General features: G+C 39.3%; 3 protein-coding genes across 3 annotated transcripts; 2 read left to right on the top strand and 1 right to left on the bottom strand.

Moving 5' to 3' along the window:
• Nucleotides 1-32,836: 32,836 nt before the first annotated feature.
• On the bottom strand, nucleotides 32,837-36,702 carry mthfs (5,10-methenyltetrahydrofolate synthetase (5-formyltetrahydrofolate cyclo-ligase)). Its single transcript, XM_080497539.1, has 3 exons — nucleotides 36,457-36,702; nucleotides 35,457-35,721; nucleotides 32,837-33,361 (listed from the first exon to the last, which is right to left on the bottom strand). Exons 1-3 carry the CDS (start codon nucleotides 36,565-36,567, stop codon nucleotides 33,135-33,137), a joined length of 603 nt encoding a protein of 200 aa, XP_080353665.1. The 5' UTR covers nucleotides 36,568-36,702; the 3' UTR covers nucleotides 32,837-33,134.
• Nucleotides 36,703-40,599: 3,897 nt separating this feature from the next.
• zfand6 (zinc finger, AN1-type domain 6) lies at nucleotides 40,600-48,271 on the top strand. The gene is made up of 6 exons (XM_080496936.1): nucleotides 40,600-40,694; nucleotides 44,632-44,789; nucleotides 45,420-45,537; nucleotides 45,725-45,807; nucleotides 45,954-46,058; nucleotides 46,799-48,271. The coding sequence occupies exons 2-6, from the start codon at nucleotides 44,639-44,641 to the stop codon at nucleotides 46,945-46,947; spliced, it is 606 nt and encodes a 201-aa protein (XP_080353062.1). The 5' UTR covers nucleotides 40,600-40,694; nucleotides 44,632-44,638; the 3' UTR covers nucleotides 46,948-48,271.
• A 693-nt stretch (nucleotides 48,272-48,964) lies between these two features.
• On the top strand, nucleotides 48,965-67,615 carry fah (fumarylacetoacetate hydrolase (fumarylacetoacetase)). The gene is made up of 14 exons (XM_080497283.1): nucleotides 48,965-49,077; nucleotides 49,334-49,444; nucleotides 50,142-50,263; nucleotides 51,203-51,252; nucleotides 52,538-52,628; nucleotides 54,280-54,377; nucleotides 54,813-54,865; nucleotides 55,070-55,169; nucleotides 60,560-60,690; nucleotides 61,497-61,572; nucleotides 62,890-62,936; nucleotides 63,906-64,007; nucleotides 64,079-64,196; nucleotides 66,246-67,615. The coding sequence occupies exons 1-14, from the start codon at nucleotides 48,997-48,999 to the stop codon at nucleotides 66,320-66,322; spliced, it is 1,257 nt and encodes a 418-aa protein (XP_080353409.1). The 5' UTR covers nucleotides 48,965-48,996; the 3' UTR covers nucleotides 66,323-67,615.
• The last annotated feature ends 4,474 nt before the right edge of the window (nucleotides 67,616-72,089 follow it).

Genomic DNA, 72,089 nt, shown 5'->3' with positions numbered 1-72,089 from the left:
TGGTTTATCCTCATCTGGTCTGGTTTCATCTGGTCTGATCTGGTTTTCCTCTAATCTGACACACATGCCAGTGTTTTTAAATATTTAAATATATGTTTTATATATGTAAAGTTTGGAGTAACAACCACTGTGAAAGTGGAGTTCATTTCCTGGACTGTAACATCTCTTTAAACCAATTAATTTGCAAGGTCAAAATAAAATACTCCCCAGTACGCAGACATTGCCAGGTGCACTCACTATGCGGTGGGTAAAAATTGTGTTTGTGGATTTAATTTTAATCATGTACAAGAAATCCTTATGTCCATGTTCAAACTGTAAGTGGATTAGAAGCTTTCTTACAGAGATGACAGCAGGTGAAACTGGGAAAGGTAATTCACAAGATGCCCACAGTGTCTGGGATTTGTAGTCCACCTGCTGCTCCTCTTCTCTGGCCTCATCGACGGCATCACAGAAGATGGGTGTGTTAAACCCATAAAACACACACACGCACGGACGCGCACGCACACACACACACACACACACACACACACACACACACACACACACACACGGCCACAGAAAATGACAGCCCGCAGGAAGGTAACTTTGACATAAAAGTAACTTGAGGGCCTGAATGGACGATCACAAAGGAGTTTTACTTTCTCCTTTCAGATTCATTCACATCAGACATTCATACCTTCACCTTTCCTCTCTCAGATCTCATCACAGGTCCTTTATTTAGGATCAAACTTGGTTAACAAGTCCTCAATCTCTCTTTAAAACAGTGTTAAGTAACATAAAAAGAAGTGTGTGATCGGTCCACTCTTCAACACAAGCTGTTACACAGTGCAGAAGAGCAAACAGCTCTGGCTTCACAAAACCTTTGTTCCCGCTTCAGTCAGAATTTTAAACAGAAGCCTCAAACAAGAGGTGATTTACAAAGATTACGCTGCTTCAGTTTAATATTTTCTCATTATAATGATCCATGAAAGGCATTTACTTTGAATTTGTACAGTCCTATATTTGCCAATATTGTGTACGTTTATTAGAACTTTTATTAGAAATTATTTGCTTTTCTTCTTTTCTCAACTGAATAAAAACGCACATGCACAGGTTTCTATCTTTTGATGTAATCCAATGAGCCATACTCAAACGGATCTTAACTCTCAAATACATGCAAACCAATGGAAGATGGTAATTGTCAGATATGTGTCTGCAGCCACATTTACATGTAACAGGGTTTTTACAAAAATGTATATCTCTACTGTATTTACATTATACATTTAAAAAAAAAATTATTTACGCCTGATTGTTTACAAAAAACTTAATTTACATGGGCCCGCATATACAGCTGGTTCAGAGCTGCTATGAGCCTGCCAAACCTGTAGGGGGCAGTGTAACGAGAATCATGAAGCCATAACAGTTAATAAGAATACTGAAAAAAAAAAAAAACAGGACGTCACGAATTGTGACGTGAATCTCCGGCTACCCCCCTTCATGTGCAACCAGAGACACAGAGTTTATCCAGATCTCCACTGTGGCCGGAGTTTTCAGGAATCATCGTTTGTGGTGAGTCATTGCTGCGTTTATGTGTAAATGCGCAGCCCAAATGTAGAGAAACATCACCATTTTTTCAGATATCCAGGTATGTGTACACGTGGCCTCAATCTGTTCCTGTGTGTCTCCCCTCATGTTTCCAATTATCCAATTGTCTTCTCCTTCTGTGAGCGCCAATCTGTGTCATTATGAGTTTCACCTGTCACCTCCCCTTCCCAGTGTATTTAAACACTGACCTGTGTGAGGTCACGTTGACACAGACCTGGGTATCTGAAAAAAAAAAAAAAGGTGATATTCTGTGTGTGTGGGCCATGCATTTACACATGAACGCAGCTCCGACTCACCACAAACAATGATTCCTGAAAACCCTGTCCACAGTGGAGATCGAGATATAATCCCTGTCTCTGTTTGCATATGGCCATCATGGCTTCATGCTTCTTTCTACACTGCCCCCTACAGATTTGGCATACCCACAGCAGCTCTGAACCAGCTGTATATGTGGGTCAGTGTAAATGAAGATTTTTTTATTTTTTTTAAACGTAGAGAGGGAAACGTCAGTTCTTTTAAAAACTGGATATGTGTGAATGTGGCCTCAGTTTGTCTTGTTTTGACCCCAACCCCCAGCGTTATGGTCTCTTAATGTGGTTTTTAAACACCTCATGTGTTCATGTTTACAAAAAAAACATTTCTATTTCAAAACATTGATCCATATTAATGCTCCTGTAACTCCTTTTTCAGCAGCTTGTAAGACAAACTAACTTAGATGTTATCCGAGAGGAGAGCTGACCGCTGCTTATTCCCAACGTTGCTGCAACTGAGAACAGTCATCAGAATCCCAGACTGTTTGTTTCATGTTAATGTGGTATTTTAAGCTCGAGGTGCTTCAGCGAAAAAAACAACTCCTTCCTGTGGAGTGTAAATAACACTTTGTCAACTGTACTCAGATTTCCCATCGAGCTGTTTAGTGTTTTCCATATCAAGTTGGTTCTGTCAAACTATTGGCTCGACATCCCATTTGCGCATGCAGTAGGTCTACTTGGACAAATGACCTGAAACGAGTTGCCAGAGACTTTTTTTTTTTTTTTTTTTTTCTCCTTCTTGCCCTGGACTTTTCAGTTTCCATCTCCTCACTTGGACAGGTTTCCTGTTTGGGACCATGTATAGCAGGACATGTCTGCTCTGCATTATAAAAGGAGGTTTCTGGGGCTGATGTGAGTCTTTAAACACAGTGCAGGTTGTGCATTAAGAGAAGGATGGTCCTCTGCAGCACCACATCACAACGGTTCTCTCCACCCCTCCTTTCAATCTCTCTTTTCCATCTAACTCATAAAAAACAAACTCCCTTCAAGACCTTTGTTTGGTTTGTATTCTCAGAGCTTCTGTAGCAACGAAGGGGTTTAGTAAGTGATGAAAATGTAATTTATGAATATTGAATCCTCTTTCATCTTCCTAAAGTCTACAGTCGGGTTTTTAAAAGCAAAAATGTGCAAAAAGCAAAAGAGTCAGCCTGCTTTCTCATCAGGTCTGCAACCTGTATGATATCATTGGATTATAATGGTTGCTAGAACACCGGTAAAGCAAATCTAATCTTAGTCTGTCAGGTGATTATTCATAACCCCCCCTCCCCACTGCAGAATGGCCCTTTTCCTACATGAAATCATTATATGGCCTGGTTTCACACGGTCAGTGAGTCTAGAAAAGAGCGCCGAGGGATCGTACGCACCTTTTCTTTCTGCCCCTCCTAGAACAGTGAGGAGCAAACGCCCCAGAGAGCTGCTCCAGATGTACTTCTTTAATTGAAACCAGTACAGCTGACTGTGTCACATGTCTTCTCGCAGAGACTTGTGTGGGATCTTATGAATCTCTTAACTCCGGGGAAATCAGCGACGCTCCAAACCTCCTCTAAATCTAAGAGAAAACGTCTCCGATGCAGCCCCGCCGAAGTTGTTCATCAGACCCGGATGGTTCGATTGCGGCACGTATGATAAAGCCGTGTGCACTTTACAGCCGAGCCCCTCGCTATTCATTAGTCCTCCTTAATCTTCTCCACCGTGTTTGCTCTGTAAAAGATGGTATTCAGTTTGAATGCGACATGCTGTATAATGTCTGCGCACCGCTGGCATTTCTATTCAGGTTCTTGCAACAGCCAGTGGATGACGGCACTCCATCTTTATTCATGTTTCTTGCCACCAATTTTGGCCCTCCTGTGGCGCTGCCCCCCCCCACCCCCCCTTCCAACCCCACCCCCCACCGCCTGTTATGTGTCTGAATCAAAAGGTCGTGACCTTTCCAAACCATTAAGACTTCCAGTGAGCTTGTTTTTATGGCTCATCAGACTGTGCAATACAGAGATCACTTTACCCTCACGCCGTGTTTGATGGAGTGGTTATGTTTCCTGGCCACTGGAAGTTCCTCTGAAAAGCGCCTCCAGTGAGTGATGTCAAAAACGAGCGTTCATTCTTGAGAGACTTTACTTCCTCAAACACATTTCCCTTCCATATTTAATTAATGGGGCGTGCGGGTGATAAAATTGTGTTGCTTCATTAACCCTTTCAAAGTCTTCATTTGTTAATAGTAAATTACCATAATGCAAAAACAAGACGATAAGAACATCTCAGATAGTCCAACCAATGCAAAATTGTAATGGGAATATTATTATCAAGCTTTCAGAAGAGGAAAAAGACAAACAATTTAGAGGGACACAGGACAGTGGAGTCAATATGTGAACCTATAATTGCTACTGCGACCTGCCTGAGGCTCTCAGAATCAGTAACCTCTTTTAAATCACTTCTTAACCCTATAATGCCAAATGCATCAAATTTGATACAACCATTTCTGAGGCCTATTGCATCACCCTATGGTAGAAACTTCACTCAAAACCCTCTTGTAGCCAATCTGATACTTGTCTTCTACCCCCTGGTGGATACCTTTATCACTACAACAATTCAGACACAGCACAGTGGACAATCCAAGATGGCCACTTTCAGATGGTCCCCAACTCACTGGATCAGGGTCAAGAAAATTGGAATTTTTATGATTTTCCAGTGACATTTTCTATGAAATTTTTTATAATATTCTAACATGAGTACTTAATCTGTTGAAGCAAGTTATAATTACTTACTTTTTTGCATTTTAGTATATAGTAAAATCGTGCATAAAATTTGTGTTCAAATTTGATACTACAGGTAAAAAATGGAATTTAGTAGTAAATCCCCCAATTGTTATTATCTTTTATTTCCTGGTGCAATATGCATTATATTGATCATTGTGTGTCACAAAAATGTTTTGATCAATCAATTACACATAATACAGATTGAAATGTGATATTTACAACAAATAATTGCACTCAAAAATGGATAAACCTATGTTTCTTTATATGGCTAAACGGTACAGCGTTTAAGATGTCCTATGCTTACTTGATGGCAATTCAAGTGATGTAGAGGAGTTGATGTAAGAAGATGATAAGGTTTGGGATAAAGATTGGGCCCCTAATGCAGGCTTTGAATGAGAGAACTCTCGTACTAGTAGTAGCAGCAATGAGGAAGATAAAACTCTTGATGATGGGTTGGAAGAGGAGGGTCTAACCAGGTCACAGGCAACAAAACAGTTCTGGTAGAAGGGTACAGTATGAAGGATGAATAAGACCTGAGGAAACGGGCAAGAGGGTCCATGGATTACAGAGTCAACCAACCCAACGTAATAGTTGTAAGGTGGTGTGACAACAAACCCGTCAACCTGGTGTCCTCTTTTGTGGGCATCACTCCACAAGACCACTTGAAACACTGGGAAGATCAAATAATATGTCTTGGTTCCCAGACCATCCATCGTGGAAACACACAACAGATTCATGGGGGGGGGGGGGGGGGGGGTGCAGATCTTATGGATATGCAGTCTGCCCTGTACAAATATAGTTTCAAAATCAGAAGATGGTACTTGTACATCTGGTGGCATAGTGCCACAGTGGCACTCACCAATACTTGGTCCCTGTACCAAAGAGACCTGAAGGCCTAGAGAAAAATGTCCTGCCCCTGAGAAGATTTCAGGCATGGGTTAGCATTTCCCTGGTAAGGGCAGTAAAAGCAAAAGTCAGGGTTGGTGGACCATGGTCCTGGTGGTCCTCTCCACCACAGTCACCAACATCACCACCACCACCACAGAGGAGGTGGCCATCCACCAGTGTGCCTCCAGATGTGAGGAGAGATATGGTTAACCACTTCTCATCCTGGGAAAAGCGACAAAGGTGCAAGAACTGCACAGGACACTTTCCCCATATGCGCTGTGGAAAATGCAACGTCCATCTCTGCCTGAACAAGGATAGAAACTGTTTCCATGATTACCACATGGCATCATAAAAGAAATGTCTTGGGAAACAGTCACAGTATTAAAAAATTAAGAGGCAGATGTTCTTGTTGTATTGCCTGAACTGCTATTTTCATGCTTACTACTGTTCATAATACAAGAAAAAGTTACGGGAAAAGGTAGCATTTTGAAAAAATAATAGGCTAATGTTCTAGTTAAATAGCCTTAACTGATGTTTTCATGCTTACCACTGTTCATAATAAAAGAAAAAGAAAGAGGCCTAAAGAGGCTGACGTTTTTGTTGTATTGCCAGAACTGCATGTAATGCCCAATGTATCATTTACGATACAAAATGAAAAACATATTTGCAAATAATTTTTTTTAATTTTTTTTTCAGATTATGTGTAAGGGCCTAATATAGGTTCCAGATTCAAAAAATCAGAATTTTCTGACCATTATTTCTGGGGTCAGGCATTACAGGGTTAAAACCCACTTTTATAGGCTTATTTTTATTTTTATTCAACATTATGTCCTGTTTATTTTAAATGTCCTCCTTTTTTTTTTTTTTTAGCTGCAAGGCCTTTGGTGTGTTGTCATCTCTAATTAGTTTTAGTCTATTATTGTTTTGACTTCTCTGCTTTGTCTCCTCATGTCTTGCCTGACTAGTTCTGTTTGCATGGTTTGATTCTCAGAGCACCTTCTGAAAACTGTTCTTAAAGGTGCTATATATATATAAAGTTATAATAATAATAATAATTATTATTATTATTATTATTATTAATGATATGATTATTTATATTATTATGCAAGGTATCTAATTTCAACATTAAAGCATCGTCCTCTTATTGTATAAGTCATCCAACAAACAGTATTTTGTATTTTATATTTTTTCTGTCAGAACCAGACGCTCGTTTGTTGGATCAGACCACCCAGACTCTCCATCACTCTCCACACGCATGAATGAGCCTTGGCCAAAAATGACCCCGTTGCTGGTTTACCACTTTATCTTCCTTGCATCACTTTTGATAGATATTGAACACTGCAGATCTGGAACATCACACAGGACCAGATTATTTAAATTTTTTATTTTGGAGTTGCTCTGACCCAGATGTCGAGCCATCACTAATTGGCCCAAGTGAAATTCACAGAAATCCATACAAATTTTTTCAACACTGCAACGTTGACGACACTTCCTACCCAACAAATCCCACCTGCCAACAAATGCCACGAGAAAGACGCTTTTAAATGGACATACTGTATTTCCCCCAAGAATAAAGTCTTACCATTTCTCATCTTTCGAGCGTTACCCACTTCCTCTCCGTGCTTCTTGTGTTTTCTTTAAAATGTCACTGCTGTTGCTCAAAACAGACCTTCTTAAAAACAGTTTCCACACTGTAACATTTTCTAAATATGGCAGTTCTACACATGCACAATAACAGTCGCAGTAAATAGTTTCTCTGCATATGTGGAAGATTGACAACATTAACAATGGAAGAATGTTTGATGTTTGAATGCTTGAAATGTCACGTGAACAGGGCGTAAATGTTCTCTTTATAAGAGTTGTTTGCTGTTTTCTGTATGTTGGAACTTATCTCAGCTGTTTTGTTACTACTTTTTCTGACACTGCTATTAGTTTATAGATCTGATTCTGTAAAAAAAAAAAAAAAAAAAACCTTTTTGTAGAGCATCTGCTTTCCACTAAATCCAATTAAATCAGTCATTTTATCGATCTTTGCTATTAATGTCATAGCACGATACAGTACAATCATAATGCTATGTGCAAATTAATAAGGAAAGCCAAACTAAAGGACATGGGAAAGAGTTGCTTTCACAACTATATAGTTGCTCTTTATCTGAAGTTTCTTTACAAGTAACTCTGGTCATTTTTCTATGGTAGTCAATCATTAACTGAATAATTCCGATTTACAAAAAAGCTTGAATGTCTACATTGTACTGTTGTCTGTGTCCATGCCCAAGTGGTTGGATTAAAAAAAAAAAAGCACACACACAGCAACAACTAATGGCTGGACATGCAAACGACAGTGGTTTGAGCATTTCTGGCATTTCCATGTGTATAATGTGTTTCAAAAAGTTTCTGTCTGAGAATTAAGCTTTTCTCAAAAAAAGATGTCTTTTCCAGACTGAGAGAATGAAAAACCAGCGGTTCGGTTACATCAGGGAATTGGTGTGATGTTGTAATTTCTCAGAGTTGACAACCTTTTGGTAACACCTTGTACGATCTCAGTTTCAGCGAGTCACTGGCCAACAAATGTGAACTTTCTTTCACCTGACAGGTTTCCTGGAGAATATGCGGCGGTATCACGCAGAGTTATCTGGAGTCACTTCAAGAGTTCACTCTGAGAAGTGAGCGTCCTCGGTTCAACCTGCAGACCGAAGTGAACCCGCAGGAGTAATGATCTCGGTTCTTGTTTCCACTCTCGAGAATGAAGTCGTGAAGTTAACTGGTCTGTTTTAACTAACTACGTGCTTCCTCCAGAGACGTTGCATGCATCTGCACTAAATTATTCACAGCGCTGCATCATGGACAACATATGGTGGGAGCAGAGGATGTTTTCCAACCGTGTCCTATTTTTCTTCTCTGTTGGTCACAATCTATTACGTGTTGGTCCTGAGTGTCCCACTAATTGAAATAAATCAACCCAATTTAGCCCAGTTTTCCTGCACTCAAACATGATCCGTGTGTGTGTGTGTGTGTGTGTGTGTGTGTGTGTGTGTGTGTGTGTGTGTGTGTGTGTGTGTGTGTGTGTGTGTGTGTGTGTGTGTGTGTGTGTGTGTGTGTGTGTGTGTGTGTGTGTGTGTTCGTCCAGGGATTTGGACAGTTGTTAAGAGTCAGGATTGGAAATCACGCCCTCATAAATCATCCAGCTGTTTCATTGTGGTGGCAGGCTTGGAAGCCTGTCGACCCAAAATCACATTCACTTCCACAACCCGGGACCTCGCCAGTTATTACTACACCCATGATAAGAATACTGACAAATAAAAGTGGGATTGAAAACATTCACAGGAGTGAAAAAAAAAGAAAAGAACTTGGACAAACTTTCTATTCTTGAGTGTTGAATTGTTATAAAACTGCTCCACAGATAAATGTTTCGTAATGTGAATTTGATTTGATTCTGCCTGACAGACCACAGGTGGTGATTCATCCCATTCAGAAAGAGTAGAACCTGCTGCAGTTAAGAAAGAAAAAACAAACTGTGAATCCAAAAGCACTGAAAGTCCAATTTGAAATTCCCACAGTAGAAACTAACTTCTGAGTGGCAGTCTGATTTAACAATTTCATTAAGTTTGATTGTTCTGCAGTTTGAAGGCTTTGGGAAATTGGAAGACTTTAAACTTGAAAGGGGACAGTGTTGCTTCCACATTAGCCTTTTCATGCATAAAATCAATTCAAGAAACAGTGAGATAAAAGTGGGAACATACAAATGAGCTGTGTTATTGTTTTTGCACTTATTGTGTCATTTTATAATTTGTATGTAATGCTACTCACCCTAAACATTACAATCACATCATCCACAGCAGGTGTATCAAACATAAGACCCACAGACCAGTGAAGTATTTAATCTTCCAATAATACAATGTACCTGATATTACTGAAATGGCCCCACTTTGATAACGTTTGGATTTGATTGTTGTTTCCGCCGCACTCAGTTCAGGAAGTGGCTACAACAATTACAAACAATTGCATATGAATATCTGTGTACTCCCATTGTTAATGTTTATATTATTCTCTTTGCGCATGTGTGTTTGGTTTCATTACAAAAATAATTAACGGCAGCAACTCTTGGTCTGGCATGCTAACTACATGACTTTCCAAACTTTGTCATATAAATGTAAAACTTTTGTTAACCAAAAACACAAAAATAGTAAGTTTTAACTTGAAACGTTGTCGTGTAAAAGTGGCCTGACTTACCTGGTCACTTTAAGTTACTTTAAGGTTAAAAAAATTATCCTTTTTGTCCGATGTGGTTAAAGAATTTCATCATAATTAAAAGAGAAATGGTGTCATCTTCACAGCAACACACAATCTTTGTGTTCTTCTAAAAATAAGTGCAGATTTTAATTAATCTGATTGCCATGTTAATCCATTTTAATTGAGCTTGGAGCAGGTTAGTGGCTAAATAATTTTCAATGTTTCTACTGTTTCCGTGAAAACAGACGTCATTTTCAAAATTGTCATTTAGTCATGTGAATGTGGCCGAGGGGTAAAATGCACTAAAAGTTATTAGAGTCTTTTATAAAATTAGTATATTTGGTACCATGCATGTTTTCTTAATGTACTTCTTAATGTAATGTAGGGACAATCTGAAAATAATGAATGGTAATATACTCTAGATTCTGCATATATAGGAATCCACTGAAAATTGGGAACTTTCATGACACTCATAACGCTCTGCTTCCTTCCTTCTCTTTTGCTGTGCTAAATCATCTAATTTTCCCACACAGTGCACACTAGTTCTTTTTACTAAAAAATACAGTAATACCCAGTAGTTTTATAGGACGCGGTCACAAAATTTCATAAAGTTTTACTGAAACCCAATGAGGTATTAATCCCATTGAGACATATTATGATGATCTGAATTGTACGGAAACTGATACCTATAAAATTTATGTAATTCTGATTAGTGGCAATAAAGCAAAAAGTTTAAATCTTCAAGTCTTTCAATAGTTTTCTCTACTCACGTTTTACATTTATGTTACACCTCAAAAGCCTTTGATGGTGCTTTCTGTCATTTGTATTCAAATTTACAGAAACTGAAACCTTACAGCAGTCTATTTTGGACCAACCTACTGTAAATGCTTTCAGAAAGCCTTCCACGTCTGTCTGCTCGCCCACCAGCTACAGTAATTACATTGTGCCAGAAAAAAGTCAGAGGGAATCCGGGCTGTGAAAGGAAGAAGCTGTTTGAGTTTTCCATTTCAAGGTCAGCCAGTGAGGTCCGAGTGTAAATCGAGTCAGTGTTGCAGAGCGGCGCTCTGGAGGAAGGAGAGCAGACGTCCTCGAGTACGGGGAACGCTTCATAATGAAACACTATGAGCTTCGGGGGCCTATTTCAGCCGGGAACTAGCCAAGCTTAGCAGCCGAGGTGTTACTCCGGGGGATTTTTGCATGACGATGTATTTTTATTTGAAACAGACCTCTTGAAGGATGTGTGCATACAGCAGCCTTCCTGTTACTGGAAGTGTGAGCGATCGGCCAGTCCCGCCGGCGGGTTAGAGGATTGTCTGTAGCCATGCATGAAATAGAGACGACGCTGAGTCTTACCGACGAGGTGGTTAGAGTAAAGGGTGGTCCTGTTTGATGTTTCCTGAGTCAAAATGTATTCAACAGAGAAGAGACTCGTAAGAGCAAGTATAACAAGCCAGCTCATCACCTCATTAATTTAGAACATCTTTGTCACGGAATCAAAGTCCAATCCATTCTTTTGTACCTGCTCTGTTCCAGCAGAGCGTCCTCATGGACTGGAGTCTATTCCAGTCAAGTCTGATGAACATGCAGGGTCAGCTTGGACACATCGTCAACTCATCAGGAAGCTAACACAAAGAGACACACAATCACTCAAGCACACATTCGCACCCATCAGTAATTCAGGTTCTGTTCAGAAGGCAACGTCAAGGGAAAACCGAGTTTTTGGGTGTTCATTTACAAGGCAATTGTGTTCAAAGCCTTGGAAAATGGCTTCTGGGTTTCTGTCTAAACCTGGAAAACATAACTTTTCTAACGTCGCGTTTGCCTGACAATGTTTCCAAGTGAAAAATGAAAAACGTTCAGTGTGTTTTGGGAGTCTGTTTACACAACAGTGGTGTTTGAAAACACAGGAAAAGCAACTTTGCGTGACACTTTTCAGACATGAAAATGCAAAAAAGTGGGTTTGAATACTTTCTGGATTTGCATCTTCTTGTGCTCGTAGAAAATCCCCAAATAAATTACATCTTGAAATGTTGTCCTTTTCGTTTAACACTATATAAAATATGTTTTTCTAAGTCTTTAATTTAATGTCTTCTTTGTCTTTAATGTTACTTGGCTTGTTTTTAATTTTGTATTGGCTCCCTGTGGTTGATTCAGAGTAATTTATGAATTAAAGTAGATAAATGAGGACTCGTGTGTGTGTGTGTGTGTGTGTGTGTGTGTGTGTGTGTGTGTGTGTGTGTGTGTGTGTGTGTGTGTGTGTGTGTGTGTGTGTGTGTGTGTGTGTGTGTGTGTGTGTGTGTGTGTGTGTGTGCTCCTTTGACCCATAAATGGGGGGAAAAAAACAAACACTTTTTGCTTTTCTGCATGCAATGCTGCACCTTGTTGTTGGTTTCATTTTCGTCTTCCCCCACTTAACATTCAGCTCAGATTTCAATATTTCACCATCCTTCCTCATGACAACCAGTGAACACCAAATATATACTCAAAGCTTTTGTCAATCGTTTGTCCTGCCAGCAGAGTGCCTGACAGAGGAATGGGAAGATATTCCTTCTCACAGTGATAACAATCAAACACAGCCTCTCTGCTGATACAGAAAACAAAAGCTGCACCCCAAGTCATAATTTTAGGCCTCGTGTTTTAATTAAATGAACACAATAGTATATGTTTTAAGCCTTTCAATGGTGGAGGAGTTTACCATTAAAGGCTTTAAAGGAGAGTCCATTAAATGGCTCATGAATGATCAAATTTTATACATTTTCTCCACTCCAACAGTTAAGAAAGTTGTAAGCTCAGTCTATTGGTTCCTATTACAGAATATCGTTTTGAAGACAATCATATAGATTTCGACCTTCCTCGGGCCACATAAAATGGCAAGGTGGTACGTAGGAGCGAGAGTGAGGCGGAGAAATGAGAGGAAAGGCCTGAAGGAATTGAGTGAAGAGATATAATGGTGCTTCCACACAGGTGCACTGCACGGTTCAATTGAATCATTATCATCCACTCCGCCCGAGTCTCCATTTGTATCAAGATGGAGAGAAAAGAAAGCGACATTGTGTGACAGAGGATTAAAGCTTAATTTCATACGTCATCAGAAAGAGCAAAAACTATAACATTTTATATTTCAGTTAGTGTGAAGAGATCTGTGGCCATAACAACATGAGTACTTTCAAATTGTGCCAATGAGAGTCATAATGTTAGTTTTAAGGATCACAATGGGTCATTCAAAACTGAATTAATCATTAAATGCATTTAAAACAAGCGAAAACCTTCTCCCACAAAATATATTGACGCTCTTAATATAAAATGGATAATAGACCAGCTGAACATTTTGAGCCAGAGTGTTGAGTATTTGAAAAATAATCAAAATGTCAAATTGAGGAACAAGTATTAGGAAAATTGCTCCTATTTTCTTGGGGGGGGGGGGGGGGGGGGGGTACTGATAACTGTCCCACAAATTTCTCATTTGTTGAGTATCCTAAAGTTGCCCCTTCAATCTTTATTTCTGCTTGTTGTTCTTCCCAACTTGTCATTTCAGACTCTTGCTGTCACCTCTATGTTCACCCGGAGAGGCTCTGAAATGATCTCCTCCATTTGAGAGAAATTAAAGCTTATTTGCAGCTGCTTTCTCCATTTTCTTGCTGTCTGCACAAATTAAATGCTCAGACATGCCTTATTAAAAAGCTATTTCTGCTTCTGCCTCCTTTGCGCTGCCACTTCCAGTATTTACCTGTTGGAAATGAGAGGAAGGGGGAGGAAGGGGAAAGGGATGACGTGAATTCATTGAGGGTCAAGAATCTGTAGTTGCGTGTTAATAATTGTAGGCACATAATACCTTTATTCAAACAATTTTTGCAAATTGAGAGTAAGTAAATTACTTATTACTTACTGACAATGTGCACTATGTTTTATACGTGGTGGGATGAACTGTTTTGCTGAGGAAATGGGTTTCTATCTTATTCTATTCGTGGCTCAAGCCACGTCCCGGAGGTCACAAAGAGGCCACAAATAGCATGATAACCTTCCCACTGAGCTTTTTGCGATACGATCCGACTCCCTTTTCTTTAGCCCTGTCCATTCATCGTTATTATCAATGTAGCACTTAGCGCTGACCAGTAAATACTAAAAAAGCCATGTTGTTTTGACCGCATTTCGCAGAATGCTTTGTGTCTTGATGACACAGTCTTCCATGTTGGTGACATGCTCTGGTAATCTCGTTCAGGTGTAATGCCAATTTACCTGTATTTGCTTTCGTATTAGTTACAGTTTAATCATACATCTTTACCTGGCATTGCAGTCAAACATTAGCTACAGAATAAATCTTTCAGTCAGTGGAAACATGCTCAGAGAGTAGCTGACATATTCAAACTTTTTTTGGGGAAAATTAAAAATCCCTGTTTAATTCTGAAAGTTAGCAACTCTCCAGCATGATGGTGCCTCCACTGTGCTTGACAGAAAGCAGTTCAATCACTTGTACTGGACTGATTGAGCTTTATATGTTATATCACATTCTTCTGTAATTCTAATCAGTGGTCAAGAACATGTTTTGGTGGGCAACAGAGATCAGAGAGGGCCCCAAGGCTTTGCTCTCCCTGAAGTTGGGAACTATTATCAGGCAATTACTGAATCTAGGAATACCTATGACTGTGCATTGCTGAAGGCTACTGCTTTTGTATTTTAGTGAAACTGTCCACTGTGTTTCTTTGAGTCATAAATTGTCGAGTGACTCTGCAGCTTCTCTTAGAGTCAATCAGGGAGCTCCTGGAGGGAATCCAGAGTAAAGAAAGACTGTCCTCGACGACTGACGCAGTGTTTTCTCTTGAGTTCAAGCCACAATGACAATGATGATGGTGATGATACAGTGGTGGAATGGAGCTGTTTGGTTCTACACCCACACCCCATCAGGACAATTCGTGACATCAAACGATGTGACTCCCACACGGCACCGATTGACATCAAATAAAACTGAAAAATGTCACATGTGATGCAAATCGAATGTTTGTTTTTTTCCACTAGAAAATGCACCACTTGCTTTAAGTCTTGAGTGCAAACAGAAAAAGAAATGGAGAGAGAGCTTAACGTGCAGCTCTATAAACTTGTTCACGAGCCCTCGTCAAACACCTACGCTTTTGTACCGAGTGGGGGGTTTGACACGGTTCGGGTGTGTGATTGATTACAAACAAATTACAGTTTAAATGAGTGTTCAATAAAGCCCTTAACATCACATGATTTATTCAGCATCATTAATGAGGTGTTGCCTTTTGGAGGAATACGATATCAGAGCAGCCTGCACTCTGTCTGCACCAGGAAATTAAAAATCCAGCACATCAAGTAGCATTTAGGCTCATCTCCAGCTTCTATTCACGGAGCCAGCACTTCTTAACTAATTTACTTTATTCAGGAATTGGACATTACACAGTGTCTGGATTTCCTTTGTTAAATGACTGCGGTTATATAGAGACACTTTATGGAGCTGAACTGGAAGCCAAAGGTGTATATATATATATATATATATATATATATATATATATATATATATATATATATATATAAAAGTGAGCAGTAAAAAAAACAAAAAAAACATCTGCAGTCCTACTTATCTTTATAAAACATCCATAAATCATGGTGCATCTGCCAATCTATAAAGTTAAATGGACTCCAGCACATTCTTCTTCTTCAACACCCTCAATATACATCACATGATTAGTCACATCCACACATTTGCACAAATACCCACGCACCAAGCAAAGTGAGAGACTTCCGGTTCATTGTCATGCCCAAAGACACCCAGGCTGAGCAAAGAGTGGGGAATGGAACCTCAAACTTTGGGATTAGAAGGTAACCCGCTCTGCTATCTGAGCCATAGCTGCTCCATCTTATGGGATGGATTCATTACCTTGTGGAGCAGCTTCTTCTCTCAGGACAGAAAACCAGTCATAAACCAGTCAGCGTGGCCTTTTATTGTAGCCACCCTATGGAACACGCGTGCAATAATCATGCCGTCTATTCAGCATCTTGACATGCCACACCTGTGAGGTGGGATGGATTATCTCGTCAAAGGAGAAGTGCTCACTAACACAGATTTAGACAGATTTGTGAACAATATTTGAGAAAAAGGTCTTTTGTGTATAAAGAAAATGTTTTACATCTTTTGAGTTCAGCTCATGAAAATTGGGAGCAAAAACCAAAGTGTTTATATTTTTGTTCAGTGTACGTTTCTGTAAAATGTGTAGACATGGCCTCAAACTGTATAAATCCAGCCAAAAACAACCTCTCGATCAACATTCAGCTCAACTCAACCCTTAATCCAGCCTTAATTACTTACTCACCATTTGGCTGATTGGGTTTGTTAGAAAACACTCGTACATCATTTGTATTTACTGGGCCTTGTTTATAGGGATTTTATCTTTTCCAGCTCACAGTCACTATTGGAGTCACTGCAGCAGCAAGTACACACACGCACAACATATCTCGGTGAGGAATGGAAAGAAAATTGTGTATTAAGTGAAAAAACCTCAAGGTTAAGTACTGTGATCATTTAATGCATCTCGACTCTGTTCTCTACATTTTTATTTTTTTTTCCTCAGGATCTGGCCATCGTGCACTTTTTTAAAAACAGGAAAATGTTCATGTGCTTAAAAAACAACAACAAAAAACAGCTTTATCGTCCACAGACCTGCTGTATTAATCTTCAGGGCCTTTAAATTGAAAATGTGTTTCCCAATCTGTTATACCAATCTCCATAATCACAACTCTGTGTCTAATCCACGCTGCATGAAGGTGTAGGGGTTATTCATAGCGAGATCTTTGGTTGAAGACCAAGTTGCGCTGTTTTTAATGTGTTTTCTCACGTTTCCTTCAAATGGCAGCTTACAAACATCTTTGTGTTTAAGCTGTGAATGACTGATGACCTGTCCAAGGTCTTCACACATAGTCAGCTGGGATCAGATACAGACTCCTACAACACGAAATTATATGAAGACCAATGGATGGATGAATGGTCTCCTAACTAATTCTAACTTTAACCTTGAAGCTACATTACAATCCTTCAATACATGTGAAACCATGTGCATTGAGGCTCTATAAGGTAACTCGCGAGGAGAAAAGTGTAATTTGAAAGAAAGCATACTTCATTGATCCCCTTGGGGGAAATGACTCTGTATTTAACTGATACCATTCATAGAAACCATAAATGCTGTGAGCAGTAGGCACCATGGTGTAATGACGAGCGATCTGTTGGGGGAGCACAAGAGTTGGAATTTAAACCTCCCAACCGCCAATCTCAAATCTGCTGTTCCAACCTCCAGGCTACCACTACATGACACAAACCCATATTTCAACTATATGTTCCTACTGTTACCAAGCACTTCCACAAAAGAAAGACATATTAACACTGGAGGACATGTTCTGACGATTGTATATCACCACATAATGAATAAAAATCCACCTCAATCGCCACCAAAGCTTTGAGTCTTGCCTTCTAATGTACCAGTCCGTCTTCCATTCCAAAGCCTGGCAGTTTGGTCCTTCAGACCATGTCAATGTATCTTTTGGGCAACATATTAAACCCGTGGTAAAGCAGCTAAAGTCATTTGAAATCTGTGAATTATTCAATGTGATTAAATGAGACTGTTGAAGTGGTGAAATGCCATTTACCATTTTATTTAGTGTCCCAGCAGCAGCGTTGTTACATTGGTAACATTTACAGTAAGTTCAGGGCTTAGTCACTGATGAAATTACTTCTTTAACCCATCATTTAAATCTAGTTTTGAATAAAGTTGTTCATAATATCTCATCTGGATTCAACTGATTCCACCTATTGATTGATCTCTGAACTGAGTGTAAAGTTGAGATTTTTGAACAACTTTTGCTTTTGTTTGTCTTAATCAAAATATATCCTCCACAAAGCCAAAACATCACAAGAGTTAACTGGAATAATACTAACAACAGGGACACTCAGTCACAGAGATCCATGTAAACAGATTAACCAAATTAAGACTGGAACTGGAATACGACCAATCCTAGGATCGGTCTGGCAACGTGCTGATGTGTTCACCAAATACTGTGTTCCATGCTGCGTTCAAGCTGGCTTCAAATGGCCTTGGCTAACTGCTGCCGCTGCTATCGGTCATAAACAACATGGACAGCACAGACTGTGGAACAGGAGGCCCCCCTCCTTGGATGGGGGGGCGATAAATGAACAGCAAGAGCAGAAAACAGACCACAGCCAGACAAATGTGTGGAGAATACAACTGTCGGCTGGATCAAAGTCAGTTCCTTTTTTATTTTTAAACACATTTGCCCCAAACCAATATATATATATATATATATATGAACAAAATCTGCTCATCCATCCATCGCTTGTCGCATTTCATCTGTTTGAAGGTCTGGAGTTGCGACCAATTAAAATAGTAATTTGAAAAAAACAGTTTCAGAAGTGAATGATATCATAACAAATAGAATGAAAACAAAATAAAATTTCAAAGGTATAATGCAAAGCCATCAGTGTAATGGGTATGATGGTTCAGATCTATATATAAAGACGTACATGCATTTAATGTAGAAACTAACCAATTCAAGTTATATATTGTGATTTAAAGTATTTCAGTGAACTTAATCTTTATTAGAAACACCTTAAAAAAGTCTGGCACAGAGGTGGTTCTCCACATAACCTTCACATATTGTTTGCGTAAGGAGTATAAATTAAGCTTAATGGCATTTAACAAGTACTTCTATCAGTACTCAGACAAGTTTTTGCCGTTGGCTATTTATTGATACTTTTATTAAAGTGGTATTGTTGAATCTCTAATTCGTACCTTTTTGTCATGGCGATTGATGTAGATATATAATTAATATTTGGTAAACTTAAAGTTTGAGGAAACACAGTTCTTCTATTTGTTTTTCTTTTTTTGCAGCTAATGCTACATTTCAGCACTGATTGTAATGAACAATCTTCCATCAAAATATAAAAATAAAGTATTGCAAGCACAAAAAGACAAAAACTGTATAACATTAAAATTGTGTTTTACTGTTTCCTTCCGTGGGTAGATTTTTTTGGGTGGAAAATTACACTAAACCATCTGTGAAAGCCTTTTTTTTTTATTTTTCCTAGAAAGCCATGCCTCTCATCATGTGGTTTTCTCCAAGTTATTTATATACACATACCACATCTGCAATACACATAAAATTTTTCCAACTGGTACCTCTCCAGCTTTAATTTCACCTCAGTGTAGTAGAAAAAAGCACGTTAATAAAAGCTTTCAAGAACAAAGACCAAGCGACTGGGATTAAAGGAAAGTGGTTGTGTCCTTGGAGAGCATAAACCTGTAAGCAGACGTGTTGTAGTGATGAAGCACCCAATCTTCACTGCACCCGATTCTAGGCAGCTTGTGTGACATGTTTCCTCTTTCTCTGCAGAACATATGCAGTTCTGGCTTAGAGGAAAACACAAATTCACCATAGGTTCATGCAGGTGTGTGAGCATGTGCCTCTGACACATTATGCTGTTGCCCTTCCACTCCACCACTCTACAGACATCCAAAATATCTGTTATTACCTGATATGCACATATGATATACCCACTCGTGCCTTTTTCTTATCTGTCGTACAGGCTTGAGGTGCACAATCATTTCTTCTGTAAATGTCATCGATACGTCTCGTCCATGAATGCCTGGAAAACCAGATGGGTCAAGAGAAGCAAAGGAATCCTCTCTCACTGAGGCCCTGTTTGCAGGCCAAAGTTTCAAGTGAAAATGCATTGTTTGCGAATTTTCATTTCAGAAAAGGTTTGTGTTTACATGGCAATGTTTTGAAAATGATGTCCACTTACAGGGAAATGGAACAAACACGGAATAAGACGGAATTACCATGCAAGTTGCCACATATTGTTGTTCTTTTTGATGAAACCTCACACATGTGCAGAGAACAATACACTCTAAACATTAACAATGGGAGTATATATGGAGTTGACTCTCAACCATAAAACTAGTCCCAAGAGAATAACACACACACACACGCACGCACGCACGCACGCACGCACACACACACACACACACACACACACACAGATGTGAGGTGATCAGCCCTTGATGTGCATCAGGAGTGCTTCCCAGACGAAATTGCAGCAGGACATTCTACAGTTAAGTCAGATTATGCCAGAACTTTTTAAATGTCAAAGTCTTCCAACTGTGAATAACAATGGTTTTTGGTGCATTAGTCGATCATCATTGCACCTTAAGTATCTGCATATTCGCGATTCCTACCACTTATTGCACCAGAATGGAGAAAACCAACAAATAAACTAATACAAACACAACTACTCTATTTGATACCATGTCTAATGAGGGGGAATACCTTACGTTGGTTGAGAGAGTTGTAAGGAAGTATGAGTGAGTAGAATGAAGGGGTCATGGATGAAAAACAGTTGGCTGGGAGAGTGGAGGTTCTGGCCAGAGATGACCTGGTGGGTGTGATGCCACATCTCAGAGGTGGTTTGGTAAGGCAGAGGAAGTGTTAATGAAATCACAGCATCCAGTAGAGATTATCCGCCCGTCTCCCGCTCAGTCTTCCTAAAAGAAATTGGCTACTCACTGTGAAAATAACACAGTCCTTCTTTTCAATTAAAAATTAATTAAAAACTAATTAATATAGGAGGGACAGGTCCAATTGGAATGTATTTAAGGCTGAGATCACATTACACTTTTACAGGAATAACAATGCTAAATACGGAAATTATTTGAAGACAATTTAAAGATGAAATGAAGTAGAAAAAATGGTAGTTATTGTTGGAAAAAAAGAGCAACTGGTTTGCAATCTTTCCTGATTTTTATAAATATTTTCATCTGTTGATATTGTAACGATTGAGGTACAAACTAGATGGCAAAGACCTGAACAGCCAGCTCGAGGGTATATTCCTTGGTAGGGAAATGTGCGATATACAATAAAAACAGATAAATAAATAAAATAAAAACTCATGAATAATTCAAAACAGAGGTTGGTAGGTGTAAAATGTGCTAAAAAAGTAAAATCAATAATAACTGGTATTTTTATTAAATGTATTTAAATTACACAACATTTCAAATGAAAGCACATAATTTCATTTCCGTAAAGGTTTCACAGTTTTGAAAACTATGTCCATTTACACAGAAATGCCAGAAACACTAAAATCAATTTAGTTTTCCTGTGGGGCCACTCGTGGTTTTGTTTAATACTATTTAGGGGAGAAACATTGTTATTCATGAATGAGTTATGAATGAATTCTTCTCTCACGAGCACTGAACAATTTACAACTGTAGTGTGCATTAGCCGTGCCAGTGTTTCATGAGAGTTGCATTTTCACTGTCTCCAAATACCGTGACACCCAAAACGCAGCCAATTTTTTTTTGTTTGTTTGTTTTTTTTAAAGCCCTGGAGCACATCAAGGTCTGTGAGGGTTCATCAGTAAAAATCAAGTCTGACAGATAAGAAAGCACAAGACAATTTACCTATTTAAAAATGATTTAAAAAAGACCTTAAACGCCATCTTGAAACTAACAGGGAGCCAATGCAGGGACACTAACTTATTGTTTTGCATTCACACTATGCAATGTCTCACCTTTTACCTGGTGCTGCTTGGAATTGGAATTGGCTCCAGCTGGTGGATGGATGGATGGATGCAAAGCCTTCGAACAATGAAGGCAACAAGAAAACATTAATGTTGAAATTTCAAATCAAGATTTTAATGATATTTCAAGGACAAGCCAACTGAAAATCTTGCATGGCTTCAGTACTGATTTACTTCTTAAGTTTGGTTTACTTGTGATACAGGTTATTTTTTTTAACATGCTTTTCCTTCATGATATGGAAACACAACCAAAAACTGTGGAATCAATTGTCCCACTATTCACATGGATTTTAAAAGGTGAAGGCTATTCCTAATAGATGTACACCTTATGTATCCCTTTAGTCGCCCATGCATGGCAGCAGTAGAAAACTCCCAAAACTAAAGAAACTTAAGATCTTTAGTCCTCCGACTGTGAACGTGTGCCAAAAGAGGGACCTTTTAAAATACAATTTCCTGTCTAAGTTAAGGATGCAGGGAGCTGGAACCGATCCAACTGACTGTGAGCAAGAGCCAAGACAGATTCTGGACAGGTGAACGTAGGAGACAGACACTCATGCAAATACATGCAAGGTCTCCAATTAATCGCACTGGACACATTCAGTAAGGGTCCATTTACATCACACTTTCAAGTGAGAAAACACAACATGATTCGTTGCCTTTTGTGTGTCTATTCTCAAGAAAACGGGGCTCAGAGACACTGAAAACACAACTTTTTAAAAACGCTTAGATTCCATCATTGTGAAAACTTTTCTGAAACGCTGCTTCTGCTCATGCGCAACAGGGCTGTAATACATAGTTGTTCTAACAACGTTCCCTCCACAGTGTCATGACTCCTAGTCTGTATTCTCCTGGGACTTGATAGTTTTATAGTTGAAAGTCACCCAGAATAACAATCCAACTTTAACGTCTGTCCACACAGATTAATGTTTATAGTGTATTGTTTTTTCTGAGTGCAAAAAGAAATGCAAGCACCCACTGGTGGACCAACCTTAAAAGCCACATCGTTTTCAGCATTTCTGCCATTTTTGTGAAACCGGACCTCGTTTTCAAATCGTTGCTCTGTAAATGCGTAACTTTAATGCAACAAAAACACAAAAAAATAATTATGCATTTCACTTGTAATATAGTCATGTAAACGTCCACACAGAAAGGTCCTGCCTATAATTCTAAATGTGTCTTTCCAGCCAGAGTGATCACAATGTATGATGTGGATAACCCTCCCTATCATTAAAAATGTCCTTCGGAGATCTCATAGCCCTTCTGCGGGTGACATTGTGGCCAAATAAGGGAGGAATCTACTCAAACGTTGGAAATAAGCCCCAGGTCTTTCAGACGAGTGGTAAATGAGACAGTCTCAGCGTACTCACCAATTACTCTCCAGATTGGAGGCAGACAGCTGTGCGACACCATCTGCCCTCCCACATCACCTGCACAAGGGCCGACAGATTTTGTGCCAGGCTAACACTACCTCGCCTGAAATGTTACCGAGATAAGAGAGGACATTTCATTGTGTCCTCAAAGCCATGAGGATCAGTTTATAATTTGCTTTTACGCTCCTTTCTCCCTGCTTCTCCACCTTTTGCTAACCCACTCCCACACACGTTGTACTCTTTTAACAAATAGTCCTCGTGCATCACAGCAGCACAACCCGTCACACACACACACAGTGTTTCAGATCTCCAGCCATTTGTCCAGCTGATCGAATTGCACAATCTCACCTGCTGTCTTTAATATGCAAAACACCCACTCACCTTGAAATCAGTCACCTTTTGTTTCTTTTGGTTTCATACACCTTCAGACTTAGTTACCTCACATTAAGATCCAGTCTGTGTTCAGTTGTGGTGATAATTGTTTGTAACTAGATATGGTAAATATATTTAAAAAATGTATATATATCTGAAGTCTGTTGCTTTTTGTGGAATATGGACTCAGTCCCCCATTCATAAAAAAAGCAAACTGTGAATTACAGTTTAACCCATATATTTCAATAGATCAGTGGCTACCAAATTGGGCAGCACCAGAGACGGTCTACAACAGGGATGTCAAACACACATCAGTTCAGAGGCCATATAACAAGAAGAATTTCATCTTGAGTGGGCCGGACCAGTAAAATAGTGCCATAATAACCTTTAAATTTAAAATGGTCAGTTTTTCTTTGCTGTGGTGTGGAGTATACATGAATGCATATACAAAATGACATGAAACAAATTTTAATGAACTCTTTTGGTCCACAAACAAAAACACTTCTCCTGCAGCTGTTGCATTATGCTTGTCTTTCCAAAACTCACTCTGTCAGCATCTTGTTTGATGCCCTGTTCTATACTCTAGAGCAAAATTGGAAAGCGTGCATGTCTGCCATTGTTACTATTTCTTTACTCTGGGAATATGGGGTTGGTGTTACATCACTGTCTTCCTTTTTGGATTTAACCATTTATTTCCCTAATTCATTTGTCATCAAATCTTTGATTGTGTTAATTTTCACAGTGGTGAATCACTGTGCACACATTTTCAGTCATGGTGTGAAGTCATTTCGACCAAAACAGCAAACATGGGTACAAAACATTGAGATACTATTTGGAGAAACAGTAGCATCGAGGAATCAGAGGATTATATTCAATGATGATGACTGTAGTGTTTGAAATTGTTTTGTTAAACCTAAATTGCTAAGATGTGTTATTTTTCTTATAAGCTGATTAAAACACAACCATTCAAGCTTGTGTCATTGCACAATTAGAGCAATGTAACAGTGAACAACCATTCAGTCTACTTTCTGCATTATCGATGGTGAGGTGGTAGCATCATCCTCCCTCATATTGTAACTGTTGTCCCTGCAGACCTTCATACACACCAGTAGTTTATGCACCAACACCAAGGGGAACAACAATGTAAGATTGCTGTTTGTCGTCTTTATCCCCACTGTTCGGAAAGATATCTCTGATAAAATGTACAGAAGGCAGTTCACCCATCCACACCAGGAACAAGGTAGTCACATTTGTTGATGACACCACCAAAGTAGGACTGACAACAACAATAAAATGGCCAACAGAAGAAATTAATTTACATTTTTTTGAAATTTCGAAATTGTTTGAAAATGTATTATTGCGATCATTTATACAATGATGGCAATATTTTCTGTATTTTATCTTTGCAGTGTTGTAGTATTTAAACATTTGCATTATACTAAGATGAAAAAGTCTGCAGATTTGTTATAAAGAATTACAAATATAAAAAATGCTAACTTCATTATATGAAGGAACTGTGTGTAGCACTTTAAAAAAAATCACAACATGGCAAATACCTTGTTAATAGAGGTCAAATTTCAACTTCCCCCTACTTGTATAACACAACATTTTTCTAAAATCATAAAGTCAATGTGATTACTTGTAATGAAGAAAAGTAAATACACAAAACCCCTTGAATCCATTGAACATTTTAGTGTTGTGTTTATTAATTCACGCTATCTCACTGGCTTTCAGTGAGATTCCCGATCCTGTCCTGCTTCTGCTGCTGGCTTGTTTGTCATACCGTTTTGATTTTTCTCCATCTATTTTGTTTTTGGTTATTAAGCTTCTTGAAAAATCTCTCCCTGAATGCCGTAATTACCGGCATGTTTATAAAGGCGACATTATTCTGCCTCTGTCAGTGGCTTGCATCTCGATTAAAGCCTTTATGAGCGGCTCAGTACACGCCCACACAGAAACACAAGAGCTTACCATTCAAACTGATTACTGGATCAGAACACGCTGCAAAACCACGTCCAACAAATCATCCAGCAATACATGTTCAAGCAATTGAGAAATGTGACAAATGTTGGGAAGACTACAAAAAAACAACAACATAATAAAAGACAGTAAATACCAGAAGAAAATAGCTCATAGAAGAAGCAATTAGTCTGGATTCATTAATAGTCAAGTGTTGTAGTCAAGGCCACCTAACCTGAAACTAAGTGAAGACCAAGACCGGAACATCTCAAGTCCAAGACTTTAAGGGGTCGAGACCGAGTCAAGACACCATAACACCATAACAGAAAACTTCACATTTCACTGCAAACATGTTCAAAGAGAAGCAGGTTTACAGTTCATCTTTCACTTCTTTGAAACCTGGATGGGTCACTGGGAGTAAAGAAATATTCTCTGTTTGCTTTTGAATTAATGTGATTTCTGCTGGTATTGGACAACTTCTAAGATGCCCTATACCTCAGAAAATGGCACTCTACTCACAATTAGTGACCCATTTGACGAATGTGTGACAGTTGCAGCCTCCAGATATTGAGTATATCCATCTAGAAGCTCCCGGCAGCTTTCCATTGCTAGTTTTTGACACTTTTTCATTGTGCAGGGCTTAAGGTAGTGTATTTCTGCAGGGTCAGATTTCAGCTCTATTGGATTTATCATGTCTCATTGTGGACCACTTTAAAACAAAAGATCGAAGATCTTCCTCTCTGACACAGTTCTGTAACACAATTCACCCTGCAGGATCTCGGTGATATGCAGATGTTATCATTCCCTTAATACATTAAATACCACCAGTACCAGAAGCAGCAATATAACAGTCATGTTTTACAGTTTTCAGCCTGTACTTTCTGAAACGATTCAGAACACATGGCTGTGGAAGCAAAGATGAAGCTCACACATCTTCTTGAAGATGCACCTGAGAGAAGTGATCTCGTCATCACATTAGCGATCCCACAATTAACATCTTTGACACCTGAGAAAGCTTCCAGTTGCCAGGACAATTGCATTGATTGGGGTTGTGAGTAAACAGAAGTCTGTGTGTTGCATGTACACACTGTAATCCAAATATTTTATCAAAACAAAAATAACATTCATAACTGGGACAGTCAAGCCCATGTAAACACGCCGCCTGCATTTTAGAACTTCCTCCGCAGATGATAAGCAAACAAGATTTAGGATGGCATTATGCTACCGTGGAAGCAGAGGAGAGCATGCATTTCACTTTTCTGCTAAGTCAGTTTGTACTTGGATGTCTGTTTTGTACAGCAGGACATGGAACAAATGGGGTGTGACCACATGTCTGTCCCACTATGCAGATTTCAGGAGTGAATGGTTTTCGATCATAATAGATAAACTGGAGCACGCAGCTCTTGTTTTGGGATTTCTTTAAAAAAAAAAAAAAGCAACAGCAGACCCGGTGTCATGGTTGGAGATGTATCAGTGGTGGACGGTGGCTGTGCAACTGATCGTGGTCTCACGCTGGACTCACGCGGGAGGTTTCAGCGCCAGCTGGTGTGGTTATATAATGATGCATTAACATAATCTGTGATGTATCATGAATATTCATAACAAAGTTTGTCCCCCACAGCTTCAGACTAAGTCGTTTTCATGACTCTTCTCGCTGACTGGAATTACCCACAGTGCCTTGTTACAGGTGGGAGACAATCTAGTGGTGTTTGGTGAGCACAGTTTTAAGACAAAACAAGTGCAGAATGAGTCACGTCACAAAGTGATGAGTTTGGGTCATGACCGAAAGAATGAGAGTGTGGATACAAGAGGCTGAGATGAGTTTTCATTGCGTCGCTCTTCGTGATAAAGTCAAAGTCGAGCCACTTGTCCACATTAAGACGAGCCAGTGGAGACATCTGATGAAGATGTCCCCTGGCTGTCTCACATTAGAGATCTTGAAGGCATGACCGACTGAGAGGAGGCCTTGAGGTCAACCCAGGATACTCTCGAGATTATATCTCTGGATTGGTCAGCAAGATTTTAGGGTTAGGGTTAGGGTTAGGGGTTAGGGTTAGGGTTAGGGTTAGGGTTAGGGTTAGGGTTAGCCCTAACCCTAGCCCTAACCCCCCCCCCCCCCCCCCCCCCCATCAGCTCCCCGGAGCGCCTTACTGTGTACTGCACACTGCATCAAAGAAGTTGGATGGGTCAATGTGAAAAATTTAATTTTCTCAAGGGGATTAATGAAGTCTGATCAGTTTAGTTTCTCTAAAACAGTTATATAAAAATTACAAGGTACAGGGTTGGATGGATGGATGGACGAATAACCTGATGAAACAAACATTGATTTGGGGGTAAGGCTAGAAAAGAAAGGCGCTTCTCCCTATTCCTTATACACTATTGTTATGATTGATGAGTACTTATTGATTATTATTATATTTATTATTAGTAGTCATAGTAGTAGAAGTAGTAGTATGGTTGTGCTGATTAATATTTATTTATGTTGGAAATGAAGACATATACAAGTGTTGGTCATTGAATATGGTTGATCACCATGTGGCTATAACATGTTGGGTAGATGAAATCTGTGAAATTGTATTTTACTGGTTGGTTGATTTATTTCAGTCTCTGTAAAATTTAAAAAAATCTATTTGATACAATACAGAACAAAAGTTTGCAATACAGAAGAAACGTTTTCAAATTCCTGAATAAAAGGGAGCAGAAAGAATATTAACTTATATACTTACAATATAACCTTTTTCTCAAATAATCTTTTTCTACTGAAAACTAGAAGCAAACAATAAATATCACACAAACTAAATGACTATAAAGCTGCTGTGAATGTGAATATGAGTGAGTGTCTACTGCAACAGCGCATTATACATTCTGATATTGTGTTTTATTTATGATTCAAGTTACAAACAGCCATGACAATGGACGGCAGAGTATACAATATAAAGACCAATGGGTCCTGGTTCTCTCTATGGGTGAAGGACGATAATAATATGATTCATATGTTTAGTAGCTTTGAAGGACCTGAGTCCCGAGTAAGCAGTGGTGGGCAGAAAAAGCAGGGCTTTAAAATGTAAGTTATAGTTTCCTAGGTCTGCTGTAGAATCTCAAAGTGTCTTATTATGGTTTCCGTTCCACGTGCCGACTTAATTTTGACCACCTCAGAACAGGCGAAACCACTATGGCGCCTCCCCAAGAGGGTCCCAGAACGTAAGTACTAAACCAGCATCTTAGAGCATAACATCCTTTCCTTTTCTCTGGATATATGGCTTGAGGAATGTGTCAGAGGTTAGGACCTAAAACGAAACAATTTTCTGTTTAAGTGAAGACTAAATTCCAGAGCACCTGCTTCTCAGCTGACAGAGGGTTTCTGATTCTGACAGCTCATTTGTGCTCTGTCATCCTTAGAAAAACAAAGATTTCATATGAATTCCTCTAGCACACACTGATTGAGAGGAGCCAGATGCAAATCAATTAAATCAGGCTATATGAGAAATGTGGGCCTCTTTCTTCTGCCACTCTGTCATGAAGTGGAACAACTGATTTCATTGACAGATTGAGGATTTTCTCTCTGACAACCTGTCTTCCCAGATGGTGCCGTGAAAGCAGAGCAGCAGCACAAACTCAGTATAGGAGACGTTCAGCTGTGTTGCCGCACTGCTGCTGCATGCATAAGAAACTAAGAAAATATCAATAGCTCCAAACAATGCTCCTGCAGAGGGAACACAAGACAAGTGTGTGTACCGTTCCACTATGAAGCTGCGGTTGTGGTCGGGGCTGTTGCTTCACAGGAGGAAGGTTCAAACCTGTGACTTGAGGAAGTCTTGACATGATCTGACCATGTCATTGCACAAAGTTTCAAAACACTTCAAATTAAAACTTTAAATTACCCAAAGACAGATACAGGTGCACCTTGTTATAAGTTCTATTTTGCGAAATACACAGACAGACCATGAATTCATTACTGCGTGATGAGGTTCATTTCCAAACGGAGCTTGCAGATGCAAAGCAGACAGAATAATACTACTGATGACCTGTGGAGGCAGTATTGTGCAGTATAACTCATGTGTGACGAGCAAAGGCAAGAAAGAAGACAACTTGGAGGACAACAGACTGTGTGAAAGTGTGTGTGTGTGTGTGTGTGTGTGTGTGTGTGTGTGTGTGTGTGTGTGTGTGTGTGTGTGTGTGTGTGTGTGTGTGTGTGTGTGTGTGTGTGTGTGTGTGCGTGCGTGCGTGCGTGCGTGCGTGTGTTGAGGTTCTCCTGAACATCAGAACAATAAAGCTTGTTGTATGAACAGGACAGAAACATCTTCACTTACAAAGTTGAAAACAAAAGGCAGAGAATTATCCCCACAGACCAAAATTTAAATTTGACAAGATACACAAATAATAATTCTATCAGTTGTCCACAAAACATGTAACATGTTTTGTGGGAATTGGGATGACAGTCCTTGTACCAGATGTATTAATCAGGGTTAACCAGGGCAGCTGGAAGTGCATTCTCTTCTCAACATTCCATATTTTAACATAAAAGAGACTATGAGGGTGTCTACTATAAAACCAGGGGTCAAAATATGAACAACTGAATGCGAGGAAATGCAAAAGTGAAAGGAGCTACAAAGGGACATTTCAATGAATTTTGCAGCTTTTCAAGGGTAAAATTTTTACAGTGAATTTATTTTTCTTCAGAAATATCATGTTCTAAGCTTTTGCAAAGACATATATTGAATTCAGACTATCAATGCACATCCACACTTTAAGATTTGCTTCATTAAAAGTTCTCATCATAGAACTTCAATTTTCTACCAATTCATATATACTATTTACTGTTTGCTACCATGTTTAAAAATTTAAAAAAAATCCAGCCTGAAACCATTTTATTTGGACTTCCAATTTTTTCAACTGTTTTTCCTTTTCTTACATCAGGATTTTATGTCTGCGTTCACGTTTGTTTCCCTATTTCATAGTTTGTTAATTTTAAACAGGGCTGATTATTGTGATATTTTTTTCTGCATTTTTATCTTGTGCTTTATCACTTTATTTGCTTTAGTAAAGTGACCCATCTTAATATGGTTATTAAATGAATTAATGGATTTATTTTCTGTATTGTGAAGCACTGAGCTACTTTTAGAATATAAAAGAAAGCACATCAATAAAGATATCATTTCGCACACAAAAACCAAAAAGAATGTGGAGTACTGGTTATTATTCGATATAGTTCCACTGGTCATCCCCTTTGACATCTGTTCGGGCTGAATTAAAATGATTTTGACACCCCTGCTATGGGCTCCTCTTCCTCAGGAAGCAGGAAATAAACACAGTCTTCACTGAAACTGCAGCAACATTTCCCGCTGAGAGCATCCGGACCGACTGCACCATTGTGTGGCGTCTCAGCAGTACAGCTGCTGAGCCGAAAGAACGAGTGCGGAGTGGAAAAGGAAGCTCGTGAAGCACAATCTGCTGCGCTATCAGGGACGCCACACACACTCTGGCCACGGCTCAGTGAGGGACAATAAGAGGAAGAACTAAAGTCTCATATACAAAATCAAAGTTTTAGACATACAATTGTGTGATATGGATCTGCAGTAGATTTCCAAAGAGAAAAGGAGTTTTTACAGTCAGTAAATGACTTTGACCTTAGAGAATTTAAAAGCATTTCTGAAGCCAGGCGTCACAAGCAGGTTCATCTGTCAACTATTATGGAAATTAACTCTTTATTACACAGCATGTTCTTTTAGATTGTACAGTGCTAAATCAGTGCTCACACATCTCTTATCATTTTCACTTTTGACAGCTGGGATCCAACAACCAAGCAGCTAAATTATCTGTGACCAAGGTGGTCAACGTGCAGCCGCGGGCAACAACTGGCCTGCAAAAAGGTTCGGTCAAGATGACCTTGCAAATTTCAAACTTTTCCGCTCTTTTCTTCAAGAGGGTTTCAGTTGATCTGAATAGTGAAATAGCATCAACCTTGAAGGTACGTTGAGGGTGAGTTTGTGGAAAGACGCATGCAGAAATCCTGTGCTCTGTGAAGTGATAGACTTTACTCTAAAGGGGAAACGTTTGGAGGTTGTTTTGATTTTTTTTTTTTTTTTTTTTAACGAGACCAGCCCAGTTAGGTGTGTGTGTGGTACTGAATTAAAATGATGATCTACAAGATTGGGGAAGATGGTGTGTGCTTCAGTTTTGAGCTTGGGGAGCCTTTCTGAGTTGGCTGGATGGAAGATTGCGGAGGGGGGGGGGCTGCTGAAATTAATCTAAATATAATCCATTAGATTTTAGAATCGAGGTCAGTGTGGATTCAATGAGAGCTCCCGTAATGAATCTGTCCTGACTTGTGGTTTGCTCAGCACAATAAGATGAGGCCATTTATTCAAAGTTCCCATTTCTCAGTTTTGTCCAGTAAAAAAACTGAAGAAACCGACTCCAGGTCTGCAGCCTGTTGTTTTGGTTAATTTTTCCGTTTAAAATGAAAGCTTCGAGTTCGTCATTTCAGGGGAATTTCACAAAAATTCTAATACTACTCCATTAAATATATTTTAAAGAATACATCTATGAGTGTTTGGTATTCAATTAGTTAATTTAAAAGAGATATTAGTCAGACCAGGTGGTGAAAAATCAAATATATTCATATAAATGGTAAATGGAATTCACTCAATGGACCAAGCACTTTTCCACTGATTAACAGCACCTAGAAAGATTTACGTTAGTCAAACTCATCTACTTCTATATACAGACATCTGGCAAAAAATAACAATTTTAATAGTATTCATTGAGACAAGAAAGGTGACACACAGGATTCAAATAGGATTATTAGTAGGTGGGATTGTCTTTTTTTCAGCAGTGGAGGGTGAATTTAAAATGTATTTCTACTCTGTGACAGTGTGAGAATAATGTTGGAAAACTCATGTAAAAATGTACATTACATTCAACAGTATAATTTAGTTTTTAGTGAAATGCTCTGTAAGGAGGGCCATGAACTAGGAGAGGAAGTGGAATTAGTCTCACAAGCACTGTCCAAGTAACGTCAACAAATAAGCAACATAATTATCATAATCATATCATATCATAATGAATAATTATCATTCATAATGTGAAAAATTAGAAACCCGACCTTGTGCTCCTTTCAACTGTCCTGTAAGTGATGCATCACAATGTGGAGTTTCAATCTGATCCATATAACAATTCAAAGAGTTCATTTCTATTCAGATTTTCGAAGGAACAGTAAACCAACTAATGTTGCAGGAACTTCTGGTAACATTACTCGCGGTCCATTCTCACCACTCCGTGTCCTTATGATACAGTTACAATTACAGCTCTCAAAACGTTGGAATATCTGATGCAAACTCCGTCTCAGTTTTTATTTCAGTCTTTATTTCAGCCTGGAGGAATAAGAGGAGTTCAAGACAAAATTTTAAAAACTCTGACATTTTTTCATTATTGAATTTCGGTTTGGAGGTTAATGACACAGAAACTCAGACCACAGCCATGCAGGGATTTAATTTGACTTTCAGTTGAACGTACACTCAGGTTTCAGTGAAACTATTAACTCGTGTTAGGAATTAAGAGGTCATTAAAACCTTTCAAACATCTGCTTTTCATGCCCCTCCGATACATGGACCTCAGGTTATTAATCCCATCCCTGAACTTAATATTCCAGTTTGCTCACTTCTCCACCTGATGCCAAGCTGGGACTTTCTCACATTATTTCATGGAGCTAGTAGAAGATTATTCTCCTCTCGCCAAGGACGAGATAACCCGGCTGTGAATGTGGTGCATTATACATGAGTTCCTGCACAGTCAAGCCTCATGTGTCAGAAGCTAAATACCGTGCACACACAGAGCGTCTCCCTCCACGTCTGCATAATTCCATATGCAGTCAGAATGAGAAGCCGTCACGCAGGCAGCTGGAGGAAGAAGCGGCCTGAAAGGAGCTTTAAAAAGCAGAAAACTTGCCAAAATATGAAATTTTAGCACTTCCAGCACATCATTACATGGTTCATAATTACTGTAAGTTATTATTAGCAGTTCTGTTTCAATCTGGGTTGGGTTTCCTTCTCTTTCGGGGACCGATCATCTACTCGTCGTCCTCGTACAGGATTTCATCTATGAGCACGTCGTTGGCGTCGACGGGGATTTCCTCACAAAGCTGCTCTTTGAAGGCCAAGGCGATGGTGTAGGGCTTCCCTCTGGGGTGTTTGATGCAGCGCTCCAGGTACGTGTCGTAGAAGCCCTTCCCTCGTCCCAGACGGTTCCCCGACCGGTCAAAACCCAGACCGGGCATCAAGATCAGGTCCACACTTCCTGGAGAGCATGGCAATCATCAGAGGGCTTAACTGTGTGTGTACATGGTGCAATTACTATCTGGTTTGGGAGGTTATTGCCACAGAATTATAACCCGAAAAGGTTAAACAAACTCATTCTTTTCCAATTATAACTTCAACTTCAAATTTCTTTGATACAACAGTGTATTTTTGACTCCTGAGGACTTAATGACTGGTACATGCTTTCATTTCATTTTTTCATTTTCAAGGTAGCATAAACAGTCCAGTAGTTATTTCTATATGGTTAAATATGCAAGACAAGTCAAATAAATTACACTCTCTTGTAGCATTAGCTTCAGAAGTTGGAGAGGAAGTAGAAAGTTACAACCTTCTACAGACCTCAGCACTTTCCCGATCCATTTAGTGGAGACTTGATCTATATCTCGGAGTCTGGAGCTGATGCTAACTCATTAAGCATCCTGACTCAGGAGGAAGACTCCAAAACACAGGACTGGGCTCATTTCGTAGAATGCTAGAGTGCTTTAGCATCTATTAGCCAGTAAATTAGGCCCCATTCACACGACAACGTGAAATCGCATTATAGTTTCATTTTTGTTTCAGAAATTTTTCGTGTTTTCACTGCAATCTTTTGAAACCGAAATGACAGATGGTTGGCTGGCCATGACTAAAAGCTGTTGTTTGTTACCTTCACCGACAAACCTTGCGGCGTAGGTTATGTTTTTGTCTGCGTGTATTTATTGGTTTATGTATGTATGTATTTTACCAACTTTTCCCCAAACTGTCTGACCCGAATTGCATGAACTCCTCATCCAAGGATCAATCGATTACATTTTGAGATCGATCAGCTCCGGGAGAGGTAAGATATTTCCTCTGTTGTGGACACACTGGAGCTCTGCGGTGCGCCGTCAGTCAGGGCTGCAGCGCGGAAGCTGCCATACTAACGCCGCTTCGCCGGTTAATATCCTGGTTTGGTGAGTATGCGATGTGAGCATATTGACTCGGGTAGTAGTTTATCTGTTTGCCTCCGCTAAGTGTTCCACACAGTGATGTTGCCATCTGACTCACGAGTTAGCATCGACATGAGCTAACGGCTAACATGCTTGCAACACTAAATCAGTTCCACAAACAAACATGGCGCCAGACGAAGGTATGTGCTCGACCGAGTGCCTGTTCTTGAGAGTACCCATCATGTTTGAGTGCATCTTATAGTTATTTTAGATAAGTATGGTATTGGTCAAATAAGTATTTGTTTCAACTGACATCTTTATGTAGCCAGCTGAAGTTTGTAACACTCTTGTATTAAAATAGAATTTATAGTTGAACTTGGATTTCATCAATGGTTCCATCAGTGGTTGTTGGTATTTAAGTTGTGAGTGCTGATAGGGAGTAGAATCACCAGTTTTCAGATATTTCATGTGCACTGACATCGCTTAATAGAGCAAATATGGGAAATAGATGAGGCATGATGAAGTTTTAAAAGTTGAATTTCTCAAAATTTTGCAAACGGATTTTTTGACTTTTTGTATGGAATTGAAGGAGAAACCTTATACTTCAATGCTGCACTTTCAGTACGCTTTTTGCATTTAAATTTTTTTTTTTTAACCCTGGACTTTGTTCGGGAGCAATGTGTATAATTTTAATACTGAAACCACACACACATGCAGCAGAGAACAATATGCTATAAACATTAACAATGGCTGTACACGGACATTCGTATGGAGAGATGACAAATTTGGATTGTTATTACAGTGACTGTCAACTATAAAACTACCAAGTCCCAGGAGAATATGGACTGGGAGTCATGATACTCTGGAGGAAACTATGTTCTTATTGTCCATCTACTAACCATGTGCAGAAGAATTACGTACTACAGCCGTGTTGTGCAGTAGCAGCATTTCAGAAAAGTTGCGCTTCCCCTCGTTTCCACAGAAACCAAATCAGAGCATTTTCAGTGACTCCAAGCTTCTGCTGGGTTGTTAACGGACACCCAAAATGCTACAAAAGTTTTCACATGAAAACATTGTCGTGTAAACGGGGCCTCAGTGACGTTACCATATCTGAAACATGTTAAGTGCGATGGGGGTTGCCATGGTAACAGTGATGTTAGTGTGTACCTCCACTCAGCGCCTCCTCTCTGCTGTTGTCGTCCTCGGCCGGCTGTCGGATGTCCCAGGATGTCAGAGGCAGAGCGCCCATGTCCTGCAGACTGTGCAGCCTCAGCATGTCCATGTGGCTGCTGTTGCTCTCGTATCGGGGGATGAAGCAGCTTTTGCCCCATTTGAAGACGTCTTTGATGATCTCCTGAGTGCACACCTCGTCTTTCATGCTGAGGAACACGGCGATCCGCTGGGCCGACATGTACTTCGGGTGTCGCAACAGCTGGAAGGAAATAAAGAGACGAGAAAGAATCACAGATTTTAACCAGCTATACAAAATTTAAATGGTTTTATTTAATCAAGATTTTCATTTTTGCAAATAATTAGGCTGCCTTCCTTGAGTGGAATAACGTTTCTTTTCTCCTTGTCATGCACTCTAGTGGAACACAAACAATTAGAACAAGTTGAGTGAGTAATTGTTTGAACAACAAAATAGCAGCTGAATACAAAGTGTCCCAATTGTTTTTGTATTTTTAGGCCAAATAAAATTAATAACCCCCCATGCTTACACACAAAAATCCAGAAATGGGCTCCAACTTTGGATAATTAAGTGAAAATGTAACCAAAATGTGGTTCAAGGGCAAATTTTTCATCAACTGAATGGATTGCAGCAATTTCATTTTTTTCTTTTCAGAGATTAATTTAGTTTTCTTCAAATACAACTGGTCCAAATTCCAATTCCTGGTCCTTGAGCTGCAGTATATATGTGTCTGGTTGTGCACAAAGATCGAGAGAGACAAGTTCATATCACATAATTTTCTTTATGTAATAATAATAATAATAACAATAATAATAATAATAATATCGTTGGGGGGGCTCTTTGCTTTCAAGCCCCTGACCCTCAGAATATTTATACACGGCCCTGATGACAGTTTGCCAGGAGGGTTTTCTTTCTCCTCCTCTCCACCGAACATTCACAAACTGCATTTGATCTCAGTGTGGATAAGCGTGTCCTCACCTTGTGTGAGACCACCAGAGACTGGCGCCGCTTCTCGTCCTCGCTGAGAGCCGCGACCCTCCGCTTGATCTCCCTCCTTAGAGCCTGTTTGGCTGCACGCAGAGCGGCCATGCTGCGTTCACGTACAGCTTAGAAGAAAGCCGTTGAATAAAGAGTCGAGACTTAAACGGGTGCGTGTGTCTGCTGCCCGGTAGTGTGACGGAAGGTAGTTTCAACATCTGCCAGTAACTTTAAAGTTAAACATTAACGAGGATATCGGACACGTGCGGGGAGAGTGCACACATTACAACAGACAGTGAACACAACACACCACCAAGCACTGTCAGCTGAGCGCGCTCACTCTTCTTCTACACTTTGAGGTCTTGACGTGACTCTACTGCCCTCTTGTGGCTGTAACACAACCTCACACATGAACACACAAACCGTAATGAACTATAATCTGCCATATTTAATCGTGACACTTTCTTGTTTTTCAAATAGCATTGTAACCACAAATGATATAGAATGTTTAATACTTATGGAATACATACAGTACCTCAGTGAAGTTACACGTCACTTTCATTGAGATGTACAGAGCATACTTTAAATTAACAGCAGCAATAAAAACAGGATTATTTTTTGGGGAGTGGAGAAAACATACCCTAAATGACTTGAAACATGTCACATCAGTGTCCAGCGCTCCAGTTTCATCTAAGAATTGTGCGCTTAATGTTAATACTTTATCAGATAGGTTCAAATATGTCTGAGTATAAACAGTGCCAATAGTGGGATGTGCATGCTGCAAGTACAAATATCACAAATTGTTTGTTTTTTTGTGTCATCCATTCATTAATTCCATCCAACGTCTTTACTACTTGGTTAATATGGGATGATAACAAATACAAAACAGTTTTAAATGTTTTAGTCAAACGCTAGTATTTTACTATCAAAACAATAGCACTACCATTCTTTGATGTTCCTTGCTTTAACAGACCCTGTTGTGTGGAACAAGTACACTTTTAATATATGAACTATAATTACATGATGCAGTTCCGTCAAAGAAAGCTCAGTCGAACCTGAAGGTCATCCACACCAGAAGTCCTACAAGTTCCAGGGGACAATGTCCTTAGTTAAGCCAAGGTAGTCCCTATAGGAAAGCAAAATAATTCACAAGTGAAACTGTATATTTATATCTGGCAGTCGTATAACAACCACAACATATTGCGTTTAGTATGCTATCACACAGAATTCACGGACTTGAAAAATGCCTGTTCCTGAAGTGATCTCAGTTTTGGTTGTGATCCAAAGTAAAGCCATAGCTGGTATGATTGCTTCTGGTCAGTAGTCATTTCATTCATTCATGAGCCTTTATTTAGTCAGGAGAACCACATTGAGACTCTTTTACAAGTGTGTCCTGGCAGCAGAACATAAACCCACAGTCAGTTGGCATGGATGGCTGGATGGATGGATGGATGGATGTTTTTCAAACAAACTTGGGTGTGACATGGGTTAAAAAAGAGAGAGAGAAATCACTGTTGGAATTGTGTTACGTTTGGTTGCATTCGCCACCACAGAGAAAAAGCAGTCAGGGAGACTTTGCATCCCTTACCCGATATAGAAAAAGAAAAAAATATGCAAGTCGTGACAAAGACACAAAGGAAGAAATACATTGGTACTATTCCTGTAAAACTGTGGGGGACGGAAAAGGGTAATTTGCATGTTATGTGGTGCAGGCAGTACATGGATCAAATGCAGTAGGACAAAGCTTTCAGATCCATAGATTCAGTGAGGATTATGATTTGACAAGATTGGTACATGAAAACTGTTTTACAAGTTCTTTTCATATAGTTCAATGCTGTGGGAGTCATCCTAATAAATCGAGTTTAATTTGCACTTCAGTCCATCTACATTTTTTGACATGTCCTTCAGGTCAGATCCAGTCAGTTTGGCACACAGAGACATGATGCTGGACCACAGGAGGAAACGTGAGCAGATGGATAAACGCACGCACATGCAGCAAGAAGATGAAAACTTCAGAACTCCATGTCTGGAGGTCGTCTGACTTTCTGATTATGAATGCTCAGCCACACAGTCGTGACCAGCAATGATGCCTTTACCAGGAAAATACAGTGACATTGGTTCACTTGTTCTCTTTTTTGATGCTATGTTTGATAGAAATGAGAAAGTGCTTTTCACACATATGAAAGTCCACTGGAAATGGTGTGAAACTGAGCAAAATCACATTTTTTGGTGAAAAGTTTATGGCTAAAAATCTCTTTCATCCCCCACAAAAAAAGTAGACCATCTAACAAAATGTAATGTGTATTTGAAATTGGATTGTGTAAAAATACACAAAAATAGGAATGTTATAAATGGTCCTTATGATGATGATGATGCATTATTATTATTATTATTATTATCATACTTTCTTCTACTGCATTTTGGCGGCCTTAACGTGCTCAAACCTTCATGAAACTTTGCACATGCGTCAGATGTGGTAATCAAGTTAACATTTGAATGTCATTGCGCTAGTGTCTGGCAAAATGGCTCCACAATGCCCCCGATGGTGTCTTCACATTTGTAACACCTACCTCCAGCCAACAAGTGAAACATAATCTTCTTAGCCAGTAAGTTCTGCAGGCCTTAAATCTGGCCAGTATGTACAACAGACCTTCCTGACAAAAACACCTCAAAATGTAAACATAATCTCAATGGGCATGGCCATGGCAATGACTATCTGATGGTTCGCCATGAAACAGGAAGTGACGTGTGACTCTGCTCTCTATGCTGCGACGTGCCTGAAACTGCCCTGAACACATCCATATGATAATGTCTATTCATAGCCACAATGCCACCTATTGGTAAGAAGATTAAGGAATTATATGTTCACTTATCATGGCCCCTAAGTTTGTGATGTCATCTTTGAGATTGATTGGTAGAGATATGAAGCCCATCAGGACACACAAAAATCTCTCAGAATACCAGAGGATTTAATCTGAACAATCCAAGGTGGATGTTATTCTGTTAGCTGACCTGTTATAAAGAATCCAGCAGGTAACACATATGTCTGAGTTCATGCAAAACTCTCCTGATCAGCACGTTTTTAAAACATCACTGTGGAACTTTCACCACACAGCAAATTCAATAATCTTATTTTCATAGCATACAATTATGCAGAAATGGGCCTGGCAAAGTCCCAATGGAGGCCCTAGAACAGGGGTGTCAAACACATTCAGGGTGCTATAAAGCCCAAAATCCATCTCGAGTGGCCTGCACTGGTAACATAGTGCCAGAATCCACTGCAAATGTAATATTGAAAGTTTTTCTTTGTTTTAGCACAGCAAATACATGATGAAAATATCTAGTTTCACAAAAAAAGATACAGTCGCTACTGAAATTGCTTCAATCCCAACATAAAGCCAATTTTAGTGAAACCTCCTTGTGCAAAATACAGCGAAATGACCATAAAACTTGAGCTGTTGCATTAGATTTCCACAAACTCACCCAGACAGCATGGCTTTGAGGCTGATGCTCACTTGTCAATAGTGACGGAGTGATGAGCAGCATCACTGATATCCCAGCTCGGAACTCTTTAGAAAACTGTGTTAAAAAGTTGATGGTTTCTTTGGGGTTTTTTTCCTTTTCTTTTTTTCAATTTGCTTGGTGGTTTGGTGGGCCAGATTTTAACCGCTTGAGGCCTTGTGTGTCTTGTGTTTGACACCCCTGATTTAGTCACCAATTACCTTCACATGCATGCCTTTGGAACCCAGAATGCAGGGAGAAAACTCACTCATGCACAGGAAGAACACGTAAGCTCCACACTGTGGAAAATGCTCTATAAGTGAAATCCATTGACACGGTACCGGTGTGTAAAATGGATTACTTTTTGTTTGTTTGTCACTTAATGGTATTTCAACAGATTGCAGTATTCTACTTTATTCCTCTTCTGACACAGTTTTTTTTATTTTTTTTATTCTATTTTAATGAAAACCCTGTTTATTGGAGCCCATCAGCTTTCTGTTGTACAGCATGACGTCCTCCCTTCCCCCAACCAGCTGTTTATTAAAGACAATATGAAATGATTGACGCGCCGCTCAGCCAATGGGCTTCAAGCTGTAGGCGTGGCCCGAGCCGCCATCAGCCAATTGAAGCGAACTGTGTATCGGACATTGTAGCTGGATGAGTATGATGTCGGATGTCAACTGAGTATAAAGGAAGAAAAAGGAGGTGCAGAGAAGGAATTTGGGGCGATTATCGAGGTCGGTCAGTCACATAGTTTAATGCTAACAAGCTAAGGAAGCCCTTCGAGAGACTGTGGTGGCGGTGATGTGTGTCTGTGTGTGTGTTTGGAGCCTGGTCGCCGTGCTTTTATTGGAACAAAAGGCTGCTGTTGAAGCAGGAAGTGAGCGGTCGACTGTGTTGTTGACACTTTGAGTCTGTGGTCGCCCCACTTTTCTCTTTTCTCACATATATAAGGGTTTAATTTGTGACTGACGTGCAGTTATGATCGGCTGGGAGTTCATTTGGGAGGGTGCCTGCTTGGTTTGATAAGTTGTGTTTGCCTGAGTCATATCTCGGAAGAGTATCAGACGTGGTAGCTTCAGACTTCTCATATTTTAACGTATTTCTACCCTGTGCGATTAATTTCTACTTTATCTTACATGTAATACTGATATTCTGGTTTCCCACGTAGCTCTGCTGTCCTCATTTTATAAATATATACTCAACTACAATGCAGAATGACTGCAAAGAAAGGCTAATGTTCAGTGGTTCCCAACCTAAGGTCCGAGACCTCCATGAGGGTCGCCAGAGATTACAAGAGGAGCCCAAGGCTTTGTCTGCTCAGAGGTTATTAAAAATAAGGCCCAGTCTACAACGTTTCATGTCAGAAAATGTAATATTTTTCATTTCAGAAAAGTATCACAGTTACACTGCAACATTTTGAAAATTATGTCTGTTTCAACACTGAAACCGCGGAACTACTGGAAACAATGTAGTTGTCATGCCAGGACAGGAGTTGGCTTTGTTTGTGTCATGAAACTACACACAGGCGAGCAGAGAACAGTCCATATAAACATTAATACTAGGGAGTACGCAGACATTCATAAAGACAGACGACCAAATTGGATTGTTATTCCAGTGACAGTACACTATCAAACTACTAAGTCATGGCAAACATTATTAACCATCTGTTTGCACATGCAAAAGCAACTATTTAATATGGCCGTGTTGCATGAGCGCTGTAGCTATGTTGCCGGAAAGTTGTGTTTTCCCCCTTTTCAATGCCGACGGTGTTGGAACGTTTTCACACAGTGCCACCTTGGAACCCTTTTTCAAAAAGTTGCGTTTCCACCCGTCTGCATGGAGATGGAGTAAACAGGGTTTTCGTGAAACAAAACCACCAAAAAATACCTTTTAAACCTTGAGCAGACCAGGAAAATGTCCCTATGCTTTTGTATGGGAGGGCATCTTGAACTGTTTTGGGGGCATTATTGGGAACTCCAAGAAGAAGAAAAAAAAGGTTGAGAACTGCTGATTTAAGCCAGAAATATCCATTAAAAAAAATTGTACTAAATGTATATATACTGAAACTGAGGAACAGTGGTGTCGTGGTTTGCATTCCTTAGAAAACTTAAATCTTGTCCAAATACTTGTTCTGCCTTTGCCCTCGAACCCGTTCAGTGTGTGTAAACGTTTTGCTCATCGCCAGAACAAGGACTTGCCAAGCCATAGAGAAAGTCACAGGTGGAGTTTCTGTCTGACAGGAACAAATGTGTACAATTCCATCTGCTGCCAAGAGCCAACCCATCCTGTTCTCTTGTGGAGAATATGCAAAGAATGACCTCACAGTCGAAACACTCAATGGGTCTGTCTTTGTGCATTTCTCTTATAAACGGTGTGATGAGAACTTTCCTTCCGATCCCCTTGTGCCTAGTTGCTACTTTCAAATGTCTAATAATGTTCATACTTATAAATATGGAACAATATTTAGAAGTTTGTGGGGTTGTTTTTTTCCCCCCCAAAACTTAAGTAAACAAGATATGGACACTTTAAAGAGGGAAATGATTCTTCAGGTTCCTCTACTACCATTAGCCATAAAGGAGCCTGTCTTCCTCAGATAGTTGAGATCTCTTCTGTGCAGAGTGTTCCTACACACTATGTATTCAGACACCTTTATATATCAACCAGTATTTACTTCTGCTGCAGTTGCAGCGTGTTTGTTGAGTCAGGCCACACAAACCTTTGCTCCCAATGTAGAAAAAAGGTCTTGTTGCCAGTTCACTCTTTTTTTTCTACCTTCTGCTCACTGAGAAGAGCTGCAGTTTTGGAGGCGATCTAATGTGGCTATTTTTATGATCTTAAACTTCCTGATCAGGCTCCTGACTTCCACACACGACATCACTAACCAACCCTGTCACAAAACTTTGTTTGCTTTGTTACTAACCTGGCTATGAATTTTGGTTCTATTAAAAGTCATCCAGATTTGAAAAAATACCAAAAATTAAATAAACTTTGACGTTTTGCGAGCATGTCACAGAGAGAACTCCAAATAGGCGGCAAGGCTACAACTTTAGCCTTAAAAATCAATTGGATGGCTTTGATCAAAAGAGACGGAGGCACTGCATGTGTTTTTAATTCATGCGTCCTGTGTAGTACGAGTCATTTCAGAGTAATTCGGTCGACCTCGAATACTTTGAAAACACAGGACACAGGCGATCTTCATGCCACCCTGTAACCTGAATGCCACAGAGCACAGCGCGGTGCTTTCTGTCATAGTGTGCTGTGTTGTGAAATTAGCTGAACTTGAGCTCCCAGCACATAGTTCAGTTGATAAAATGTGGGATTGACACTGATTCTGTACCTGAAATGTGAACAGCAGAGACCCAAGACAATGGGCCTCCTTTATCGTACGTATCCAATACTTTCAAGAATCTTAAGAGTATGTCAGCCGAGATTTAAAAAATACTTTAAACATGCACAAACAGCTGTGTTTCGATGAACACAAATAAAATTAGCAAAACCTTGATCAGAAGCTAAATACTTCATGAAAACACGTTGTTCTTTGATCTGTGAGGGAAGAGATTCTCAATGGGATGAATGGCTTATGCTGCCCCCTATTCCAACATGGAGTATATATGTGCAAGCATGTTCTGATTATGTCTCTTAGACTTCTGGAGAATATTTCAGTTTAAATTAATGTAACAAGCGCAATTATTCCAGCAAAACGGGTCCATCCTTTGTCAGAAATGGTCAACAAAAGTAAAGTTTATTTATAAAGTGCTTTTCACGGATTAAAAAAATAATAATACAGTGCTGTACATATAAAGGGAGCACTAGAACAACATAAGAATAATTTCATAAGATACATAACAAAAGTGGAAAATCCATCCAATACAGTACAAAGCACTAGGAGACTGATGCACTGACTGAATCAGATGTTATTCTTTATGACTACAAATCAGCGCATCAATCTGATCAATTTATTCATCTGAATGCACTCAAGATGCAGCAGTAGCGTTGTGTTTTCACTTGAAAACATTGTCTTGTGAACGGGCCCAAAGTTTTACAAAGACTGGTGACAAAGGCGTCTCGCCAAAGTGTGACAGTCAAAAGAAAAGTTACCCATGATAGAAGACATAATGTGTAACATTACAAGTTATACTTCGAATTGCTGAGTTAAATGCAAAACACAATGATGACGCACCTCTGCTGTAAACCTCCAGATCCTTCAGTAAGAAGTGTAGATTTGATGTGACCAGTTACTGGACTTCACTTTAATTTTCACCTCCTCACCAGTCTCGGACCTCTTCACACCTTTTTTTTTCACCCTTTCACACGCCAATAGATGCTATGCAAAGAGCTTTATATCATGGGGGGCACTTGATGTTTACCCGTACAGAGGATACTTTACACACGGACAGGGTGAGATGGGGAGGTGAATCATTAAAGTGGAGACAAACTGAGTCACAGTTTGGAATTGATCCTAAATCACGCATAGAAAGCATGTAGCATGAGGTCTATTGTTTTTAACTGAGACATACAAGTAGTAAAAACTAGTTTCAGTTTCGATTTTTTTACATTGACTTTACCCACAAAACTAAGAAATCCTAAATATAGAGATACAATATTTGAAAATGTCACCATTATTAAACATTCCACTCCCTCCCCACCCTCCAACCGTTCTTCCCCTTACAGGAGGGACATGGCCCAGGAGACCAACCAGAGCCAGCGCCCTCTGCTCTGTTCCACCGGGTGCGGTTTCTACGGCAACCCCAGGAACAATGGCATGTGTTCGGTGTGCTACAAAGACTTCCTTCAACGGCAGAACAGCAGCGGGCATGTCAGCCTACCAGGTGAACGCTCGCACAGAAAGATTGCCAATTGACTAAATCAGCTCCGAGCCAGAACGTAATCTCGCGCTCACAGCACTTTGAGACAGTAATCCATGCGTTCGTCACACCTGGGCTGGATTACTGTAACACACTTTATGTTGGAGTCAACTGCAACTAGTCCAGAACGCTGCAGCACGCCTCCTAACTGGAGCACGTAAGAGGGAACACATAACTTCGGTTCTGGCTTCTCTCCACTGGCTGCCCGTACATTTTAGAATTCATTTTAAGATTCTTTTATTTGTTTTTAAATCTCTGAATGGTCTCGCCCCAAAAAAGATAACATGCTTTGCAAATTTGAGGACAAATAATAAACTGAAAAGTGTGACGTGCTAAAACATTCTAATTCAAAATGCTACAATTGACTGATCCAATCAAGACATCCCTGATTTACTGAGTCTGTTATCTGTTTGTAGGTTATATTTAATAGCCTACTTTGATAATGCTTCTCCGACAAAACACAGTTAAATCTACGGGATTCTCTCGAAAAATACGTATAAATGAGATTGTAAACATTCAGACCGAATGCCAGATTTTGTATGCTAAAATGCACCAGATGGTATTAAGTGATGGATTCACTCCTAAATTGTGCAGGTTCTTCTTCTTCTGAGAGCAACGTTGGAGAGTCCCTGCTCGCCCAGTGCTCAGACGACGTTACAGTCGCTTCACCAGCAGCCACGTCTCCTGTACACACTTTGTCTGCACACTGCAGGTAGGTGCCACACCTTCCATCGACTTTAAATTCCTTGAAATGGAAATTGTTTAAAAATACATCATCAGCCACAAATCTTACCTCGGCCTGATTTGTGTAATTATCCCCACGTGTGTTCGGTGTCACCAGGTTCTATTATTAATGTGTGCTGTGTTTGTTCTATATCGTGTGTGTGTTCGTTTTTCAGCGCGTCACCTTCAACCTCAGCGACCTCAGAAGAGAAGAATACCTCAGGAGCAGTAGCCAGTCTGACAGCAGAACAATTACAAAGTATGATTTCTTTCAGTACTGAAGTTTGCAAGAAAGAAACAAATGAAAAGTTGGGGTTCTGACCTGTGGAAGTTACCAGACGTGGTCATCTCTGTGTGTGTGTGTGTGCGTGTGTTTATCAACTGAGTTTTGACTTTCTCCCTCAGCGTCTGAGTCTGAAGCGCTGCTGGAGTCTTCGCTGGAGACTGAGGAGAAACCCAAAGCCAAGACAAAACGCTGCTTTACCTGCCGCAAGAAAGTTGGACTGACAGGTGACGCACGCACACACACACACACACACACACACACACACACACACACACACACACACACACACACACACACACACACACACACACACACACACACACACACACACACACACACACACACACACACACACACACACACACACACACACACACACACCTGGAAATCAACACAGAAGGTGTAGAGTTCCAGCTGGTTCTCTGTAAATCAAAGGGTTTTTAATTGGAATACACCCATATCACTTTTTTTACAGGACAAGCACGAGTACTAACCTTTAGCCACTTGTCGATAACGAGTACAGATACAAATACTTAATACTGAAATAAAACCTACACGTACTGTAAACTGAGGGACCGAGCTCGCTGTTCATGACTGTCAGTCAGACTTGAATCATGTTGAGCATGTTGCGTCACTGGTGTTTGAGCCTGAAACTCTTCATCACGACTCAGAGTAGAATCCTTCCTGATCCACGGAGCAGTTAAACTAATCAGCAACATCGGGGAACTCTGTTGGTGATTAAGTTGCTGGTATTGCACAAACTATTTTTCTCCTCTTGATAATTTGGCAGAAGTTAATTCACACTCTCTCTTACTTTTGTCATCTCATTAATATTAAAGACTTTCCAAACCGGGGACAATGGCTCATCCTCTCAGCATCTCGTACTTCCTGCAGTATCAGATCCTTTACTAGTAACAGCTTCTCTGTGACGTTCTGACGTTCGCTTTATCTGTGTGTGTCTCAGGTTTCGACTGTCGCTGCGGGAACGTGTTCTGCGGCCGGCATCGATACTCGGACGTCCACAACTGCACCTTTGACTACAAAGCCGACGCGGCCGAGAAGATCAGGAAAGAAAACCCTGTGGTAGCCGGAGAGAAGATCAAGAAGATCTGAAAGCAGCCGGTGAATAAAACTCAAGCTAACTGCCGTTCCCGGTCTCATAGTCCTTATTCTTTCTTTGCTTTTGTTTGTTTGGATTCCTCTGATGATTCAGAAGTGTGCCAGTGAACTCCATGTCTGTATGATTCTAACCTGATTTTATATTTTTCAAACACTGAATACGAGAGCTTTTTATGTTATCCAAGCCCCGTTGATTCTCCATACATATATATATATATATATATTAGTGCTGTTAAAACTAATGTGTTAATTTAATTAAGTGATTTGACACCTTTAACTCTTTAAAAAATGTTTAAGTAATTAAGAGTTTTCTTTATTTCCGTTTTTTGGGTGTTTTTTTAAACTCCCTTACTGGAGCAGCAGCACGTGCAGCATCCCGTTGGCACAGCACCTTGACTCCAGAGCAGCACAATAACTGAGTGGAATAATATTAAGGCAGAAAGTTTCACTTTAAAAAAGTTACCTGACGGCTGATTGAGAAAGTGAGTCATTAGTTTTACTTTGAAAAGCCGAATTTACCACAGAAGTAATTCTGCAGCTAAGCAGCAGGTTGCCATGTTGGCTGACAAGCAGCCACCAAACTGCTAAAGCTGGAGGAAATACTGGGAGGTAAAACATTCATTTCTCCTGTTTCTCTCTTTCCCTGGCTCTCCTCTATACTGTGTGGGTGTGTGTGTGTGCTGCAGTCTCTCTTGTGTGTGGATATTACAATATATTATTGCCACTTTGTTCGTGCAACACTTTTACAACTTTGTCTCTAGAAATATTCAAATTCTCTAAGTGGTGGACCTGCAATCTAACAAAACCCAGACTTATATTAGATGTATATTCATTTATTTATGGTTTTATTATTGTAATCTTGGAGATAAACAGCATCACGCAAAGCTCAAAAGATTTAAATTTAAAATATAGTCTGCGTGTGTTGAGTTGACATTAATTCTGTGGTTTTCCCTGAAAAAATAGCCATTACAAGCTTCAGTCTTCAGTAGAAAAACAATGATAAATTGCAATTAATTAAAAATAAATTGTGCTATTTTTTTAATCGATTGACAGCACTAATATATATAAGTTCACAAAGTGCACATAAACCCACCAGTGATTTCTCCTTTCATTACCTCACCTCTTTTTGTGTTGCCTCATTTCACACCCACATGTCGTGGAGAGTTTATAAAAGAAGTGGCTGTTTGTTTGATTCTTCCACACAAGATTGTGTGTGTGTGTGTGTGTTTGTATATAATGAATGATCATGAAAAGCATGTTTGAGTTTGTAGTTCATATCAAGAAAAGAAGGGCCAATAGTTATTGTGGTGTATTTATGTTGATGGACTGTGTTTATTTCTAATAAAAAAAACAATATTATAATATCAGTTTCCATTGTGTCTTTTTTGTGATGTGTTTCTGCACTGTAAAATCATGTACAGGTGAAGATAATTACTATCAAAGTAAAAATAACTATAAGCTTAAATAACAGACTTTGTTCTTTGTTGATAAGTCGAACATCTAGTTTGATTATCAAATCTATATTTGTTTTGTACAGATTTTCCCAAATCTCAGCTTAGTAGTACAAATATAGCACCATAACAGAAAAATAGAGAATAATCAGCCGTTCCTACTTAATAGAACAGTTTTTTTTTTTTAAGCTGAAACACATTTTGAATTTGCTTAATATACTCTATGTGTGGCTTCCAACACAGTTTTCCATCTACAACCACTCCTAAAGTGAAACGAAATGAATAATTGGGATTTAAGTCCTTTACCAACACTGGCATGACTTAAATAAGCATTTTAGCAACTTTCCCATTCTTTCATCTTTACCAAAGACAACCTGCTCTGGACCCCAGATTTACTTTTGCTTAGTCATTGATGCGGCTGGTTTGCATTACGGTAACTCCCAGAGGTCTGGACTGGGGTGTTTCCTGGAGGCAGCTCAGGATTGGCTGTTCAGGCAGAGGCGGGCCTGTGCAAACATCTGGAAGTGCTTTCAGCTCAGTCATTCAGTTGCTCAGTGAGATTGAGAGGAGAACTTCGGCCGCCACAGACAACATGTCCTTCATCAAAGTAGATCCAGCCTCTGATTTCTCCTTCCACAACCTTCCTTATGGGGTATTCTCCACGCCTGATAATGTAAGTGCACGTTGTCTTTGTTTGCATACACAGATAGAGATGAGACCACTTTCAGTTTAATCCAACAGCTGAAACAGAACAAAACCTCATGAAATGTGTTGGGATGGAGAAAACTGCACACATGTCCTATTCAAAATATTTTTTTAGTGTTCTGGAAATAAAAGAGCAGAAGGATCAGATTCAAAATTGTCTCTCTGGGGTATTATTTGTGGAACATATTCACAGGTACAACATGTGTATTTTAATTCCTCACCAGGCCAAACATCGCATCGGCGTTGCCATTGGAGACCAGATCCTGGACCTGAGTGTGATCAAGTCTTTATTCAAGGGGCCTGTTATGACCAAGCGTCAAGATGTCTTTGAGCAGGTATATTTCATATGTGGCTGTGGCGCTACACGAGGTGGTCTTCCTATATCAAAGTTGGCAGTTTGATTCCTATACCTCACCGGTCAATGTGTTAGCACTCGGACAAGACATTGAACTGCAGATTGCTTCCATTGATGGGAAAGTTGTGCCCACACTGAACCCACTGCTATCAGTGGATGTGATGGAACTATGACTATTTATTTAAGTAAATCAAGTCTGTTTGTCAAGATTCGGTCAATCTTTTTACTCTGCAATGAATCAGAATAATTTGTATGCTCATTCCTTCATGGACAATCATGTCTTTTCATTTGTCTATTATAGCCTGTTAAGGTCAGGGGAGTCAAATAGATGTTAGTTCAGGGGCCACATTCTCCCCAGTTTCTACTTGAGAGGTTGTGGATTAGCAGTAAAATACATTTTAAATACTGTACATTGTGGTAAAACACAAAGGTCAAACTTCTTGATTTACTTTTGTAAAGAATAATAACAGAATAATTCAGCTACAACGTGTAGACTTCATTTAGTGCAGTAATTATTAATATTAATTGTACCAGTTCTGTTGTATTTCTTCATGCCAATCACACATTAATCAAAGTGAAGACTTGCAGTTCCACAAGATCATGTGTTGCCTGCTCATTCACTCAAGAATGAGCTGGTATCTGTTCTATTTCAACTCCTGTCTGTCTTTTCCCATAAGCCCACCCTGAACGCATTCATGGCTCTTGGTTACGAGGCGTGGCGGGAGGTCAGGAGGACCCTGCAGGCGCTGCTGTCAGCCAATGAGAGCACTCTGAGAGACGACGTGAGCCTCCGCAGCAGGTCAGTCCTGGAAAAGTGTGTGGATGAAAACATTTGTGTGGCATTTGTAAAGTTTTTTTTCAATGATCTCATGATCAATACAGCTCTTGCTTCAGTCAGCAGCTCTCACCTATTGTTTTAAGAAAATGCTGCGTCACAGGATTGAACAGATTCCATATAAGTTGAATCTGAATTTCAGTGAAGGCATGAGCTTAAATCAGGTACGTCAAACGAATTTTAGTTCCAGGGCCACATACAGTCTTAATGTCATGTTGAATGGGCCTGGCTGGTAAAATGTTGTAATAATAACCTTTTAATTTGAAGTGAAGTAACCATGTAGTATGTTATACCACTACTAATAAATGAAACTTTTGGAAGGTCGAGTTTCATGAAACAAGGTTGTTGTCATGTTTTACTGTTCTGAACAGAGACACAATAAATTAATGACTTGCTAAAGTATAAGTCTTTATATAGCAAACTGAACTATCCATTAAGTAAAAACACTTTGATGAGTCTCACTGATGAATTGTGGAGGACTGTGTGATTGAGTTCTGTCATATATTACAATTACTGTTACTGGATTGTTAAATTAAAACAAAGCTGGGGGATTTCTAATCTGTCTGACGGGCACGTTGGTTGACATGCTGTGGAAAACAGCCTTAAATGAAGGTTATTTAGTGTTGTTCAATGCACAGGGAGCCATTTGTGAAGATTCCGGAGGGGGATGTAATAACTGTGATTAATGAAGAAATGAAGTCATACATTTTTCTTATATGACGCGTCTGTACGAAGCACACAAGCCAATTCCTGATTTTTCTGATTGATTATGTCTCTGCTAAATTGCACCCGAGGAAATCTGCTTAAGTTTCATGACATTTTGAAACTTTTTCTGTAAAACAGTTTAAAAAAAATCTCCTTTGTGACACACATTTGGATAAAGCTTTGACGTTGCTCCTGCAGAGCGTTTGTCCATCAGAGTGCAGCCACCATGCACCTTCCTGCAGAGATCGGTGAGTGTTATTAAACTTCTTCCACCTTCTCAGACCACATGACTGCATCCACCATCTAATGCGACCTTCGTATTGCAGAAGTGTCAGCACGTATAGAAAAATGCATCTGTTTCCTTTAATGGAGGTTTAACTTCTGGACGGATCTCACAACTTTGAGATCCAGAAAGGTTTTAATGTGACGAGTCGCTCGGTGAACATGCGAACAACAGATTTCTACAGAGAACAGAGAAGTTCTCATGGATTTTTCTCAAACCCATTTCTTTTCTGGGAGTTTTGATCATTTTGTTTTGCATTTTAAGTTTTCAACCCACTTAAATCATTCATAGCACCAACTATTTTACATGTCGGAGTCATATTGATCTGTTATTGTGCAGTTGTTGTAAGAAGGTTGTCAGATGCAGTAAGTACTGTATTCACTCTGATAATTCACTCTGATTTCTTGCAAAAAGACCTTAAATTAAATTGAAATTACATAAATCTAAACTAAAACAATTACAATAAAATGTGTTCAAATGAAATTGACTTGTTTTTAAATTAAATTAAATCAAGAGGTAATGCAATGGAGGCAGTCTCAATATAGACTATAAGTCGAAATAATATATTTTTATTGACAGAAATTATTCAAACCAAATATTAGTATTAAAAAAATCAATGGATTCAAAATAATTCAAATAAAAATAAATTAAATGCAATTAAAACATTTTTTATTTAAAGGCAAGGAGTCCAGACTGTAGATCTGAGCAACTATGACATTACAAAAGCCACACAAAATACTATGCGTGAAAAGATTATTTGTTCTAGATACTAAATTAGGGGCAGCTTGGAAAAGGATTTTAGAATTTATGAAGAAACAATTGATGACTTTTGCTTGAAACATCTCATAACCACACAAATGCTGTTGGGTTTTAACCTTTTTCTTTCATTCAATATATATATATATATATATATATATATATATATATATATATATATATATATATATATATATATATATATATATATATATATATATATATATATATAAAGTGCTGTACTATTCCAGAATATTTGCACTGTGATGTTTAGTGATCCACAACAGGGTATTTTCTTTCCACATTAAATTGTTGGTCTTTACCATGTTTTTTATTTTTTACTCTAAATAATCAACATGTAGTCTTATATCCAGCAGGGGGCACTGTTTACCAGATGATCCGTGCTTTCTATCGCGAGGCCGACTCCTAATAAAAGAAGGGCAGAGGCAAGAGATGTGAATATTTCACTGTGCTCTCTTCTTTGCTTTTCACAGGCGATTACACCGACTTCTACTCCTCCAGAGATCACGCCACCAATGTTGGCACCATGTTCCGGGGAAAGGAGAACGCTCTGATGCCAAACTGGTACATGATGAATCCAACAGGCGGCAAACACTGACAGCTCTGACTTACTGTGGGGGCTTTGCTCGATTGGGGGCAGATCCTGAAAGATTGCATGAAGCAAACAGTTTGAGGTTTCCGCTCATGTTGAAGGACGCTGGAAGGTTCCTGGGATTGATTGGAGCCCCAGAACATGGGTGTGCAATTAGACAGTGCAGCGGGACTGTGGGAGCATCAGCGATGAAAGCCTCAGTCACACAGGACAGACAGCCTTCGTTTATTCTCCAACCCTCGTGGGAGGAATGCTAAAGGTGGCTGAGGCGTCTCCGTTTCCCTCTGAATCTGACACGCCGCACTTTGTTTGAGCAGGTGATTGGCAGGCGGCTCCTCCCGCCTGTCAGAGCCTCTCCTCATCAAACCTCCGGGATCAAGAGAAGCTTTTCAAGCTGGCTCATGTTGCTCAAACTGAGTATTAAAGACATGGGGACCCCTGTATGGAGGCAGGAGAGTGTCTCTAAACTTTGAGCAAACATACATCAATACACATGATTTGTTTAATCTAATATTTGATGTCTATTTTAACACTTTCATCAGGATTTAAGGGTATTCAGGTATTATCCCGTCCTAACTTACACACATAAATGGCTCATGCTCTCTGAGGTTACAAGAAGCTAAAAGTTCGAAGGAACCATTAGATTGGGTTAACATCTTTGTTAAATAGAACCTAACTTTAGTTTTTTAGCATGCATGATGAGGAATAACATGATAGAGGCTGCTTCACTTTGTATAACAGCGCACTGATAATACTATAATATGCCAATATTGATGAGGTCTGGTTTAAAAAGGGCAGCACATACTGGTGAAGCACGGTTGCGAGAGCATCGTGATTTGGTGTGCTGCTTTTCTACTTCAGCATCCGTCAGACATCCAGATGACAGAGAAAAGGTTTTGGATTATAAAACTACACAGTAGGTCGTACAGAAACAATATTGGATAGAAAACCCACCATTGGTGATCTCATTTGTGAGACTGATTCCAAGATAGACTTGATAACAGAACTGAAATCCATCCATCCATCCATCCATCCATCCATCCATCACAGGGTAACACTAACCCATAACAATGAATCTGATGTTTATTTGAAACATGCTAAATTAAAGTTAGAGATCAATACTTACTAAATTTGAAAATAATGTGTGTATTAGCAGTCTAGACACATTCTCTTTATTTGGATTTCTCCCTCCATTTTTTCTTAAGTATTAAGTTTACCTTTCAAATATGTTTTGGAAAGATCGAAACATTCCCTCCCGCTCAGAACCAAACAGAGAACCTGGGGCGACAGAGCCTCTCCATATGTACCTGCCCCCACACTCTGGGGCTGTACTGACCTGAACACCTTCAAGTCAGTCAAGACTTACTTGTTCAGAACTGCTTTTAATGCTTTGCACAAATCTATTTCTTTTATGTGTTTTTGTGACTCATTTCTATGTTTCTCCATTTTATGCTTGTTGATTTTATAATATGATGATGCAAAGTATCTTTGAATGTCTTGAAAAGTGCTATGCCAATAAAATGTATTATAATTATTATTAGTAGTAGTAGTACTCCATCCACAGAGTCCATAGGAATCCTTTAGTTTGGTCACTGTTGTGATGCGTCATGTGTCTTCCTGCAGGTTGAGGCTCCCGGTGGGCTACCATGGCAGAGCGTCATCAGTGGTTGTTTCTGGGACCCCCATCCGCCGCCCCACAGGCCAGATGAGGCCTGACCAGAGTGAGCCCACCACCATATGATTCATAGAAAGGATTTTTGGAGGCAATTCTTCTGCAAGAACAACTGTTTATTTCACTCATCAGCAAACTTTTTTTTTTTTTTAATTACCAATGTGTCAATCTTTGTATGAAAGGTTTATTTTTAATGAGTCATGAAAAAATGTTAGGAAAAATAGTTTAAACATTTGTCCTAAGGTCTATTCCAATATTTATTTCTTTTCTATTTGTCAGGCTGCTTTATTTAGCCATTATTTTATGTGATTGTCAAGTTTGCTCATTCCCTCAGTTTCCCTCCCCAAAATATAATCATAGCTTCAGCCTTTATATGATTGTCACCTGATTTTAACCTTGGCTTTGTTCCCACATTGTGGCCGAGCATCTCTTCTTCCTCTCATACAGCCGGCGATAACTGTGTTTACTCTGTTCTTTCTCCCAGCAAAGCCTCCAGTGTTCGGCCAGTCCAAGCAGCTGGACATCGAGCTGGAGATGGTGATTAAAGTCTTTATCTCATCTAATAACCAGATCTGTCAAGTTTCCCTGGATAGAGAAAGAAACTCACTTCAGCATGTTCTTTCCTTCTCTTGTGTCAGTGAGTGAAGGTTTCAGTGTCAGTTATACTAACAGTTGCTCCTCATGTCCTTCTCTCGTATGTCTCCTGTCTCCTCCTCTGTCTCCTCTGTCCTTGGTGCCCAGGCCTTCTTTGTTGGAGGAGGGAATCACCTCGGGGAGCCCGTCCCCATCAACAAAGCCCATGAACACATCTTCGGCATGGTGCTGATGAACGACTGGAGCGGTGAGTTTAAAAGTTTAAGACATTTCCGCTTTACAGAGGAAACTAAATCAATCATGACAAGTTCAATTCTTTAATAATTGCTTCATTTACACATATGGTTGACAATGTTGTCACTTATGAACAAATATGCATTGTTTTGCATGTTTAAACTCTGAAATAGAATAAAATGCATCTTTGTGGCAACAATGTTTTAATGTTTCACAGATAAATCTGTTCATCTTTACATGGTCATTGTGTTACATGCAAGTACTCTAATTAGTTTGTTACATATTATTAATGTGTTTGAAATGGTATTGAACACTGAATCCTTGGACTCATGACATTCTAAATACAAATAAAGTTATACGAAAAAAATCTGATGATGACTTGTTAGATAAATAATGATTTTTCGTACATTTTAATCAGAAACGGCAATTTACCAACATTTACTTGTTTTACCAGCATAAATTGGGGATAAAACACACGTAGCTTGATACTTATTAATTTAAAAAGTTCAGATCAGCCCAATAATCAATAAATTCATATAAAGTTAACATTGTGTGATTTCTAAGACACAATTGATGGGGGTGAATTCTTAAAAAAACAAAAAAAAAAAAAACACCGTAGCGTTTAGTCACATCATCCCACAATTTGACCTTTTTCACCAACAATCTAACAGAGAACCATCAGAATAATAAAACCTGGATAATAAAAAGGTTCAGATGATGTGTGAAATATAAATGAAATAAGGATGCAATGGTTATAAAGCTTCAAAATTTCTATTGTTGCCTAAATATATCTAGTAAATAAACTAAATAAAATTCTTTGAGAAGAGGTCAAAGTGGTGAGGACGTCGCACACACATGATCTCAACCAATTTAAGAGTTTAGAATTAATTTCAAGGACATTAGAGTTCATGTGCACTTGATATTATTGCAAAAAAGATTTTATTATAGTTGTGTTTAGATTACAAATGTGTCTGGAGTTAAAAATGGTCTTGAACTGAGCAGCAGAGCTCATGAAGTTTAGATATTTAATTTTTAAAGTCTTCACAGTTTTCATTACGGGTCACATTTTTATCTTTTAACACAAAGACCCTTCTGAACGTTAAAACCCCAAAATCTATATAATTTTTTAAATCACAAAAACTGAAGAATTTCATTCTGTTTGTCTTTTGCTGTTCATAATTTTATTCATATGACAACATCTCAAACAGATGACATTTTCATCATATTTTTTGGTCAGTTATTTAAAAATAAGTAATCATTCTGAATTTTCCAACGTGTTCTAATTTTTAGCGATATGCGCTTGAACATTGCTGCCATTAAAATCTAAATTATTTATCATAATTACATTTCGATGCTCCTTGGTTTTATTTAAAAATATGTATTAGTGATTTTCTCGGGACGTTTGGGTTGACACCGTTCTTCTCACGGAGGCAAATCAACAACACTAACTAGCAGTGGCGTTTCACTTAGAGGCACACTTGTTCCCTAATTTAAAGCTGAATTATAGATGTCCCCGTCACTTCAGATCCAGTCAGAGGGAAGTGGTTCCACATTAAATGGCAGTGTCAGTCCTCATCAAAACATGAGAGCAAATATGTATTATTGATTGTCTCTGGAGCCTCGTTCTCCACTCTGTTACCTTCTCTGATGGATCAAAACACTCCTTCCAAAAAAAGCATGAGCATTTCAAATAAATCTGGTGTAAAATTTCAGTTAAAATAAATAAATATATAAATAAATAAAATTATATGTATATATATATATACATATATGTGTGCGTGTGTGTGTGTGTGTGTGTGTTATTATTTCTAGCAGGTAGTGTAGCAGGTAGTCTAAAGACCTGCAGCTTAACCCAGAAACTGTTATCATTTTGGTGGTTAATAGTGGGATATTTGCAGCACCATTTGCTCTATAAACACGAACAGAGATGCATGAGACTTTCTGTGGAGAGCGAAGCTCCTCACTTCTACACTTAAAGCTCAAATGAACATCATTAAAGCAGCAACTAGAAACAGATTAATATGAATTCATTAAACTGTGATAAAAGCATTTAGTTTGATGGTCAGCCAGAGAACTTCAGGCAGCCAGGAAATTTAAAGGTGCATTTGAAGCAGTGCCACTTGCTTTTTTTTTATTTATTTTTTTTAATAATTGCCAAAAGCTCCCATCTGTCTTTCCTATTCAATCTGCCATTTTTATGTTTGTATTGAGAACAGACTAGATTAAGAATGAGCCGAAAAATCTTTATCTTCAACACCAAAATTATTCTAATCTAATCTAATGAAAGAAGTCAGTTTTATGCCGTCAATTATAATCAACATACTGGATATTTAGTAGCTTGAATAAACCAAGTGGTTAAAGAACATTATGTAATTTCTGTAGATGGATCAAGTTTAATACACCTCGCAGCTTTAATACGCATGAATTTAGAGGTTTTCACAGAGAGAGTTCATAAGATGTCCAATAATCCGATGTGTTGCAGCAGAGGCCTGGAACATACAGGATCATGGTTGGAGACCCCAACTAAGATTTTCATTTGCATAAGGTCAGCAAGAAACTAGTCTTGAAGTTAGTCAGTTGGATGAAAACATTACAATTTCTTCTTCAAGGTTTCAATATACATGACACATGAAGTTAGGAAAGATCACAGGCTTCTAGAATTGGATAGAAAACGTCCTCCAAAAAAACCCTATTCTCATTCTTTCTGAAGAATAACTAGAACTAGCTTCTATTTAAAGATAGTGAATATTTCAGATGTTGACACTTTGGTCGTCACGGTTACATGTCAGCCTAACCTCCATATGTCGGTGTCCTGCCCCGGGCATTGACTGTGATTTACCAGGCTCCAGCGGCTCAGCGCTACCGTTTTATTTCAATGCTCCTCTGACAGAAGCAGAGTCAGATAGAAGTGTTGATGCTCCCCTGTGTCGGAGTGAAGCTGAGCGGAGACTCATTAATGATTGACCAAGACACCGTGTATACAGTGCTGCAGGCTGTTTTCTACAAATACTGAGATTTAGCAGGACATTTTCATGAAAATGTTGAATTTATGAGCAGTTTAAACTCCAACTTCACTTTATGAGCTGCACATTTGAATAATGTGATCCATTAACTCTAGTTTTACTTCGTTCTGCCGCTCTCATGTATATTTATTTACCTTTATTCAACAGGATAGCTCAAAGACTTGTTGATGGATATTGATGAAAGTTGGAAGACTATAGATAAAACGAAAAAGATTGGCTGGTTGGCTTTGTGCTGAAGCAAAAGAGCTTTATTGATGGCTATTGAAAATATAGGAAATCTACACTGGATAATGCATCCTTAGAAACTAAATTATTGGGATATCAAATCCTCTCAAAGCAACTGAATCAGGTTAACAGGACTTGGGTTGTATATCTTTTAAGACGAGTCAGTCAAGTCAGAGGACTGATGGAGCCACATGGTTGGAGACCAAGACATGAACCGAGTCCAGTTGACTTGATTCATTCGCTTTAAGAAGATACACAGATAATGATCTCAAGCTGAAGGGAGCATTATCATCTCTGTAAAGGTGGAAGTTATACTACGTCACATAAACCTATGGTCGACACCTAATGAGGTGGCTGAGCTTTGCAAGTTACTAAAAAAATATTTCTTGATTATAGTTATTGGTTACTTCTGTGAGATGTTTTGAGATCATCTAACACAGGGGTGTCGAGCAGGTTTTGGTTCAGGTTCCACAATCAGCACTATTTCATCTTGAGTGGATCAAATACTGCAATGATATCCTTTAATGTTTTGTTGTTGTTGTGGTGCAGTATGCGTGATGAAAATGTCAATAATTTCACAAAACCAGACAATTACTACTGAAAATAACTATAATCTCAACATGAAGTCAATTTTAATGAAACCTATTATTAACTTTATAAATTAATTCTTTATGCATCATATAATTTGTATCAGTTATTATTTTAACGATCAGAGAAGAGAGTTAGGTCAGTTGTCCCTTTAAGGGTTATTGCTCAATCATAAACATGAAAATATTCTGGGGTTGTGAAGGCCAGTGTTTAAAAGCAGATATGTGGAGCTTTGCGTTCAGCCCTTTCAGCTCTTTTTAACCTGAAATTACCTTCAGTTTATCCACCGAATGTGGAATTGTTGATTTAAAAAGGCCCCGGGCTCATTCTGCAGACTGAATGTCTGAAGGACGACACATTCCTGCAGAAACGCTCTGGTTTTTCCTCACTGCGGCTCAGTGCCGGACATTTTTCAGTCTGTGACATTTCTGCTGAACATGCAGCTAAAATAGAAAAGAAAGTTGACTGCTGAGGCTCTCAGGAGATCAGTTCAAGACTTTCTATGAATATCTTCCTCCAAACATGTCAAACATACAACTCTCACTGCTAACTGGCTGCAGAGGGAGAAGTTTGATCTTTTTATGGTCACTTGAGAACGTAGTCGTGTGAACGGGGCCTAAAAGAGCAACTCATCAGCGGCTCTGTGAATAAAGGTTGATCTTGTTTGTTCCGGCACAGTCAGATCAACACAGATGGAGAATTCAGGGCTCATTGAGTAGAAGTGCCTCAAACTGACATCCAGATATTTCCTCTGAGAGACAGAAGCAGAGCAACATTCAACCCCACAGACACTTTTTCACAATTCTCAAAGCCTCCTCCAGGTGGATTTGGTAACTATTATCTAATTGGCTGTAATTTTCCTTTTCTTTCTTTCTTTTTTACATGACATTGCATTCTTGATTTGATAAAGACTCGCCCTATAAGCGCACATCTTGTTTTATGAGCACATTAAAGCAAATAATCCTGAAACCCTCGTTAGTTTCATTCAGACGCATCATTAAAAGGAGCGAAACAAACTCATATTTTACATTCCTTCGCCCATCCATCTGGTTTATAAGCTCACTTTACTAAAATTAGGGTCACATGTAGCTCCAGGTTATAGGTAATGTTCTTCATTACGCACGCACACACACGCACACACACTGATCTCTCGTATCGATACACACGAGAGTATATATTTTCACTTTATTTTCCTATAGTTTCTCCAATTTGTATCAAAAACATCTATAGAAACCAGCTCGCTCAGATTAAAGTATTCCTGCAGCATCAGTGTATCTGAATCTGTTTTTTTGGTCACATTTCACGTAGTAATATATAATACATCTTGTTGTTTTTAATTCACATTGTTAAATGCATGTCGATAAAATGCTGTTTAATTAAAAAAACATCAGTTCAGATGAAATGTGTTGATAGAACTATAATCCTGTTGCAGCTAAACACATTTATTCCATTACAAATGACACCACCTTTCAGAAAAACATAATTTCCATATCAGTACAGATTATCAGAAAGTTTTAATCCGAGCATGACCTGATTCTGCTTTTTGTTTTCCTCTGTTGATTCTCAGCCCGGGACATCCAGGCGTGGGAATACGTTCCTCTGGGACCTTTCCTGGGGAAAAACTTCGGGACCACCATCTCGCCCTGGGTCGTCCCCATGGAGGCACTGTTACCTTTCGCAGAGCCGAACGCTGCGCAGGTGATTCAAACTGTGACACAGTCTTACCTTACAGGAGATTATGGGTTGTAATCTGAAAAATAACCACATAAATCTTCACTTTGTGTCACACTTGAATGGAAAGTTTAAACTGTTTGTCATTTTTTCATGAATATTTCATTCAGTTTGCATAATTAAAAATGCAACATTTCATGAATTAATAATTTTTAGATTTAGATTTAGCAAACAAATATTATTAATCTGTCTTTATGGGAAAATAAATGTTCCAACGAGTAGATGAAATGTGTAGTTTAGCAAACAGTCAATACAGTGGGAAACCACATAGCCAGACCTGGAGAAGAGTCAGTTTGAGGATTTAAAGCTGCCTGACGTCCCATAAAGTAACTTGCCTGATGACTAATGGCCTAAATGCGTGTTAATAGGATTAAATATGATATAGTCACACAAGGGATTAGATTAATTTAGAAGTGGAAGCCTTTTTCTTAGCCTATAACAGATATATTAACAGTAAAGATCTCTGCTTTCACAAATCTGGAAGAACTAGAAAAGAAGCCTAGTGATTTTTACATCATTATCAGCCTGAGTAAAATTGCACAAGTTGGCATAACAGACTTACTGAGGAGTTGATGCTACATTTCTTTAGCAAATTAATCCAATTAAAGCAGAAGTGGGCATGCTTAAAGGTCCGTCTCAGATTTAGTGGACAAGAGGCTTTATTACCAGGGATTTTATGGAATTTGTTGAATAGAAAAACAGTTTCGAAGCTCTATTATGGTTCATCTATAATGGAAACATGTATAACTGACTGTTTGTTGCTGTTCGCACAGGATCCAGAGCCTCTTCCATACCTGCAGCACAGTGACGCCTACACGTTCGACATCAACCTGTTCGTGTCTCTAAAAGGTGACGTACAGAAAGATACTGTCAGTAAATCTACACACCATCCAGCATGACTGAAGATGTACTGATACTCAGCAGTTTGAGCCTGAGATAGTTGAATGAAATACTACAGTACAAAACACATACACAAACAGCATAGGGATGAATGACTCAGGCGCTGTTTTCATGACTATATTTGAAGTGGAATATTTCGAGCCAAAACAGTGACAGCTGAGTTGCCAATCCTGAAAGTGTTGTGCAACTTGAAGGTAAAATGTGATTTATTTGCTTTATTCACCTGAATAAATTAAACAGTTGAGGTGTAATCTTAAATGGCTCAGTGTCAAGATGCTTTGTTACCTCCAGAAGTGAACTGGTTAACCATTTACCTCCAGTTTGTCCTGTGCTGTAATACCAGTTTGAACCACACGTGTCTTGAGTTACTCTGTGTTAAACACAAACATTACAATCATTGAAGGTGACGACTGTATTAATTATCAACAATATAAAGAGTTTCACCTGACGTTCCACATCATATTGAACTTCAGAATCTCGTCTGCAGTTCATTATATCCCAGCAGAGACTCAGAAAAAATAAGAGTATATTATTCTTGAGCATTGAAATTAATCGCAGATTAATTTTTTAAGTAATGCAGTGAAGCGCTTCCTCTGCTCATGTATAAATTAATCATCTTGGATGCATAGAGCGAGTCTGTTGTTGACAGAGGTAGCTGGAACAGGATGTCGTGTATCTCTAACTAGAGGACGTAACGTTGGTGGGTGGTTTGAGATGTCAAATGCCAATATGGGAAAAACGCAAAGTAAAGTTGATTCAGTGCAAAGGATGAGAGTGCGTAAGAGAAAACGTGAGAGATATTTGATACTCTTAATCGTTTGAGATTAAGATTCTCAATCGCTTGCTTTAATGCCATTCTTTTATTTCTTTGGAAAGCATGGCAAATTGCCCTTTGTCTGATTGGTGCTATATGAAGAAATTTGCTTTGCCTTGAGCAGAAGCCTTAAAGATACTTTGAAGAGTTTAAGGTGCACACAGACACATCGGGCCTGGGTTCATCCATTTCCTCAGATCTTACTCTAAAACTAGTTGTAGCTGCCTCTACAGTACATACTAATTTATTGTTGAATTGTTGTTTATTGTTAGCATTAATATACAAGAAACCTTTTTTAAAGTGAAGCTGTTGAATATTCTCGATGAATTAAATGTTTTTAGGTGAAATATTGATCTGTCAGATGAGTGTAGCTGGACTCCTCTGTTATGTCAGTATGTTACCAAGTGATTGATAGTGTCACTCTGATGTGTCTTCTGCTGTTTGCCCTTCAGGACACGACATGGCCGAAGCTGCAAACATCTGCAGGTCCAACTTCAAGGTAACAGCCTTCCGTTGCTGAGTCACTGCAGCTTTAACAATCTGGGCTTTTTTTTAATGAGCCCAGTAAAAAGTACAGATAGTAAAAAGGCCCATAGGGGTTTTCTAAGAGAAGTGCTTTCTTTCTGTTTTTACAAAGCCAACAGGATCTGCACTAGTGAGCCAAATGTCATCCACAATATCGCTGTTTTTTTTTCTTGCGTCATTAAGAAAAGTAATATTTTGATGTGAATCGTTAGATAATGGCAGAACAGACTGAAATATGAATGAATATGAGATGTTTTTTATTCAGTCTAGAGAGAACATAGTCTCTAAAGTGAGTCTCTGATGTGCTTTAGTGTAATTTAGCGTGAGGTGTTCAAGGACACCGTCTGTGTTTTAGTATAAAATGACTCGAGTGAGTGAGTCCAAAGTAATGCATGCTACCTGCTATACATTTATTGGGAGTTATTTCTAGCTGCGTAGTAGAAATACAAATAAAAGACGCCTCCACTTTAGTTCTGTACTGAAACTTCAAGGACTCCAGGTTCAGTTTTCATAATGAAACTCTCGCATATGCCTGCAAACAGTGTTTTCAAGTTGATTTTAAATAATTTCTATTGTTACAAAACCTAGTACTTAGTTCATACTGCTGTCTGACTTGTATTGTGAATTGTGGAAGGCCATTGAACTGCAAATAATTAAATGTTGTATTATTTGTATCATCTATGAACATCTATGCAGCTTTAGTATTTGTCTAAAAACAACAAAATTAAGGAAACAAAGAAAGGGTTGAATCTGCAGCTCTCTTAGCTCTTGTTTTTATTCAGCTCTACAAGTGTAAAGGTAGATTTTTCTGACTCTGACTCAGCAGGAATCCCAGTCCTTCATTTTTAATATATTCACTGTGCAGATTTTCTGGTGCAGGTTTTTTATCCTGATATCTACGCATATCTTAGTCATGCTCTGGCTCTCTTCTCTCTGACTGAAGTACATGTACTGGACCATGAAGCAGCAGCTGGCCCATCACACGGTCAACGGCTGCAACGTCCGACCAGGAGACCTACTGGCTTCTGGCACCATCAGTGGACCCGTGAGTGTCTGCAGGCTCAAACATGCTCACATGCATTTGAGGTTTGTGTTGAAACTGCTGGATCTCCTCAGGAGCCCGAGAGCTTCGGCTCCATGCTGGAGCTGTCGTGGAGAGGATCCAAGAGCATCGACGTGGGAGGAGGACAAAGCAGGACCTTCTTGAACGATGGAGATGAGGTCACCATCACAGGTGTGTAGTGTTGAAGTCAAGACCACCTGATCCGGGACTGAGTAAAGACTGAGACCGAAGCATCCCAAGACCAAGACAAGACCAAGACTTTAAGGGACAAAGATCAAGTCAGGACCAAGACCAGAGCCTTCCAACACCAAGTCAAGACCAAGACTTTAAGGGGTCAGGTAGAGACCAAGTCAGGACCAAGACCAGATCCTTCCAAGACCAAGACTTTAAGGAACAAATACCAAGTCATGACCAAGGCCACAGCATTACAAGACCAAAACAAGACCATGACTTTAAGGGTTTAAGACCAAGTCAAGATCAAAACAAGACCAAGGTGTTAAGGGTCCGTGTGCATTGTGGCCCTTCGATTTTCTTTTTGATAACAGGTAATGGAAAACAACCTGATTTTTGTTTTCCGATTTGATATTGGTAGACAAAGCATGGGAGACAACTCGTCTCCTGTTTTTTGTTTGGAAATTGAATCCTGTTTCTGACATCAAGAGGAAAATCGAATGGCCGAGGGGTACACAGACCTTTAAGGGGTCGAGTCAAGACCAAGACCAGAGTTTCCCAAGATCCAAACAAGACCAAGACTTTAAGGGGCCAAGACAGATCATTCTGGGACTACCTGTACTGTTGGAGTACTCAAAACCGGTCGTGAGTATACCAACACGACAGGTAACTGTGCTATTGAATCCAGCTGGATATCTTCTTTAATGTTCCTGCTTTATCTAAAGTCTTGTCAAAGAAGAACGGAGACTATCTTTATGAGATTATTTCAGCCATCACCGTGTTAAAAGCAGGTGCATGCAGGCTGGACCATCAGTAAATCACCATTGTAGGGTCATTACATAGAAACACAACGAGAATCACACCTGCAAGCAATATATGCTCACTAAACATCATCATATGAAGTTCAATATGATCCTGAGGGCATAATGGCCTGTAAATAATCTATAAATTACCACAACATTCTCAATCATGTCTACTAAGAGAACTGAGCACTATTCCATCATCGATCCTCGAAACCAGAGTTCAATAAATACACATCAATTTAATCAAGTGTAAGATAATATTCATTGAAATTTGTTGCTCTGCTGAGTTGACTTTTAAGTTTCCCCGAGAGAAACAATAACTCATACTGGAGAGGTTCAATATGCATGGACTGTATAATCAAATCGATTCCCACTGCAGGTTCAGTACAAACTAATAATGCAGAACCATTTCCAAAAGCAATGCAATAATATGCAGATTATTTACTTCCTGCATTTAGATGGAAGTCTATAAAAACCATACATAAAATGTTGAAAGTGAAAAATCTGAACAGTATCCGCTCATTTTAAATTTATGAGCAGCTCAAGTTTGAGTCTGGCCAGCAGCGTTGCACCACAGTGCTGCATCAGCTCTTCTTTTATTCACAAGTTATTCTACTACTGGAGTAAAAGCTTTCCACATTCCTGCTTCGGACAAAACTTCAGTACTTCAGGGTTTTTGACTGCTTCCACTACTTTATCTGGTCAATAATTACAGATCAAGTGGTTGTATTCAGTTAGATGGCATCTTCAGATAGAATACAAACTGGATATGTTTTTGTTTTTTTTAAGTCTGTTTCATTGGTGGATCTATTCCGCAGTGCAGGCAGCAGTACCAACACTGCAAACAAAGCTGACTAGTACTGAAACATTGGGAACAGCACAAAAGGGCAGAGAAAAATGAGAACAATGTTTTTGGCTACGGTGCATGTCGGGAAACCGCAATGACAGTTTGAACTGAAATCCTCTAGTAAGATTTAAATTAACAAAGCAACAGCTGCTGGTACATGTATGGTGTGTCATCCTGTCTTTTTCAAAAAAAAATCTGCCAGCCTGAGTAACTTACATGTGCAGTATTAGTGATCCTATCTATGATGATTTCACGTAGGGATGAATTGATGCAGGTATTGGGTCCGGATACCGCACGGGGTACTCATACTTGTACTCGTCCTGTAAGAAGTGGTATTAGTGCATCTGTCGTTTCATGTTTTCTTATTTCAACTTGTCTTTGATGTCCTCTTCTGCCCAGGTTACTGTCAAGGAGACGGATACAGGGTGGGCTTCGGACCCTGTAGGGGGACCATACTCCCAGCCCTACATCACTAAAACACTCACTGTTACCTGTGGGGGGATCTTTTTGTGGAAGACTCAGATGAGGGACGAATTGTTGGCTCCCATCATGAAAAAAGAAGAGCATTCGATTTTTGCTGATGTTACCGATGTTACTGCCCTTTGGACTTTTTACCTGTCAGTGCTGTGATGCATATTTTATTCAGGGTTGAAGAGGACACACACTACCTCTGAAAGCTGATGAAAGGTAGGAAGAGATGTAGCGGAAATGGAGGGATAGGATATTAACAAATGGGATTACCCATGTCTCTCTGTCAGAGCAATGACTCAATCCTCAAGAAACCGTTCAAGCTCTTTTAGGTTTTGATGAGATCTCCTCCATAGGCCAGTGTCCAGCTCTTCTCATAGATGTTTGATTAGTTTTAATAAGATTTTAACTTCTCTTTGTAAAATCAAGTACTTTGAAAGACTTGGTCAATCTTACAATGTCAGGCTTTTTACAAACTGTCTATTCCTGGATAGTCTTCATTGTTTCCATCACAGATTCAAGGTTCTGTATGCTTAAACACAGCAAAACAAACCTGAAATATTTCGGGTGCTATATTCATTGAGAAGTTACTATTTGAAGCAATGAGCTGACGCGACTAAAATGCTCCAGTCTGATCTCAAGCTTCCAAAACCCTGTATTTACTTTGATTGTGCTTTTTGGTCGTCTTCCATTCATCTGGTTGTCTAACAATGTGGGACTTCCAACATTTGACGTCTCGATAATATTCTGTCTCATCTGCCCAGACGAGTTCTTCCTTTGCTTTGTTTTGTCCACTGACTGATTAATTTCTCGACTCTGAGACATTTAAGAAACGATCAAGTCATAAAAGAGAATATTCTTACATTTATCTAGATTTCATTCCATCAAATGTACCAAAGCTTGACAGGCAGTCACAAAAATCTTTTAGTTTCATTACATTTAAGAAGAGTTGAATCAAGTTTCGAGGCTACCAGCAAGTTTTGTCTGTAAATACAGGTTTTATTACCTCACTTAGCTCTGCCAACTTTTCTCTATCTACCTATCTATCTTTTGAAACGATGTGCACCCGGCTGGAGTTAATAATTGATTAGTGTGTCTCTGACTCAGTCAGTGAAGTGATTCACTCTGAGTCCCGCCGAGTCATACAATGACCTTGTTATTGAAATCCTCTGAAATATTAATCTGGCTGAGGGATTCTCCCACATCATGTCAAAATGTTACTGCTGCACCAGTATCAGTGTTAATGGTGGTTTGATTTGTAGTGGCTGACAGTTTACAATAAACTCGGTCATTTTTCATTATATCGTGCCTGTGTGTGTGTGTGTGTTTTTCTATTTTTTAATTGTGGCTTATTTTGTCCCTCGAACATCTTTAACTGTGAACACTCTGCTCATCTTTTCATCTGGAGAAGATGAATAACAATAGTCAACTCTGAAGCTCCACTGCCTTACCTTGTAATGGTTCATATTTCATCCCTTGTGTTTAATGTTTTATTTACACGTGCCCAGGTTTTTACAAAAACAGGTATTTCCCCCTCTGCATTTACAAAGAAATCGTCATTGACATGGACTGCATATACACCTGGTTCAGAGTTACTATGAGTATGCCAAACCTGTAGGGGGCAGTGTTGTGAGAAGCATAAAGCCACGATAGCCAATCAGAATCCTGGAAAAAGCACAATGTCACAAATTGTGATGTAAATCTCGGCCTACCCCTCTTTAGATGCAAATAGAGACAGTTTTTCTAAATCTTCACAGTCACCGGAGTTTTCAGGAATTATTGTTTGCGGTGACTTGCTGCATTTATGTGTAAATGCAAGGCCCAAATGCAGAGAAATATCACTTTTTTTAATGTCCAGGTCAGTGTAAACATGGCCTCTGTCTCCCATTGCAAGCTCCTTGGCTTCCCCTTTTTTGTTTGATTGCTATTGTCTGCCCTGATGTGTTTCACCTCTTCCAGAGTGTGTGATTGTCTTTATCTGGGGGCTTTGGTTTATTTATGTGTCTGCTCTGTGTTCTCGCCGTTGGTCCGTCCTTGTTTCTGCGTTAGCAGCGGTATTCTTGTGTCTCTTTGTGGCTAACTCTCCGGTGATCTCGTGGAGTTTGGTGTTTTGTTTTTTGTGATTTTGAAATAAAGATGAGCTTCAGTTCTGCCTACAGCAGTGTCTGGTATTATGAGTCCTCTCTGAAGCCAAACTGAACATTTACAAAATGCCACAAGATCTAAATTTATTATTACAAGCTAAATTCTGAATTTATTCCTCGGACTGCTTGCCAATTATAGGAAGACAAATTGATGTAAATTACATTTACATACAAACTCTAACCCCATCCAAAGCTATCAAAAGTTCTTCAGTCGAAATGTCAAATTCCGTCCGATTGATTTCCCCAATGAAATGTACTTCTCCTCTGATTATTATACATTAGAATACAAACTGAAAAGTCAACAACAAAGTTTATTGCTTTATTTTGTTGAAGACCGCTTACTGTTCCAGGGTTCGTCTTTCTGTGTGTTGGCCTATTATTTTTGGATCTTTCACAATGAGCTTCTTAACTTTGGACAGCATGACTCCCGCAGTGCTGCAGCACACTGATATACTTGGACCAACTTTCCAAAAGTCATCAGCACTCTAAATGAGAATTTTATAGTTGCATTAGCAGCCTTGAGTGTGTGTCTGTGGGTTTGTGTGAGTCTGTTCCCTTGTTTCACTCACTTGGTCCCATTTAATTTGTGACTAATAAGTCGCCTTTAAATTAGTTAAAAGACTAAGATTACAATTAGTATGTGATAGAAGGTGAGCTGTCCCTGTGTGTGTGTGTGTGTGTGTGTGTGTGTGTGTGTGTGTGTGTGTGTGTGTGTGTGTGTGTGTGTGTGTGTGTGTGTGTGTGTGTGTGTGTGTGTGTGTGTGTGTGTGTGTGTGTGTGTGTGTGTGTGTGTGTGCGCGCGCGCGCATAAGAATGGGTGCACATCACACATTGAAAACTGAATCATCATCATCATCATCATCTAACAGATCTCTTGAGATTCTGACTTTGTCTGGTTTCAGGTTCCTTGACTTCCCCTCTTCGCCCTGCCCTGATGGGTTTCGCCTGTGCTTGAGCATGTGATTGTCTTCACCTGATAGCTTTGATATATACTGGGGCTTTTCACAGGTGTCTGGTTTGCCAGGTTGACTGTGTTGTCTGCGTTCCTTGTGCTCCAGGCTTTTCTCTGTCTTTAGATTTTTGTCTCGACGGCATGGCTTTGGTTGGCCAATATCTCCCCCTCCCCTTTCCCAAGTGTCTCTAATTAATCAAGCTCCTGTTAAATAAACAGTGATGTTTGTCCAAATGAGTTCTTCCACAATCAGCGTTCCCTGACAGGAGGTGCTCATGCCTCCACATTTGAAGAAATCCTGGTTTACAGTTTTCACAGTTGAGGTTAGGCTTATGGCTGGATGAGGGTCAAACACTTTCGGCAAAAGGTTGTGGGATTTGTTAAAGTTGTCAATTGAAAAGTCTCACAAAGATTTATACAGAATGATTGAGATATCACCACATTAAACATCACATGTTCTCATGCTGTTCAAAGATCATGAGTGCATTGTTTTAAAATTGACTTAACTCATAAAATCAAGGTTGAACCTAACGATTCACCGTTAGGGCAAAGATCCATCATGCTCAGGCCTGTCGTACTCCTGCAAGCTCTGACTAGACTCTCAGTGATGTGTAGAAACCTTCGATGTGCCACACACACACTTCTGGAGGCATTATATCGTGAATTTTGTGAAGACGGGGGTTCCTGTTGGGCTAATATGGAAAAAAATCACATTTGACAAATGGATTTCTGAAGACACGATAGATCTGTCTGTGGAAACAAACACAATATTGTCTTTTCCTGTGCAAAGTGTCTGTGCCCACTGCTCCTCCAATCAAATCAACCAGAGAAAAGTTATTAGCTTGCCAGACCTGGTTGTTGGTTTCCTTGAATCCCTGCCTCCGACCTACATGGTGACTTTCCACTTGCACTTTACTCCCCCATCCTCACATTAGAAGCTCCTGTCCTGCGAGAAACAAGATTAACTGCTACGGAATTCTTTTAATCTGTCTTTCATTGGACTCTCTTGCAGCAGCCTTTCACAAAGAGACTATCCATCTTTGGGGACTTTTTCAAAATTGGGCTTGTGGCAATATAAAATAAAACGACATACTGGTCACATAGCAGCTTCCAGGTTGCTGTAGAGTAGAACTGGTCAGAACAGACTCTGTTTGCTTATCTGTGGGTCTTATTTTGGGCCAAGTGGCCACATGTCCTTCTCGCGGACAGTGGGCCTGTGGTGGTGCAGGAATTAACATCTGCTATGTTTTGGGAGGAGAGCCTCCAGATGGCTGTGCATCATAAGGAGCGATCTGAGAGATATGTGGTTCAACGCATGTTGAGCTCAGAATAATCAGAGCGAAGTCGTGACTGCTTTCTCCCCCCCAGGTGTACTGGAGTATTTACCCCTTTATGACAGTGTTAACAGTTTTTATTTTCTGTTTTGTGTTTGTATATTTTAGCGTAGGGAAGCATTAGTGCAGCAGACTGGTCAAATAAAACTTTGCATTGGTGGTCAAATACATGGCATGTAATCCCACAATTGGCATAGTTACACTGCATCCCACTTTCATCAAAATATATTTTACTAGCATCTCTCGCTAACAATGGTGAAGTTAATCCTGACACTTTTTTTATATTTTGTCACCTCATCTGTCAAAAATGTGCATCTATATTAAAATAATTGACAAGTAAGATGAACAAATAATATCGACTCATACCAGTTACTCTTAACAGGGCAGACAACAATAACCAATTACAGGGATCAAAATGCAGAAATCTATCCGAATGCAAATGAGATCAACAGCCACTTGTTCACTCGGGATAAAAGTAAAGGTAAAATGAAACAGAGTGTAGGCAATGGAAAGCAGACAAATCAGAGCACATGAAATGAAAAGAAAGCAAAAACAAGAGGATGAAAAGAAAAAATGTGATAGCGGTAAGTGAGAGTGTGTAAGCGAGGTGTGTTACATTATAAAAAAAAAAGTATGTCCCACTTAGTCCCAAACTACCAGTCATCCACCAAACACCAGAAAAGTTAACCGCGCATATAAGTCAGTGCAAAGTGAATTCAGCCATTTTTTTCTCAACACATTCATAAAGTGCATATATCAGTACATATTAATCACTCAAATTTGACAGTAACAACACACTTCTGTGGTATGACAAACTTTATTTTTACTTTACACCAATTTTAACAGCTTTATTTTGAGAAGTAGTCCTTCTTTGCTTGCACAGTATGTCATATGTCCTGTTGTTGTGCCAGGAGAGGCTCACACCACTGGTTTCCATAGAGAGATGTTCTGAGGTCCTTCGATATGGAAGATATTGTGGCTGCATTTTCAGAAGTCAAGGCCTGCAAGCAGCAGTTTTTAAGAAAAAAACATTGCACTACAAGTGGACTATCGATATTAGACCAAGGTGTCACAGTTCTTGCTTTCCACTTTGGTTCCTTGTTTTTATGTTATTGTTGTCTTTTTGCTTGGTTGCATTTTAATCATACTTTATTTGTTTTTCTGGCATTTAGATATCGTGTGTAAAGTTTGAAATAGTTATCTTCGATGTTAATTATTTAATAAAGTATTTCTTTACTGATCTGTCATCCTGGACTTCATTCGTCATTATTCGGGGGCCGGGAGAACCCATAGTCCCTCTTGCCTCGGTTCCCCAGGGTGTAGAGAAACACCCCTGACTGCAGTC

This window comes from Blennius ocellaris (genome assembly GCF_963422515.1).
Source record: "Blennius ocellaris genome assembly, chromosome: 1".
NCBI lineage: Eukaryota > Metazoa > Chordata > Actinopteri > Blenniiformes > Blenniidae > Blennius > Blennius ocellaris.
The sequence above is the reverse complement of the archived record's forward strand: the minus strand, read 5'-3'. Positions and strand labels throughout refer to the sequence as shown.

Bases quoted from the DNA above. Each gene is read 5' to 3' on its own strand.
- mthfs (XM_080497539.1), bottom strand. From the start codon at position 36,567: ATGGCCGCTCTGCGTGCAGCCAAACAGGCTCTAAGGAGGGAGATCAAG. The intron at 35,722-36,456 runs GTGAGGACACGC...ATTTCCTTCCAG, and splicing joins CTCTGGTGGTCTCACACAAG to CTGTTGCGACACCCGAAGTA. The intron at 33,362-35,456 runs GTACACACTAAC...CATGCTCTCCAG, and splicing joins AGAGGAGGCGCTGAGTGGAG to GAAGTGTGGACCTGATCTTG.
- zfand6 (XM_080496936.1), top strand. From the start codon at position 44,639: ATGGCCCAGGAGACCAACCAGAGCCAGCGCCCTCTGCTCTGTTCCACC. The intron at 45,808-45,953 runs GTATGATTTCTT...TTTCTCCCTCAG, and splicing joins GACAGCAGAACAATTACAAA to CGTCTGAGTCTGAAGCGCTG. The intron at 46,059-46,798 runs GTGACGCACGCA...TGTGTGTCTCAG, and splicing joins CAAGAAAGTTGGACTGACAG to GTTTCGACTGTCGCTGCGGG.
- fah (XM_080497283.1), top strand. From the start codon at position 48,997: ATGTCCTTCATCAAAGTAGATCCAGCCTCTGATTTCTCCTTCCACAAC. The intron at 61,573-62,889 runs GTGACGTACAGA...TTTGCCCTTCAG, and splicing joins CCTGTTCGTGTCTCTAAAAG to GACACGACATGGCCGAAGCT. The intron at 64,008-64,078 runs GTGAGTGTCTGC...GGATCTCCTCAG, and splicing joins CTGGCACCATCAGTGGACCC to GAGCCCGAGAGCTTCGGCTC.